At 32.0% G+C, this 60,084-nt stretch overlaps 1 pseudogene; it reads right to left on the bottom strand.

Moving 5' to 3' along the window:
* Positions 1-21,131: 21,131 nt before the first annotated feature.
* Positions 21,132-31,697, bottom strand: LOC111395075 (annotated as a pseudogene).
* Positions 31,698-60,084: the final 28,387 nt, after the last annotated feature.

The raw sequence follows: 60,084 nt of genomic DNA, 5'->3' as shown, positions 1-60,084 counted from the left end.
ACCAAAAGACATCCAACTCACTGCTAATGCATCTCAAACTCACTATGGCAAATCAACACCTTTCGGTGCCACGAAGATTACTCCAATCACCAAAGTTCCAAAAAATTCACAAAGAAAATAGCGAAGGTGGCACTCACAAAGAAAAAACCGAAAAAAGAGTCGGTTACTTCACAACACTCACAAAGGAGGCTCACAAAGAGGAAGAATATAACCTTAACATGGCTGCCTTACATAATCTTACAAACCACACAGGCTCACAAAGATAAAGGAGAAAAACGGCTGCCCAACTTTCTTCTCACTACCACACTCTCACACCACTCACAGAGCAAATTGAGTATGCCACAAAACTTAACCCACTATGCATGTAAACATATTACACAAAGTAATAAGTCACTCTAATTCATACAATTACACATATCAAACATATTGAAAGTGTAAAATCAACATCGCAACAGAATTAAGTGACCACATACATGCAGAAAGGATTACACACAGATACAATACAAGAACCTGGTTTATTCTCTCAATAAACCTCACTAGGATCACTGCTCGACCCTAAAGTCATATTCGCCTTGTCTCTATCCTCATCTTTCCTTTTATTATCATCCTAGGACAATCTTTTTTAATTATGTCCAAATTTCACCACAGTTAAAATATATGTTATTTTTTGCATTTACCTTAGACCCACATTTGCCAACAATGCCAAATAATAACCACAAGTAAAGTATGAACATAATTCACATAGAATAGTCTAGTAAACTTTCCTAAGGCCACATGCAATTCTAATAATGTAGAAAAAATTGACAGCAAATTCACAAAGAATTTAAGGCAAATAATTAACAAATAATTCCTAGGTCTAGCAACAGGCAATGGTTACCCCTTCATGGTAACCCCAAACCTAATGTCACCCCACATGATGACCTCTAATGCAAAAAATAAAATATTCTACACATTTATTTCAACTGCAATAATAAAAACAAAGAACACGATACCGAGCGGACCACGTCTGAAGGTTCGTAAATATCGAGAGACGCGAATTCATCATTTTAGGACTATCACTATTCGTCCTAAAGTCTCTGAAAATTGTAGTAACCCAAAAATCACGATCGAGTCCCGAACGCCCGAAGAACAACGCTGTCCAGATTCTACTGTGTACCCTGAAACAGAAAACTTCCAACACGAAAAATGTCAGAAATAATATGAGGAACAAACTGCCTGAAGAGACCGTCTCCAAATTTATCCTCACGCGCCCTCACGCGCGTCCTCTCTTCTTTGCGCGTGGGCCTCATGCGCCACCACACACGGCGCCTTAGTCCAACATGCGCCAGCCTGCAGGGTTCCCCTCCTCCTGCACGTCACGCCAGTGGTCTCCGTTTCCCCAAACTCCTTCTGGATTGATCAGAAAACGTGAAAAATGGAGACTGATTTAAACAGTTTTTGGACAGCTTCTTCGATCTGATTTCTGCTTATTTTCTGGACGATTTCTGGTAGATTTCACGAGCCAAAACCTTCATCTTGAAGCTCTAATACCAATTGTTACGGAAGCTCTTTCAAAAGGATCTTCAAACGGTGATTTTTCAGGCTCAGTCCAACGTACCTTTCTCTACCAACAACCAATCTAAACGACTCCAAACCACAATCAATTGATTTACCTTGGTTGCTATACAATCTTACCCACGTAGGACAAGAAGGGATGATGATTTATGGCCACAAAGGCTAGGAGAAGACACCACAAAGGTATACTATGAAAGAACTACCAATTGCACACGTTATACAAGGGTTTTGGACACTTCTGGACACCTTTTTTTCACACAAAAAGGGGGCAGCCGGGATTCACTAGTTTCTTCTCTCAAAATCATACAATCATCATATTAAAGAGGCTAGGGTTATATTCATATATATACTCTAGGGTTAGAGTTTAAGTTGGGCCATTAAAGGGGTAAACGGGCCAAGATTCAAGCCATCCATAAGGAATACAATTGGGTCGGGTGTAGCTCATGGACTTGGTTGTTGAACTTATTTCATTCATCGACCTATGCCTATGAAATAATATTAACCTACGTTAACATCATAGCTCGAGATTTATTGGATATCAAAAACCCAACAGTTAATACAGGTTTACGAATTTCACAATAGTCTTTCACTTGAAGAAAGAAGTTTTTAAAAGTCCAAGTTGAGTATTTTCTTAAGTGATAATTATGCTATAAGCCTTCTTTTCATTAAAAACTGAAAAATAACTATTTTAAAAAAAAAAATACCTACATTTAATTAAAATGTTTGGAAAATTACCCATTGTCAAACATTTAAATACTTCTTTTATAGTGTATAGATATTTAGCAAACCTAACTTTAGGTTTGTTTCAATTTTCATACGATTAAGAAAATATAATTATTATAGTCAAAAAAATAAAATTTTCTTGTACTTTTCCTAGTATACCCTTACATTAAATAATGATTTAAATAAGATTAGTTCATATTTGTTGATAACAATGCACATTAAATAGGGATATATTAGAAAAGGGAAAATTTCATATTTAAGAGATTAAGTATTATCCATTTCAAAACTAAGAAACAAGGTTTAAAACTTCAAAAATCAAATATTAATTAAATTTTATTTGTAAAATAATTAATTAAATATATTGATGTTACAATTCTATACAATTGGTAAAAAATTATCAACTTAATTGATTACAAATTATTTCATGGTCACAAATCAAAATTTTTATAAGTCATAACTTATTTAATAGTCACAAATTATCAAATTAATTAGTCACAAATTATTTTTCGATCACAACTTAATAAATTGCGAGTTACAATCACATTTTTAGGTCACAAATTGACAAATTTATTGGTCTCAATTAATCAAATAATTGGTCACAAACACCCCATACCATTTTCCACCCATAACCATTGCATCACCACCACGATCGTCACTGTCATCGCCACCGCCACACACCACAACAATTACAACGCTAATCACAACCATCTCACACCAAAACAATGCAAAAACCACAACAACCACCAACCACACCACAATCACACCGCACCACAAGCACAAAAAATCGCAAAACAACCACTACAACATCGTACCATCTGAATCGTCGTTATCTGAACCCATCGACATCTCTCAGATCATGTTTCTCTGAGATCTTAGATCGACGCTACTCTCCAATCAATGGGCGATGTATTGCGGTGGGCATGATAGCGGCACAATGGCATACGACAATGGTAAAGAGAGAATGGAGGGTGTACTGGTATAGAGAGCAAATATTAGTTATAGTCAACGCCACTCAGATCGTGCTGGTATACGATCTTAGATTGACAGGCTACGCAGTCCGATGAGCATTGTGGCTATTGCTGTAGCGGCTGTAGGCAGTGTGGCAATTTTTGTAAGGAGAGAATAAAGAGAGAGCAGAGAGAGAGAATGGATAGGAAATAATTAGATTTTGGGAGGGTAGATGATAGTGGGTTGGATATGTAAAATAATTTTATTTTTGTAATATTATTATTAATGTTTATAATAATATATTATCATTTGATATTTGTATATAAAAACTTTAAATTTGATTTTTGAAATTGAATCTTAAAAATTCTAATTGCGTGCAATTTTTATGAAATTAACTATACCATTAACAAGGACAGTGCCTATAATTTTGGGACATATGTAAAAGAAAAACAAGCTTATTTTTATGGAATGGATGGAGTAGTCACAAACATCCACATGCCGCTACTACTTTCAATATGTCCAACGTCTATTGTCGTTGACACTTTTGCCACCAATACATCACCTTCTTCAATTGCCAACATCGTGAGATCTAAATTTTGTTCCCCTTTGGATCCTGTGGAGTTTGTTTCTCAAGCCACACTTTCATAAGTGAAAATGTGATTTGTCCCACTTGTATTCCTCTGGATAATTGGCCCTTGGGCATTGGCTAATGGTGGTCACTCGAGTTGTGCTTTCTCTTGGCTATTGTGGACAGTTGATCTAATCCTAAGGCTGAGACTTAGTCTTCAATTATTAATGCCTTTGGAGACTTTTGAGGCATTGATCTTCAATCAGTCAGCCACTTTTGAAAAATAACCTCTTGGGTTTTCTCTCTCTTGTTCTATCGCCTCTGTTCTTCCTTTCTTCTTGGATTTGGAGATCCTTGGTGGTTTTGTAATAATCTTTGTAGTTATCTGATGATAGTATAACGTTTGTAAAGTGTTTTAGGCCTTGATTGTGGTTGGTAAACCTGTATTTTGTTCTCTGCAAGGTTCTGTCTAATATTGTGGGCTAGGGTTCGAGTTATTGAGAGATCCTTGTGGACCGATGACCATACAACGAGTCTGATTTGATTTTCTCAACTATTCGTACACTCTCTTGAAGGTTTCTTGCTAGTGACGGGCTTACCTCTGACCCCCAGATTAGGCCGTGTTTGGTTGAATTGAGTGAACAATTTGTGTATTTGATATCTGTTCTTACTTTGTTTTTACTATATTACGATTGCTTGTGGGGTTTAGGTCGAAGATCCTTACAAATCTGGTATCAAAGCCCAATTTTCGAGGCATCTGCGTGATATACCTTGCCTTGAGGATACTCTGTGAGTTAAAATTAAGAACTAAATGTTGGTCAGCTCATGACCAGTTCCAGTTTTGGCAGGGGATAGGGTGATCCTTGAAATTCTTTTTATTGCACTGTTGTCCACCAGTGCTATGGGTGAGATCTTATCTTAAAAGAACTTGTATAATTTGGTGCACAAAATTACATGTCTATTGTACTGTGGATTAATTACTGACATTGCATATTATGTATTGATAATTAATCTGACAATAGGAGCATGTTTATGTATTATACAAAGTTCTTTATATTTGTTGTGTAATTCTTTGAATTCCCAACACATTGACTGTTTGTGTATACTACTTCAGTTGTGCAAGTTAGGATAGTTGTTTTTCATTCAGTGATCTGCATTATTTTAAATTTGTTAGGAAGTTTCTTAGTATTTTGGTAATCAAAAATTGAGGTGTCTGTCATGGCTTCCAACAGTAACCACCCTTTTACAGAACCTATGATGGGTTCGAAGGTCGAATTATCACAATTTGATGGAAAGGGGGATTACTCTATCTGTAAGTAGAAAATGAGGGCCATATTGGTCCAACAAATGGTTGCTAAAGCCCTGGATGACCCTGATAAATTTTCTGACGAACTTAAAGCCAGATTTGATGAGATTCTTGAAATGAATAAAATAGCTTATAGCTCGATTATCCTACACTTATTTGATAAGATAGTAAGGCAAGTATGGACAGCCTTAGATAATTTTTTTGACCAAGACTTTATCAAATAAAATTTATCTCCTAGAAGAACTGTTCAGTTTTAAAATGGATGATCGGAAAGACCTTGAAACCAATTTGAGTAATTTTAGTATACTGGTGAAGAGTTTTGCTCTAATGATAAAGAGTTTGAAGATGAGGATCTTGCAGCGATTCTTTTAAACTCCTTACCTAATTTTTATAAGGATATCAGAAATGCTATAAAATACACTAGAGATGCTTTAACACAATCAATCATAACAAATGCCCTAAGATTTAGGGAATTGAAAATCAAGAAAGAATCTAAACTAAATTCAAGAGATGAGAGTTTATTTGTGAGAGGAAGAACAGAGAAGAGGGAAAATAATTCACAGAATAAAAGATTCAAGTCCAAATCAAAAACCAGATCTAAATCAAGAGACAAAAGCAATAAAAAATGCTATCACTGTGGAAAACTTGGACATTTCGAAAGAGATTGCTTTGAGTTAAAGAAAAAGCTAAAAGAATCCAGCAACATTGAGTTAAATAATGTTGTTGTGAGTTCTGAACTTGACACCCTTCTTGTAATAACTGTGACAAATGAAGAAATATACACTGACTGGATTTTAGACTCTGGATGTACTTTCACGTGTGTCAAGATAAATTTTGGTTTCATAACTTCAAGGAGATAGAACCTAGGAAAGTATATATGGGTGATAACAATTCATAAAATTTTCTTGGAATTGGTGACATTTCAGTCAAAATGTATGATGGAATTGTCAGGCAGATTGAAAATGTGAGATATATCCCAAATCTAAAAAGAAACCTCATTTCATTAGGAATTCTTGAAGATGAGGGACATACATTTAAATCTGAAAATAACACATTGAAAATCTTGAAAGGATCTCTTATAATCATGAAGGGGCCCAAAAGGAATGTGCTATACTACTTAATGGGAAAAACTGTTAATTCCCAGGACTCAAGATCTTTAACTATAAGTGAGTGCAAATATGAATTGTGGCATTGTAGAATGGGTCATATTGGAAATAAGGGCTAAAAGAATTTTAATGACCAGATTTTGTTTGGAAAAGATAAAGTAGAACCCTTTGATTTTTGTGAAACATGTGTGTTAGGGAAATCTCATAGAGTGAGTTTTGAGACTGGATCACACGACGAATAGACCATTAGACTATATCCATGCAGATTTATGAGGGCCAGAAAACCACCCAACCTTTGGTGGAAATAAATATTTTCTTTCCATAATTGATGATTATTCTAGAAAGGTCTGGACGTATCCTTTGAAATCCAAAATTGAAACTTTTCAAAAATTCAGATTGTGGTTAAAGATGGTGAAGAACCAATTGGACAAGAAATTAAAAACCTTAAGGATAGATAATGGGCTGAAATTTTGCAATGTTGAATTCGATACTTTTTGCAAGCAAAAGGGAATAATTAGACATAGAACTATTAAGAACACACCCCAACAAAATGGGGTTGTTGAGAGAATGAATAGAACTCTCATGAATAAGGTAAGATTTATATTGATCAGTTCTGGGCTTGCAAAAGGGTTTTGGGCAGAAGCTCTATGCACGGCTGAATAAAAAATAAAAATTGGGGCAAATAGTTTTGTTTGGTTTCAAATGGGTTTTAACTATCAAAATCTAAACCTAATAATTATTATGTGGCACCTCAATTTGAAGCTGAAATATTAACATCCACGTGGAACAAACCAACCGCTTGATGGGCTGCGAGAGAAACCATAAACATATATTTGTGCGACAACCATTACAATTAGTAAGTTGTGGATTATACGTAAAATGATCTTTGCATTTAAGGTCATTGAGTATCCACATTATTCACAAAATATTGTCAATATTTTCATGGCCTTCTTTAATGAACATAAACTCATAGTTTTCACTTTTGAAAATGCAAGTGCTAATAATAACGTCATAGAAATATTGATTAACATATTTCATCCTGATTTTGATGCCTAACTTTTCCATTTGTTCATTGTTTCTCATACTTTAAATTTAAAGGTACAAGATGATCTTAAGTATTTAATCCACAGTAAAAAATTTAGACATCTTTTAAAAATATCCCCGTTTTAAATTTTTGTGTTTATGTACCCCCCCCCCCCCCCCCAAAAAAAAACCATCACCAAAAAATAAAAATAAAAATAAAAATAAAAATAAAAATACCATGTTACTTTGGTTCACAAAATTTAACGTACTGTGTTACTTTTGTATTAAAATCAAAATTTCAAATCTACATTTTTTATTACATGTTACAAATCACATTTCACGCGAGTAATATGTATGTTACTGGGTTACTTTTATATATTACTCTATTAAATATTTTTTATATGAGAGTAAGATACGTTGCTTGTTTTACTCATGTTATTGCTAATCCAAACTCTTAACACAATCCCATCCAAAACAGTTTCCAACCATTACTGCAACCTTCCGCTACCGCCATCACATCCCATCTCCAATTATTAGGTTCGATTTCTCCGATCTCAACCAACACCATCCGAATCAAATCATTCGAACTTACTGTTGGAAAAACAATTAGTTGCAGCAACATTTAGAATAATAAAATGCAGAAATATAAAACTTATCGTCCGATCGAGCCTCGTGACAGCACGATGTCCTAAAGTGAAATTGCTCGTCGATAACTGTTGCGACATCCGTGGACAATTACTCCCAGGATACAACGATCGTAAACCACTTGTGCAGCAATCACGAATGATTTTCAGAACTCTCAAAGGTATTCCAGAATATATGTAAAAACCGAGAATAAAAATTCAGAGGATGAAAAATAAGATTTCTTTTCAAATGATTTTCTGATTTCTTTGATGTGTCTCTTTCCCAAATAAAGACATGAGTTTATATAGGCGAAATTGGAAGTAATCGTCTTCTCCATGACTAGAGAATAATTGCAGAATATTAATGGCTATGAGTAGTGGGTATTTTAATGACTGTGAGTAGTGAATTGTTACAAAAAATGGTCAGAAAATATTGGCTAATTTGACCCATTAAATAATTTCGAAAATAAATAAACTAATAATAAAAATTTTTATTTTAGTCAAGGAAGCCCACGAGCAATCAAGACTTTTTAATAATTGTGTGGGGAGTGATCCGAACCCCTAACGTCCCACACAAATATCACATTTCCCATCACTTGGGCACTTTATTTAATTTGATTATTTCTTTCGCGTTTTATACTTATACAATAAATATGTAACACTCACTTCAAATTAATTTCAAGTATGGCGTTAGCACAGGAAAAAGTTACAAGCAGAATTTGCAATTTTTGAAGTCTAACCCAGCCATTTAGGAAAAACAAAAATAAAATAAAATAAAATAAAAATAACGATTGAGATTGAAATTTAAAAACATATAGCATGAAATTCAAATTTGAATTATGGAACTGCAGCTTTGTGTTTCACGGAGCGAGAAAGCAGATATTGAGTCACTTTGGTTTGAGCAAAAGTATGCCACTATTTCATCCAAGTCCATTTAGTCAACACCTAGAACGTCCAGTCGATCCAAAATAGGAGAAAATGGTGCAGATCTGGTTGTAAACGTGGTGACAAGTGACGATCAACGATGTTAAATTTGCGGTGGGATGGTGGCGTATTTATTGGCCAACCCAGAACCGGATCTGTAAAACCCCACAAGCAATAGTGAAAAAAAAAAAAAAAAAAAAAGGAACGCCAAGAACAGAAATCAAACACACAGATTGTTCACTCAATTCAGCCAAACACAGCCTAATCTGGGGGGCTCCAAGGTAAGCCCGTCACTAGAAAGAGACCTTCAAGAGAGTGTACGAACAGTTGAGAAAACCAAATCAAACCAACTATATGGTCATCAATCCACAAGGATCTCTCAATAACTCGAATCTTAGCCCACAAGACTAGATAGAATCTTGCAGAGAACACAATACAAGTTTGCCAGCCATAATCAAGGTCTAAAAAACTGTACAAACGTTCTACCAGCATCAGATAACTACAAAGATTATTACAAAACTACCAAAGATCTCCAGATCTAAGAAGAAAGGAAGAACAGAGGCGATAGAGCAAGAGAGAGAAAACCCGAGAGACTATTCTTCAAAAGTGTTGGACTGATTGAAGACTCAATGCCTTAAAAGTCTCCAAAGGCATTAATAATGGAAGATTAAATCTCAGCTTTAGGATTAGATCAACGGTCCACAATAGCCAAGAGAAAGCACAACTCGAATGACCATTTATTAGCCAATGCCCAAGTGCCAACTGTCCATAGGAGTACAAGTGGGACAAATCACATTTTCACTTATGCAAGTGTAGTTTGAGAAACACAACTCCACAATTCTTCACCTTGGTTCTCAAACCGTGCACTTCCTCTCTTGTTGCTATAATGCTAGTGACGAAACCATACCCTACATCATCGCCCTACTACCTGCACAAAAATCAACCTGTATCAATATTAAGCAATGATAAACAAGATCTGAATTTATTAACAAGCAATATTTTAGTCTCCATATTAGTAGGGTTAAAGTCAGTATGAATTTTCTCAATAACTATTTCGCCAGATGAGAATTTTTCTCTTATGAAATGATACTTCACCTCAATGTGTTTTGACTTTCATGATAGACTGGATTTTTGCTTAAAAGTAGAGCACTTTGACTATCAGTTAATATTACGAGTAGAGTATTCAAAAAATTCAGTTCAGTCAAGATCCCTTTAAGCCATATGCATTTTTTTACACGTTCAGTAATTGCCACATATTCAACTTCAGTGCTGGACAAAGTTACAATTGATTGAAGTTGAAACTTCCAAGTAATATAGTTATCACAAAATGTAAAAAAGAAGGTAGTTGTTGACTTTCTTTGATATTTATCTCCAACAAAATCAAAATCCACATAACCTTTAAGAGTTAATGGTTTTGATCCCTTTTTGAACATCAATCCTTCATTTAGTATCCCAACTATGTATCTAAGTAGCCACTTTAACCCAACCCAATGCAGTTTCCCAAGGTTTGCCATAAACCTACTTAAAAAATTGATTGAATATGCAAGATCTGGCCATGTTGTAATCATGGAAAACATAACAGATCCAATAGCACTGGCATATGGAATATTTGTCATATCTTTAATCTCATATTCAATTTTAGGACACTGGGCAGATGAGAGATTCATATGAGCAACAAGGGGGACATTGACAGACTTAACTTCTTTCATGCCAAACTTCAAGGTAGGGTTCTTGTGATATAGTTAGCATATTTTCTTGCCTATTTCGATTTATCACCATCCCTAAAATTTTCTTGACATTTTTCAAGTCCTTCATGTCAAAACCTTAATAGATTTTTCAGCCTTATTATTTCAGCTTTACTAGGGCTGGCCAGAAACATATCGTCTACATAGAGTAGTAGATATGTTTCAATGCCAGTTTTAGATTATTATAGTATAAATAATGGTCATATTTACTCCCTCTAAAACCAAATTTCAAAACATATGTATCAAACCTTATATACCACTGTCTTGGACTTTATTTGAGTTCATACAAAGATTTTTGCAATTTACAAACAAAATCAGATTTCTCATTTTCTTCAAAACCTTGTGGTTGACACATGTAAATGTCCTTTTCCAATTTCCCATGTAAAAAGGCAATTTTCACGTATAATTGTTCAAGTTCCCAATCAAATCAAACAACTAGAGCCAAAATGAGTCTTATAGTTTTATATTTAATTATAGGTGAAAAAATTTCATTGTAATCAACTCCCTCCCTTTGAGTGAACCCTTTGGCTACAAGCCTTACCTTATACCTCAAATGATCAAATTCTGAAATCCCTTCTTTCAACTTAAAGATCTACTTACATTGAACCACTCTTTGATTCTTTAGCTTCTTTACAAATTTCCATGTTTTATTTTCAAGAAGGGATTTCATTTCCTTTTTCATTGCTTCTTTCCATTCTTTTAACTTAGAACTATTCATTGCTTCTTCATAACTTAGGGTTTCAGAATGTTCTAAGTTTTCACCAGATATGGGCAAATTCAGTTAGATTATTCATTTCATACCTAGGGTTAGGTTTAATCTGTCTCATTTTCCTATTTCTCACCAATTGATAATCTTGGGTACTAGCTTCATTTCCCGGGTTGCTAGATGCCACATTTTAGATTTTGTTTCAGCTTCAGTTTGGGGTGGATTAACTTCACCTTCATCAGTGTTTTCTACACTTTCACTAGCCTGTACAGGTTCTGGTTCAGTTATATCAGATTTGTTATTACTTAATCTTGCCAACTGCACCTCATTTTGGGAAGTACCCTTTTCAGCCATATCTAATTTATCCATTTTATTCTTCAAGCAAGGCATCTCAATCTCATTAAACACCACATTTCTGTTGTTAATGATCTTTATTCCCTTAATACCAAGTATCCATAACCTGTACCCGTTAACCCCTTCAGGGTATCCAAGCATAACACACTTGGTAGCCCTTGGGTCTAATTTCCCCTCAATCTGATGTACATATGCAGCATATCCAAAGACTCTTAAATATGATAGATTTGGTGGTTTTCTAGTCCATAGTCCCTGTGGAGTTTTAAACTCTACAGAACTACAAGGAGACCTATTTATAAGGTTTTAATTTAGAAATACTTATATGAAGATCCTAACTGGGGTTCCATCCTCTATAATCCATTAGAAATTTTGTAGAAAGTAGAAGACAAAAGGCTATAAAGGGTAGGAGACTGGATAGTAGAGAGAAGTTGAAACAATAATTGCAAACAAATGACAAAAGTAAGACCAATTGCAAATTTATAATACTATTGAGTGGTATACGAAATTTTGGAACAATGTCGAAAGGTATGAAGAAACTGTTTGAGAAATTGCAACATTTGTAGACCAAAAAAAAAATGCAAAAATGAGGCAGAAAATGCAAACCGATATAGATGGGACACGATTTAGTATGTAGCACACTGTAATCAATGCATGACCCCAAAACAATTTTGAAAGGTTTGCATGGTTTGTTATTAATCACACTATATCTAAAAGTTTACGATTTAGTATGTAGCACATTGTAATCAATGCATGACTCCAAAACAATTTTGTGAGGTTTGTATGGCTTGTTATTAATCGCACTATATTTAATAGTTTAGATTATTCCTTTCAGATACACCATTTATATTGCAGTGTATATGGAGTAGTTCAATGCAAGATAATCTCATTCCCTTTTAGATAATCTAAAATTTCATCTTTAAAATATCTCACCTCGATTGAATTTTAGTGTGAGGATGTATTTTATCTAATTATTTCTTTACTTCTAACTTGAATCCCTTAAACCTTTCAAGAGCTTCATGCTTGATTTCATCAAGTATACATAACCATTTCTGAAATAATTGCAAACAAATGTGAAGAAAGAAGAGAAACCTCATCTAGTATTAATTGATATGGGTCCCTATACATCACTATGTATTAGGCCAGCAATTATGTAGACATTTTCCTTTTCAAGTAAAAAAATATTTGATCATTTGCCTAACAAGCATGATTCGTACATGTCAAATGAATCAAAATCAATTGACCTCAAATATACATCTCTATGCAATTTTGAAATTGTATTTTCATTTATGTGACCAAGTCTACAATGTCATATATAGGTGTTATTCAGATTATCATTTTTATGTCTTTCAATTTCCATACTTATTATAAAATAAATAATATTTAGAATATAAATGTTACTTTGTAATTTACCATAACCATTAAGATCTTATCAAGATCAAAAGGAGCAACAATTGTCCTCAGTATTAGAGCAATTCATGTCCAAACATGAAATTCAAATAATATTCTTGGTAACGATGAGAACAAAATAATATTTCTCTAATTCTAATACTAAGCATAAAGAAAATGGCAAAAGTATGCTCATACATGCAATATAGTAACTTTTGCTAATCTTCAACATACAGGAAGTAAACATATGCCTAGTAATCTTTCTTCCGATGACCTTTCATTCTATAATGGTAATAAGTATAATTAGATTTGATATTGTCATTCTTTACTTTGACCATCTTAGCCATCTTGGATGCTTGCCTAAAGCATCCTTTAGACTTTCTCTTACAATTCTTAGAGGAATCAATGACTTGCCCAACTTTGATATTGGACTCAACTGTTTTAAGCATATTTAGCAACTCAATAAGTGTGTACTCAAGTTTATTCATATCAAAATTCATAATTAGTTATGAATAACTCGTTGGCGAATATGACAGAACTAAGTTAATACTTGGTTCATGGTTCACGATTGAACTTAATTGAGACAACTTCTCAATGTCAATCATATTTAATACATGAGTACTAACTGAAGATTCCTCTGTTATTTTGCACCGGTATAGTTATTTGGAAGTCTCGTATCCTTCCACACGCGTTTATTTATCATACAACTCTTTTAGATAAAAATCATGTGTTATCATCTATACCATCATGTTGCTTTTGTGACGCATGTGACATAATACAAGCATCACACATATTGCAGTACTATCGTCACCACTTTATTAATTATAGTAGCAACCTCTTCTTTAAACAAGTCGTTAGCAGGTGTCTATGGAAAGAGCTACTCAAGAACACAACCAATTTTGTTATGCTTGAGAACAATTCTTAGATTGCGGTGCCAGTCAAGCAAATTTAATTTGGTTGTTAGCATCTAGTATGCCACTTAAATACACATGGTTACTCATGATTCAATAAATATAAATGACGAAAAGTAAAAGAATAATACATTAAATGTATAAATTAATTTAACATGGCCTTTTATCAAACTAATTATGCTCTAAATGTTTAACTCAAATTTATGACCCTCTTGCATAGATTCATAAAATCTATACTTGACTTTCAGTGGCTTGGGATCCCATTTGTTATATTAAAATATTAAGTGTACTCAACAAATCTTAATAAAACATTTGGATAAATACTATTATCAATTGTATTTCCATACAACTTCTAGATCATTAAGCTGACAACTCTTTGTCTTCACATACCTTATATATTAGCTTAATATGCCTCTAAAATTATTTTTTTTGTTAAAAATTCATTTCCTGGAGTGTACTTAACAAGTTTTTTTTTTTAGTTAAGTCAAATCCATCATTAAAAAACATCTAATATTACAATGCCAAACATATCCCTAATAGACCAGTCTTGAATGTACTCAATAAGTTGAGATGATTTAGGACTCTTGTTTTTCACTATAATGATGGAAAGCGGATAATAATTTGACTTAATATTTAATGAGGGGTTTTGCATGCAAATGTCTCATCATAATACACACACACATACATCTAATATGCAAATAATGATCATGAACTTTTACTATCTAGTCTTCCTGAACCATAAAAAAAGACTAGTTGGTCGATTTTCCAAGGAGTATTGCATTGATTCATACAATGCTCCATCTCTATGGTCTCCTTCTCTTCTTGTTTCTTCAATTAGTCTAGTTGCAATCTATATCCATACTAGTTGGCACGCAGGCCTAAATAATTAGACTTACAGGCTCACAAAATCACAACGGACTCATAGGTCCAAAATAAATAAGAGCTCATAAGGCCATAAAACAACAAGAATAAAACTAATCATTCAACACAGTCACATGGTCGAGTCCATAATTATTCACTAATAAAACAAATATGGTATAAATGCTTTCCTATATAATATCTAATATTATAGGCAAACATGTTTTAAGTTTCTAGCAGTTAAGGTCGTCCAAACTAGTTTCGACAAATGGATCAGAACAATTAAATAATTAATCAATCAATTAATTTAATTAATATCAAATTTTAATCATATATACGAAATTAGAGTCTAACTCTAATTCCACTATTATAGGGCGAGACTATTTAATTAAAATCAAATTTTAATCAAATATCAAATTAGATTCAACTCTAATTTCAAAACTTAAGGCGGTTAAATTTAACCAAAATCAAATTTTAATTAAATAGAAAAATTAGAGTCCAACTATAATTCCAAGATTTAAGGCGACCTATTTAATAAAAATTAAATTTTAATTAAATACCAAATTAGAGTCCGAATCTAATTTCAAGGAAAAATTTAGGGCGAGACAACTTAATTAAAATGAAATTCTAATTAAATGTCAAATTAGAGTCCAACTCTAATTTCAAGATACTTAAGTGGGTTTTATTTAATTAAAATTAAATTTTAATTAAATATCTAATTAGAGTCCAACTCAATTCCAAGAATATATTAGGGTGAAAATTTTAATTAAAATCAAAATTTAATTATATACTAAATTAGAGCCTAATTAAATTGAATTAAGATTTTAATTTAGGATAAAGCTCATAAATGAAGTAAAATTCAATTTGGGAACAAAGTTTTATATTTAAGTTAAAATCCAATTTTAACGAAAATATAAAAGTCCTCAATTTTAAATAAAATTTTAATTTGAGTAAAAATTAACAATACAGGTTAAAACTTATTCAAAATCAAATTTAAAATCATTTTAATATTTAAATTCAAAACTCCTTTTTGAAAATTGCAAACTGGCCCATTTTAAAATTATTAATAGGGCCCTCAAAATTTCTAAAATTTTATAAAGGCCCCTTATTTAATAATTGCACATTGACACCAGAATCAAATATTGCAGAAGGCCCCTCGCAATTTCATAAATTGCACGTGAGGCCCTACTTCCAAATTGCTGACCAGATTAGCATACCCTAGAATTGAAAACCCTAATCCTTCTTCTTTTCTTGGTGGATTGCCGACGCTTCCTCTTTCAACCAACCTGGGCGTCGTAGACAGCAATGGTACTTGCACTAACGGCAATGTGCAGGTTTGTTGTTGCAACTCCGCGCCCTGAAGCAACAAGCAATCGGCACTGCTGTTGATGATAGTGGCAACGACCGTCATTGCTGCTGTAGTGCTCCGTGGTGTTAGCAAGCAATAGCTGCGCTGTGTCGCGCGCGTTCCCTTATCGTCTCGTCGGTGGCAACTTTTGTCGCTAGCCTCATCCAATTTTTTTACTTTTTTTTTATTTTTAAAATTTAATTGCTAAAAACAAGAAAAATATGAACAATCAACTTTTGACTACTCCAAGATGCAAAAAAGCTTCTAACAAATACAAAATAGGTTCTGATACCATTATTGGGAATTTACTTAATCATGCACTGTAGAATTTAAACAAAATTTCAATTCTCACCAAAGATTTGCTTTATATTTAGATAGAAACTGTGATAGAAATCATACCTTTATTGAATTCTGCAAAATTATTTGCTTTTCTTGAAATCCAACAATTACGATCTGCAATCCACAGCTGTCAAATTGTGCAGCTTTCAATGAAAATCTACACAGAGAACAAAATTAAGAGAATGAGGATTTTTAATTTTCTTGTGCTAGCAAAAATATTAAATTTTCTATCTACAGTCTTCAAACCATAACAAATTATTTATATAAGTTCAAACGGGATTGGCCTGTCTCTTAAATTTAACCCCGTTAAATATTTAATTAATCCAATTAATTAAATCGGGTCCATGAATTAATTAATCTCATTCTTGTCAATTAATTAATTGGTAAATCTCATTCTTCTAGTTATTCTTTTGTATGTAACCCATTTTGTTTCCAATTAATTTATTATCTGACACTTGTCAATTAATTAATTGATAAATCTTGTTCTTCTAGTTCTCCTTTTGTGTGTAATCTATTAGGTTTTCAATTACGATTCCTAACGATATGAATTATTATTTTGAATTAGTCAAAATACCCCTTTTTAATTTATCACAAATTCACATTCATCGTCCCTGATTAACATCGCGTCAGAAGAATATATGTGAAGGAAAAATGTCACGTGGTATGACAAAACCAAATTTATTCATTTACTGTGAATCTATTATCCATTCGTTAATGTGATTCGATCAATTACGAGATATGGATACGTGTCAATCTCAATTATCAATCATATTTTTCATTCCAATATTAAGTCAATATAAGTCGAAAACTCTTTTTCGACTTATTAGTACATCTTGGCCGAGGATTTTTTTATCAACTTAATTGAATGAAATTTAGATCATAATCTCTTACTATCGAAGAGTGACGAATCCTCTATTGATTATTCACAACCTTCATATGATTCTTGACATACTAGAACGATGACGTATTAGCGACTCTTGGTAGAGCAACATCCAACATCACCAAAGTATGACTGTCCTTATATAAGGTATTATGATGATCTCAAGTTAAATGATCAATTCCATTACCAAACATTAAAGATTAACCATTAACACTCAAATAGTTACTTATATGAAATCTCCTAGCGGGTCTNCACACGTGATGGTCTGTTCGTAATAACGATATCTATAACTCGTTATTACTTATGACCATGATTGATTTAAGATTCAATCATATATAATTTGTATGTCACAATCATACCTCTTTGTGAATAACAAATTATCAAGATTTGAATCTACGGACTCATTTATTTAATTTATTTTAATATTAATTAAAAATAGATCTACCATAAAATTGCATCAATTATATATTAAAAATGTTTATGTCCAAAGTTGTTTGGACCTAGAGTATAACACTTACATGAATGATATGTGACAGAACACCATGGAATCTCCATGCCACATTTATGGAAATTATGGGAGCAGTCGATGGAGGAATTTAAATGTTCATTCCATATTCTTTTAATTGACTTTTAGTCTTAGAATATGGATAGAAAATGGACTGTGTTTTGAATACAAATACCTACTTTTAGTCTTAGAATTCGATCAGAAAATGAAATGTGTTTTTAATATAAAAACAGCATCAATCTTACTTTTTTTAAAAATGGAAGTTTGTGTTGATGGTGATTTATTTCAGTTTATTCAAGTTAAAAAAACAAGTGCTGTTGTGACCATGTATAGGATATTGCATTTTAAATTCAATGGCTATACTTGCTTTCCAACTATCATAAAGACAAAACTAATGTCTCAAATTTCTGACCACACATTAATATCATTATTTAGAACATTTTACAAAACAAATTGAGAACTACTAAAGATTTAGCCTATCATGCTTAAATTACAAACATTCATAATAAATTGAGAATTTATAACCCAGAATATGTAATTGCAAGAAGAAATTTCAGGATCAAATTTTGTCTATTTCAATGTCTTCAATAGAGTGCTCAAGAAATCCCAGTTCTCTCTTGCTTGGAACAAAGCTCTTGATGGTTAAAATGTATAGAATGTATGTTTTTGTCTCCCTCAAAACTCTCTTCCCCTTTTGCTAGATGAATAATTGTCTTTGTAGCCTCTAGAATTAGGTGAAATTTGTGCTCTAATCCCATTCCATGTAGAACTTGATTTAAATTAAGAAATAAAATCTTTGCTACCTTGTAAAACCACGTGATTGAAATCAACACGATAGCAGGGTAACGTTGATTGTGATCGTATGATAATATTCTTGAACTTGGTAAAACTTCTGATCACATAGATAGAGCCTTGCAATTGCAAGGTGCATCCATTTCTCTTCCGATTCAGGTTAGTCACTAAGTTTTCCTATCGATTCAGCTCGAGTCACTTCCTATTTACATTGTTGGTCCTTCATCGAATATTTATACCTCAGTCCCAAATTTCCACAAATTGTTTCTTCTTAGTCCTTATCATTCAATTTCTGCCTCATTTCTTCATGTGCCATACAACATCTAGTTTCTCCTAAATAAATCAATATACAATAAAAACTAAGTATCAATTGAATAAAAGTCCTTGCATATGTCCATCTTTTGAGGTTGAGATCCATAAATACAAAATCATACTTAGAATAATGCAATTCACAGTCACTCACTACAACAGTCATCTTATGTAACATACACATGACAATGCATTAAATAATCACCAACTATGTATATAACACGTAGATTGACTGTCGTAGTAAGCGACCACGAATAACATTACTCACTTGCTTATGATTAAAGTAAATAATAAAAATCTCTAATGAAAATTGATTTCTCATTTTAAAAATGAATAAATAAAAAATAGATCTAAAATATTGGCTTAAAAAGAAACTACAAATCTTTAATGCCAACTTTATTATGATATTATTAGTTTGATTTTCTAAGTGTAGTTTAAATTTTAAGAGTATAAATGAGTAAAAATTATAGAAAATGCTACTAAATCAAGAAATATAAAATATTTAAAAATTATTTTCTTTCTTTATTATATTATTCTATAACATGTTTTTATTTTCATTTTTTAAATATTCGTCAATCATATTAGCCAAAACATATAATGTTTTTAGAAAGTAAATTGTATTTTAAAATCTTTTAAGATATTATCACAATTCATAATGATATTCTTTTAACTAAGGCTAATAATAGTATGTAAGGTATTTTAAGAAATTTAAAGAAATAATGGAAAAATAGTTTAATTGTATGTAATAAGAATTTCAAAATAGTACAATGCAAAGGGATTAAACAAAAAATATATTTTTGCTTTTTGTTGACAGGGAGAATATGTAATGAAAACCTTGTTGGAGGTTTTTCAAATTTTTTTAAAATGGAGAGGCTGTATTTGTAATAGTCACTATTTTCAAATTTCAAGGGATGTCTATAATTTTCTAATTTGTCATCTATTTTTAAATATTATTAATTTTAAGCTTTTAACTATTTTTGTTCTATAAAATACTAACCGCTTAGGACTGCTGCTGTAAATAAATTTGTGGTGCATCAAAATACAGTTTTTGTAGAAATTAATTAAATGCCTAAATATTGTATCTAGAGCAATGCATTATTTCCAGAGAAAGGGACTAATTAATTATATTATGGGGTCTAGAGTATATGCAATGAAATATTGTGAAACGGTTGAATGATATGTGACAGAACATCGTGTATTCTCATTTCCCATATATTTTTTGTGGAAAGCATGAAGGAATGTAAATATTCATTTACTTTTAGTCTTTGAATTTGGACAGAAAATGAACAGTGATTTCAATATAAAAACTAACAACAATCTTGCTGTTGTAACCATGTGCATGGTATTGCGTGTCAAATTCATTGTCTATACTTTCTCCAACTAATGTCTTAAATTTCAGACCACACATTTTTCCACTCCTACGCCATAACTAATTCTTCACTGTAGACATTGGATGTAGGGATGGCAGTGGGCCGAGTCGAGCCGGCTCGGTTGGTTAACCCACGAGCTTGGTTCGGGCTCGGCTCGTTGCTCGTGGGCGAGCTCGGCTCTGCCCATGAGCTCGTGTACTCACGAGCCACAGGCTTGTGGGTCGAGTCGAGCCCACGAGCGGCTCGCGAGCTCGTGAATTTATTTTTTATTATTTTTTTTTTTGCAAATTTTATTGATAAAATTTTATTTTTTTCCACTTTTTTAGACGAGCCGGCTTGTGGGCTCGGCCCATGAGCCGCTCGAGATCGACGAGCCGAGCGGCTCGGCTCGGCTCGTTGGACGCGACCCCCTGCTCAGCTCGAGCTCGGGCTCGGGCTCATCATTTGACGAGCCCGAGCAGCCCACGAGCCGAGCTTTGACGAGCCGAACCGGCTCTGCCCAATTGACATCCCTAATTGGATGAAACAAGAAGGTAGTGAGCGAGATATCCTTATCCATTCTGCTTTGTTAGTTCCACGGAAATGATCACAAAAATATTGGTAATGAAGCATTCAATAATGATGAAGACAATGATCCCATTAATGGTGGTAGTGAAGCAATCAATCACCAGAATTAAGCAAATCAATATTGCTAGAGTAATCTGCATCTAATCTATATAAATAGCAAACATTTTATAGATTTGATTCAGCATTTATAGCTCGTAGAATCATGGATTTTCATATAAGATTTGTCCTGTATTTTGTATGTAAGTAGTTGAATATCAATGAATCGCAACATAGCTTCCAGTTCTAATTATTCGTAAGAAAATTTCAACATTAGTATCATTATTTAGAACATTGAACAAAACAAATACAAAGTTTTTAACTACTCAAAGGGCTTTCCAGTAGATATAACGTTCGATTCCATACGAGGAAATTCAACGTTTGGATAACCTTAATTAAGACCTAATTGAGTCGTAGAATTTGAGAAGATAGCACTAAATATGGATGACAATAAGGTGATACACTAGAATGAAAGTCTGCACCACAACTATGTTCAGTTGGACATTGTTGCTGGTTGAATGAGTATCGACGTTATGAAATCTTTGAACTTTGTTTTAGAATTTGTGTATCCATCACTGTCTTTGTATAGAAGATTGATGACACGTGTAAGATGTACTACTTGTACAAGAACAGCCATTGGTACTGCATCTGAATTAAGGCATTCTTGGTTTATATCCTTCCACGCGTTCATGACTTGCATTTGAAATACAGCAAATGCATCTTCTTTTGAAGCCCCTTTCTCTTTTATGTAACATTCAACAGCCGTTATTTTTTGCTCAAACTGCATAAAAGTAACACAACCCAAAACTTGTAAATCTAATGCTAAGCAGGCTATTCATTTTTCTCATATGTTGACGGGCATAAGAAAAAAAAAACCCCATCTAATAAACTTGTGTAATTTAAAGAAAATCAATTTATAAGAATTCAAACTTCTTACCCCATGACTTACCATATCGTCCATTAGTCTCCAAATTATTGATGAAGCATGAACTGATAATGGTTCACTTGAAATCCAATCAAAGGCTTCCTTAGTTACCAGTTCTCCTATACCTACCAAAGCTGTTGTAGATAGCATCACGCGACCCCTAGATTCTAGTGCGACTCTCATATACTCTTCAAGTGTTGGAGTATATCTGTTGTAAGTCCATTTTGCCTCTTCGAAATATGCACGGACTAATTTTTTCATCTATAAATTGAAATTGTGATTAGATACTATTAATTGGATGTAATTGTCCTTAAATTCTAGCAACTTTATTAATATTGATTACCTCATCAATTGAGTAGAGAACACGATACGATTTTCCTATCTTTCCTAACTCTTTCTCAGCTTCAAGATAAACATCTAGAAGAGATTTGTAAAAGTATTTCATGTACGATGGTTACTGATCTACGGCACTAAAATCCCACCTGCTCACAAAAATATTCAATATCAAATCGGAATTTATTTGAATTATATATTTCACTATGAATAAATATGTTATTAGATATTAAGACACAAAGAATAACTCAAAACTCACATTTCAATTGCATCTGTGAAAAGTTTAAGTTAATCTAGGGTCCCATAAACATCATAGGTGTCATCAATAATAGAAGTCATGGCCATCACTTTGGTCAGAATTTTCCTTGCTAGAGAGTATTGGGGCTCATAGTAGACACATAATATCCAAAAGTAGCATTCCACCAGCCTATCTCTTGCAAAAGGCAATTTTTTTCCAAACTCTAAAGCCTTCCACCACCTGCAATTCACATCTGAAAGTAAATAAATTTTACTAATATACCGAGTGAAGCTTCACATAACAAACTAACCTTGTAATGTCACTGAACTCTTTCTGGTGGATCTTCTGCACTATGTTGAAGTCTAATTTTGCAAAATTCAGGAGCACGTCTTTCTTAATGGAGTTTTCAGTAGATAACTCTAGAAGGAGCTGCTCAAGGACATACCCAATTTTCTCATACTTGAGAATGATTCTCAAATTGCAGTGCCAATCAAAAAAATTTGGTATGGTCAGTTTGTTGGCATCTAGTATGCCTCTCAAATTCATATGATTACTCATGATTCGAAAACTGTTAATGACGAAAAATAAAGAATTAATATATATTGTAATGCATTGAACAAATTTAATATGGAATTTTATTAAACGTGCTCCCAATGTTTAAAATGAATTCATCATTTGATTCCCAGTAGGCTAGGATCCCATCTATTACGTCAAGATTTTAAGTGTACTCAACAAATCTTAATAAAACATTTGGATAGATACTATTATTAATTGTATTTCCATACAACTCCCCAATCATTAAACCGACAACTCCTTGTCTTCACACAACTAATATGTTAGTTTAACATGCCTCTAAAACGAGTGTACTCAAAAAAAGATAAATTTTAGTTAAGTCAATCATTCAGAAATATCAAATATTTCATAGTTTCAAACATATCCATAATAGATCAAACTTGAGTGTACTCAACAAGCTGAGATCGATTTAGGATTCTCGTTTTTTACTATAATGACGGAAGGCAAATAATACCAACTTAATATTTTAACGAGGGATTTAACATGCAGTGGTCTCATACATATAATCATGCATCAACTATGCAAATAAATATACAAATAATAGTATGGATGATTATGTACTTATTTTATCTAATTTTCCTGAGCCAAGAGGAAAACTAATTGGTCAATTCCTAGGAGGTATATCATCGAATTAATATCAATGCACCATCTACATGATTTTCTCATTTTCTTGCTCCTTCAATTAGTCTAGCTGCAACATGTATCCTATACTAGTTGGCATGCAGACCTAAATGAAATTGGACTCGCATGACCATAATAATAACAACAACAACGAACTTGCAAGTCCAAAAATAATATTGAGCTCGCAAGCCCCATAACAACAATAATATTAACGGACTCGCAAGTTCAAAACAATTAAGAGCTCGTAGACCCGTAAAACGACAAGAACTAAATCAATCATTTAACACATCCACATGGTCGAGTCCATAATCATCTATAAATAGACATTCATCACATAAATGTTTCCTATATAATATCTAATATTATATGCAATGTCTCAGGAATCTAGCAATTATAGTCGTCAAAACTCATTTAAATAAATGGATCGAAATAATTAAATAATTAATTAATCATATTAACTAATTAACTTAATTGGCGGGCCTATTTAATTAAAATCAAATTTTAATTAAATTTCGGATTAGAGTCCAACTCTAATTCCATGATCATAGGGGGAAGTTATTTAATTAAAATCAAATTTTAATTAAATTCTTGATTAGAGTCCAACTCTAATTCTATAAAAAATTAGGGTGTGATAATTTAATTAAAATCAAATTTTAAGTAATTATTAAGTTAGAGTCCTACTCTAATTTCAATATTTGTGTGGGGGAAGTAATATTAATTAAAATCAAATTTTAATTAACATAAGATTAGAGTCCAAATTCTAATTAAATTGAATTAATATTTTAATTTAGGACAAAACTCCTAAATAAAAAAAAATTCAATTTAGGGTTAAAATTAAATATTTAAGTTAAAATCTAATTTTAACAAAAATATAAAAGTTGTCAATTTTAAATAAATTATTAATTTTGGGCCCAAATACAAATATGTGTCAAACTCAATTAAAATTATAATTTAAAAACCCATTTAGAATTCAAATTTAAAACACATTTTAACAATTGCAATTTGACCCAAGTCAGAATTAAAAACAGGCCCCTCAACTATGCAATTTACGTGACAAGTCCTTTATTTAAAATTTGCAGGACAACTCCCCAAAACAATTTACATGTGGGGACCTGCAATTTCATAAATTGCATGAAAGGCCTCCCACTTCAACTCTCCCCAAACCCTAATTTTTTTTCTTTTATTCACTTCGGCGCTGCCTAGCAACCTAACAGCTGTCCTATCCAGCCTCCAATGGAATTCTACACAGAGAACATATTGTAGCCATCGAGGTTTTCTTCTCTTGTGCTAGCAAAGAATTATGAGAATCTCTACAAATTAAAAATCCTAGCCATGTATTTATATAAACCCAAACGGGCTTGACCTGACCCGATCCAATATTTAGTTAATTTATTTAATTAATTCTGGTCTATGAATTAATTAATTTAATTAATTCGGGCCTATAAATAACCAACCCAATTAATTAATTTATCTAATGATTGTTAAATTAATTAATTGACAAATTACAATATTCCAATTCCCTTTTTGTGTGTGATCCGTTAGGTTCCCGATCATGATGCCTAACGACGTGAAATATTATTTTGATCTAACCAAAATAGATAAATTAAAATACCCTTTTAATTTATCACTAGTTCACACTCGCCGTCTCAAATTGATATCTAGCAATGTGTTAGGATAATACATGTGACGGAAAATGTCACGTGGTATAACAATACCAAACTTGTTTGTTTATCGTGAAACTATAATCCCATCGTCAATATGATCCAATCAACTACGAGATATGGAAGTGTGTCGATTTCAATCATCGATCATATCTTTTATTCCACTACTAAGTCTATATAGGTCGAAAACTCTTTTTCAATTTTTGAGTATATATTGGCCAAGGATTTCGTTATCGACTTAATTGAATGAAATGCAGATCATAATATCTTACTATCTAAAAATGACAAATCATCTATTGGTCATTTATAACCTTCATATAATTCTTAACATACCCGAACTATGTCGTATTAGCGGCCCTTGGTAGAGAAACATCCAACACCGCGAGTATGACTGTTGTGATACAAGGCACTATGATGACCTCAAGTCAAAGGACCAATTTCACTATCGATCGTTAGAGATTACCACTGAAACTCAAATAGTTATCTATGTAGAATCTTTTAGCGGGTCTCCAATGTTTTGTTCTATAACAAAACATCCACGCGTTCATTTAAGTGTCTCCACATTTTAGATTGTGAGATCAGCTATTTACTTCACAAGTAAGAAATGTCACACGTGATGGTCTATATGTAAAAACAATATTCATATCTTGTTATTACTTATGGCCATGGATAATTAAAAATCCAATCATATGTAATTTACATTTAACAATCACAACTCTTTGTGATTAACAAATTACTTAAACTTGAATCTTTAGATTCTATTATTTAACATTATTCATCAGAATATTAATTTAAATAATAATAGATCTTGTCAAAAATTAATGCATTAAGCATATTAAAAGTGTTTACAACTTAAATCGATTGGATTTAGGGCATAACATTTACAAGAAGTATACGCAAGGAAATAATCTCTCCAAATGATAGGATGATACGTGACAGAGCGATGAGTATCCCTGAATGATCATATTTTTGGTGAAAAATGGGGCAGCAGATGCATGGATTTGGATGTCCATTTCTGTATTTCACTCTTGAAATTTGGACAGTAAATCGAAGAAATGCTTCTCACTTCAATGGTCTTGTTTGAATTTACAAGTTCCTTTGAAGGGTATTTGTAATACTAGGATATCAGGAGTACGTAGGCCAAGATAATTTAGACCACGTTTTCATTACTTTGAAATATTGAAAATTTATAAATCCATTTGTATAAAATGCCAAAGGAATGTTGAACTAATTTTATTTTTTTTTAACCGTTAATAAATGAAAAATACAACATAGAACTGCTAGAACCCTTCTAATTTACTCCTTCAGTGTCGGATTCCAGCCGCATCCCAGATACACCCATTTAACTTCTTCAAAATATACAGAAAGTAATTTCCAATTTTTTATTTTATTTTATTTATTTATTTTTTTCCCATTTGCATATAGTGAAAAATATTTTTGACAGCAAATATAACATGTTCATTGGGAATTGGATATATCAATTGTGAATGTATATATTTTAGTGCAATGTCAAAAAAATTTGAAAATCACTCACACTAAATTTTAGCATTTAGTCGGATTGGACCAATAGTTCCACTTGAAAAACATACACGGCTATACATCATTGTCTGTACGACAAAAAATTATTTGCTTGCTTAGGGTGTGATAATTTAATTAAAATCAAATTTTAAGTAATTATTAAGTTAGAGTCCTACTCTAATTTCAATATTTGTGTGGGGGAAGTAATATTAATTAAAATCAAATTTTAATTAACATAAGATTAGAGTCCAAATTCTAATTAAATTGAATTAATATTTTAATTTAGGACAAAACTCCTAAATAAAAAAAAATTCAATTTAGGGTTAAAATTAAATATTTAAGTTAAAATCTAATTTTAACAAAAATATAAAAGTTGTCAATTTTAAATAAATTATTAATTTTGGGCCCAAATACAAATATGTGTCAAACTCAATTAAAATTATAATTTAAAAACCCATTTAGAATTCAAATTTAAAACCCATTTTAACAATTGCAATTTGACCCAAGTCAGAATTAAAAACAGGCCCCTCAACTATGCAATTTACGTGACAAGTCCTTTATTTAAAATTTGCAGGACAACTCCCCAAAACAATTTACATGTGGGGACCTGCAATTTCATAAATTGCATGAAAGGCCTCCCACTTCAACTCTCCCCAAACCCTAATTTTTTTTCTTTTATTCACTTCGGCGCTGCCTAGCAACCTAACAGCTGTCCTATCCAGCCTCCAATGGAATTCTACACAGAGAACATATTGTAGTCATCGAGGTTTTCTTCTCTTGTGCTAGCAAAGAATTATGAGAATCTCTACAAATTAAAAATCCTAGCCATGTATTTATATAAACCCAAACGGGCTTGACCTGACCCGATCCAATATTTAGTTAATTTATTTAATTAATTCTGGTCTATGAATTAATTAATTTAATTAATTCGGGCCTATAAATAACCAACCCAATTAATTAATTTATCTAATGATTGTTAAATTAATTAATTGACAAATTACAATATTCCAATTCCCTTTTTGTGTGTGATCCGTTAGGTTCCCGATCATGATGCCTAACGACGTGAAATATTATTTTGATCTAACCAAAATAGATAAATTAAAATACCCTTTTAATTTATCACTAGTTCACACTCGCCGTCTCAAATTGATATCTAGCAATGTGTTAGGATAATACATGTGACGGAAAATGTCACGTGGTATAACAATACCAAACTTGTTTGTTTATCGTGAAACTATAATCCCATCGTCAATATGATCCAATCAACTACGAGATATGGAAGTGTGTCGATTTCAATCATCGATCATATCTTTTATTCCACTACTAAGTCTATATAGGTCGAAAACTCTTTTTCAATTTTTGAGTATATATTGGCCAAGGATTTCGTTATCGACTTAATTGAATGAAATGCAGATCATAATATCTTACTATCTAAAAATGACAAATCATCTATTGGTCATTTATAACCTTCATATAATTCTTAACATACCCGAACTATGTCGTATTAGCGGCCCTTGGTAGAGAAACATCCAACACCGCGAGTATGACTGTTGTGATACAAGGCACTATGATGACCTCAAGTCAAAGGACCAATTTCACTATCGATCGTTAGAGATTACCACTGAAACTCAAATAGTTATCTATGTAGAATCTTTTAGCGGGTCTCCAATGTTTTGTTCTATAACAAAACATCCACGCGTTCATTTAAGTGTCTCCACATTTTAGATTGTGAGATCAGCTATTTACTTCACAAGTAAGAAATGTCACACGTGATGGTCTATATGTAAAAACAATATTCATATCTTGTTATTACTTATGGCCATGGATAATTAAAAATCCAATCATATGTAATTTACATTTAACAATCACAACTCTTTGTGATTAACAAATTACTTAAACTTGAATCTTTAGATTCTATTATTTAACATTATTCATCAGAATATTAATTTAAATAATAATAGATCTTGTCAAAAATTAATGCATTAAGCATATTAAAAGTGTTTACAACTTAAATCGATTGGATTTAGGGCATAACATTTACAAGAAGTATACGCAAGGAAATAATCTCTCCAAATGATAGGATGATACGTGACAGAGCGATGAGTATCCCTGAATGATCATATTTTTGGTGAAAAATGGGGCAGCAGATGCATGGATTTGGATGTCCATTTCTGTATTTCACTCTTGAAATTTGGACAGTAAATCGAAGAAATGCTTCTCACTTCAATGGTCTTGTTTGAATTTACAAGTTCCTTTGAAGGGTATTTGTAATACTAGGATATCAGGAGTACGTAGGCCAAGATAATTTAGACCACGTTTTCATTACTTTGAAATATTGAAAATTTATAAATCCATTTGTATAAAATGCCAAAGGAATGTTGAACTAATTTTATTTTTTTTTAACCGTTAATAAATGAAAAATACAACATAGAACTGCTAGAACCCTTCTAATTTACTCCTTCAGTGTCGGATTCCAGCCGTATCCCAGATACACCCATTTAACTTCTTCAAAATATACAGAAAGTAATTTCCAATTTTTTATTTTATTTTATTTATTTATTTTTTTCCCATTTGCATATAGTGAAAAATATTTTTGACAGCAAATATAACATGTTCATTGGGAATTGGATATATCAATTGTGAATGTATATATTTTAGTGCAATGTCAAAAAAATTTGAAAATCACTCACACTAAATTTTAGCATTTAGTCGGATTGGACCAATAGTTCCACTTGAAAAACATACACGGCTATACATCATTGTCTGTACGACAAAAAATTATTTGCTTGCTATTTTCGAAAATGATGAAGATCAAATGTCTTATGATTTAAATATAAAAAGCAAATTTGCATGATGAAGCTTGCGATCGCATTCTAGCTGGATCCCACATCCAAATTATTCGGCTGCCAAGAATACAATTTCTAGAATTTGCATTTCGTACTTAAGCACACTTTTCTATTTAGTATCTGAATTTAACTCTTCCAGAATGAACAGTACGTAAGTCATTCTTATGAAAAAGTAAAGGGTTTAAATCATGAGGATGCCATAGAAATTTGTGAAGGGTAAGATGGACTCAAACTCTTCCAAAATGAACAGTACGTAAGTTAACAGCAAGGTATGAGTACAGGAACTGAGTCATTACAAAAAACAAAAAAAAATACAAAAAAAAAAACACGCATTTTAATGACCCAGGCTTCGTGTCCAAGTCGTTATATCATACATACTGATCAATTTGAAAAATTCTAAACTCATCTTACCCTTTAGAAATTCTATCGTGTACCATGATTCGAACCCTTAACATTTCAAATTAAGTAAGAGAGCGGATAATATGTATAATACAACGAATTGGGCACGAGGCCTAGATCGTTACATATGGGGTATTCATACCTATATTAGTTTTCTCTAATATCCCTTCTATCAGAAGGATTTATTGAGGGTGGGGCGGGGAATTACTCTTTCCCTTAGTAACATTTAAGTGTAATGACAGGTGGACATGAGTCTCTTATTGAAACTTGTGTAAGCTTTGCTTATTTTTAGTCTTGAAATTTGGGGATGAGGTATAATCAGTGTGTTTGAAGCACATTATTTTGAAAGAATATATTTTGAAATAGTAGATTAATGAAAAATGTGGTTAAAAAATGAGAAAAAATTTTGAATTTGCGTATAATATTATTTTATTGAATAATGTGTGGATGAAATAATGTTTAATTACTGTTTAAGAATATATTTTTTAAAAGAATGCGGCTCAAATAGGACCTCGATAACACTTCTAAAGTCTTGACATTATATTCGAGCCCCATTTTTAGTGTAGAATGTATTTTGAAATAGTAAATTGATGGAGAATGTGTGGTTAAATTGAAGGAAAAGTTTTTGGGTTGCGTGTAATATTATTTTATTGAAAAATGAGTGGTTGAAAAGAAAAGAGAAAATATATATTTCGAAAAAAATGGAGATCAAACAAGCTAAAATGTTGTTGAAAACTTAGCCCCCGTTTGGCGCATTCTTTCCAAGTTTTAATGGTTGAAATAATATTTTTTTTTTTAAATGTGTGGTTGAAAAATAATGAAATTTTTTTTATTTGCGTGTAAAATTATTTTATGGAAGATTGTGTGGTTAAAAATAAGAGAGAGAAAAAGAATGAGAATGAGAATGGTGGCCAATCGGAGGTTTAATTTAGTTAAATAAATGAGATTAATTTTGAATAACTTAAGCTTTTAAATATGATAGTTCAACATAATATCAAAGGTTGCTGAGTTCAATTGTTGTCGTTACCCATTTATTTTATTGCTGAATCAAAGTACTATTAATGCCTAGACAGTATTTCTAGGCCTCCACATAGATCCAATGGGAATTTCGATTCTTTGACCGTGTCTTCTCATAAATAAACAAGTCAAGTACAAGAGGGGTTGGAGGCGTGTTTGCCTTACCTCCGGAACAATACAACGAGAAAAGAAAAGAAGGTTTTGAAAGTGCTAAACATATTAATGCTACTTCAACTACATTTTTATTTAAAGACACAACAAACTTTGTACTAATTCGAGAAAAATTTAAGTAGAAATATATAGTTATACTAGCGATATCAATACAAAAAAAATGAACTACACAAAAGAATACATGGTTTTATTTTGTAACTGCATTTGAGAAAAGTAAAAATTCATTGAGGATACCATAAATATCATAGCGAAGTCAGTGATAATTTGGTTTATAGTTAGGGAAATTAATCATAGTGCTTATTTGGTCTAACATTTCCTGCAACAACTTATTTACCTCTTCTCGTAGTCTTTTTCTTGTTCTTTATGAAAAAATATTTCCTGCACATGTGTTTTAAAGCTTAAAACATTTTAATATGCACGACAAAAATTATATTTTAGTGCAATGTGCATATTTTTTTCTTCAGTATCCCACAGGTAAGTTGAAGCATTTAGGTAGATGGACCACCGGTACCATTGTGCGACACAAACACCGCAAAATGAAAAAGCTCAATTGTGTGCACGTTTTTAATTTGAAGACTAAGATATGTAGGCCTAGAAAGTCTTGACCACACATCAGTTATCTGCTTTTTGCTAGGTAAAAACAATAATTGATAATTATAAATTTTAATTCTATATCACCGAGGGAAATAAAATTTTAGAATGAAAATAGACACACAAAAACACGTAAAATTTATAGAGGCTTGTCTCAATGTGAGACTACATCCTCTTCTACCGATGATTCAATTTAATGAAAAGAAATGTATAAGAGAAAAATCACATACCCTATTTTCTCTAATATATTTCTTTTGATGATGATTACAAAACTCCAATGATGGTTCCCCATTTATAAATACAATTAGAATAAAATCTAAATTACAAGTGTAAATTTCTAAACCATCCATAATAAAACGTTGGTCATTTTCTGCTACAACTTATTTAACTCTTCTCGTAGTCTTTTTCTTGTTCTTTATGAGAAAATATTTCTTGCCCAAGCATATTAAAGCGCTTAAAACATTTTAATGTGCAGGACACAATTTATACCTTAGTGCAATGTGCATATTTTTTTCTTCAATATCCCACAAAGTAAATTGAAGCATTTAGGTACGTAGCTGAACCACCAGTACCATTGTGCAACACAAACACTGCAAAATGAAATTTTATTTGCTTCCCATTATCCAAAAAGACAAAGCTCAATTGTGTGCACGTTTTTAATTTGAAGACTAAGCTATGTAGGCCTAGAAATCTTGACCCAAAAAAAAAAAAAAAAAAAGAGTAAGTCTTGACCACACATCAGTTATCTGATTTTCTCTAGCTAAAAACAACTGATAAAAAGTTGCTATAATAGATAATTATAAATTTTAATTCTATATCATCGAGAGAAATAAAATTGTAGAAAGAAAATGGAAACATAAGAACACAAAAAATTTATAGAGGCTCGCGTCAATCTGAGATTACATCCTCTTCTGCCAATAATTTACTTTAATGAAAAGTAGTGTGCAAGAGAAAGATCGCATACCCTATTTTTCTCCAATATCTTTCTGTTAATGATATTTACAAAACTATAATGATGGTTCCTATTTATATATAAAACTAGAATAAAATCGAAATTACCAGTATAAATTGCTAAACCATCCTGAACGAAATTTTGGTCCAGAGTGTCTACTCAGACATGATGCATGCTAACACAATTTCTAGATAGGACTAATTCTATGGAGCAAATGAAGTCGGCAGGTGGGTAGTTCGAATTATTGGGAAAGTGTGAAGAAAATCCCATATATCAATGAAGTATGAGATAGTATATGGGCATATAACATGAGATGCACTACACGTACAGGAAATTGCAACAGATTCCAACAGGGGACCTGTACCTGCAGTTTTTTTTTTTTTTTTTTTTTTTTTTTCTTTTTCATATAACATTTAGGGATTGAGCTTCAATTCCTTGTACAGATTATTCTTATTGAAATGACAACTGCAATAAACTAGGTTTGACTCAACAAACACCTAGACAGGTGATTAGGTATAATATGCGGAATTAAAAATTAACCAATAATAACTTACGACAAGTTACAATTATTAGTCCTAGATGAATTAATATCAATTTAAACCCTAGCAATCAATCAAGCATAAATATCAAAGCTGTAAATTAAAGAACGCAAACAATGATTTACGAAGGAAAAATTTTGAAGAATTCTTCAAGAGAAATAATTTAATTGAAAATTTGAACTTACAATACTGTTTCAAACACAACTAAACCTTAGTACACTTTGACCCCAATATGTAATTACCAAAGAACTCCTCGATTGTGTTCTCCAGCACTAGCTTTAGAACCTCTGAAATTCTTTTCTTCAAGTGTATCACTAAGAACGAACTCGTTCTTCACAAACCATAACCCCAGTCACTTCTCTAGATCTATAAAACTCTAAAAGATATTTGTTAGAGGTTTATTGGTCTTTTTGATCTTTTGGTGTTTCGTTGGTTTGATCTTTTGGTCAATGCAAGAGAAATATAGAATCAATGTTTGATTTACAACGGGATGTTCTCTTTAATGAATAATGGCTCAACACTCTTTTGGGACGAAATTTGACTCGGTATATATAGTATTAGATAGTTATAAGGGTAAAAATCGCGAACTAGGTTTTGCCCGAATGACACAACCCTCTTGATCACCCTTGGACGTCAAGCAAGAGGTCAACTCCGGCTAAAACTACTTGAGCAGCTCACTTGGCAATTTCGAGCATTTTTTGCCATGACTTAGTCTTATTGAGTTGATTTTGATCCTTTTCAAAGATACTCCTAACACTTGACTATTTAACCCTAAATACAACTCGATAAAATGACATTTTGGACACAAATTTTTGCTAACACACTGTAGACCTAAAAAACTCTCCCGTTGACTTTCCGTGACAAATTCGTTTATGTCATAATTAAATAATGAACACAACCTAATGCATATCAACTCAATTACTCGAAAGTAGAATTGCGTCTCAATTGTTTTGTCATGCATGTATCATGAAATAAATCAACTCAAACAATACCAAGTACAAAAGTACATGAAAATTGATAAAATTTTACATGCAACAATCAAGATAGAATCTATCAAAATATTATATCAATAAACTGAAAAATATATTGAGCTAGCAAAATCAAAATATGATATCAACATTATACAAATACGAAATATAATATCAATAGACTACTGTTAGGACCAATATTGTAATTGACAATTCTGTGAACAAATGGGACTAAATTGATCACTTGTAAAAGTCAATGACTTAGTTTCAATTTTTAATAGATGAGGTAAATTAGTGTTCGAGTCATTGAAGGAGTCCAAGATGTCCAAGAATATCACATATGACCATCGGAATGCAATTAAAAATCTAAAGGATATCAAAGAGACGTACAAGTTATGTTCCAAATTCTCAGTTGTTACTTGCAATACATTTTTAACAAAGAAAACATTAGAATTTGGACAAAGTTCTAAATAATTGTATCCCTTTAAGTTATCTTTCCAACGCAAGTTGAATCACCTCAATCAGACATCGGAGGGATAAAGTTATGGTGAAAATATTGATGACTGTTTAGCTGTCGTTTGATTCTCATTGGCTTTTCGCTCGAACGAAAAAATAGAATGGCTCTCGATCAATGCTCTCTATATCTTTGCTCCAACGACATTCTTATGTGGCAAAACCCTTAGTTCGAGTTTTTAAGTGTTTTACTCAGCACATACCACCAAAACATCTTCAAATATAAATACCTAAGCCCTAGCACAAATTTTGAGTGGTTGTTCATTGTGTCTCTCTTAGTAAACATATTCATATCATCTTTTTGAAGATCCAAGAGCATGTCCAAGCATTGATTCATTTTATTTATTCTTGAGATCCAACAACCACATATTGGGGAAAACATCAAAGGTCCGATAATCCAAGACACCCGTCTTTCTTAATCTTTTGAGGAAGGAACTCTCTCATTGGGGGATTGAGAGAGGTGGATTGAAGCGCAACTACAAGCACAATAATAGGCAGTTCTTGGTGGTCCATTTTGGAGAGACATTCAGTACAGACTAAGAGACTGTAGGAGACAGCAGATTAGGCTTCAGGAGGTAGACTTGGAGGTTTAACAGGAGGCTAGAAGAATCTACGACAGTAGGAGGTTGCAGGAGGTAGGTCAGAAGTTCTAGTGCTAGATGTGTCTATGGAAGTAGATCATAAGGCTGCGGCAGCGGTAGAGAGGCACATTCAATTCTTGTTTGTCTATTAGTTTTCACTTCTTCTCTTCAGTGCGGGGTAGAGCAGTTTGGTAGCTAGCAAGGCTTATAACCTTGAGGTCATGGGTTCAAATCTAAATGCTGTTAATGAAAACAGTAATTCATTACTCTTGACAATAGGTCCTGGATACTTTTTGGTTCATCATGCTATTGCTCTGGGTTTACATACAACTACATTGATCTTAACGGGTCCAAGGATAGGCTTGTTATTGTATTATCTGAATTGTCTATAGTGAAGGTAACTAGTTTGGTCCTAGAGTTTTACCCACATTGGGATTTCTTCATCATCATATCTTGTGTTATTTATTACTTTCTACAATATTATAATTGCAGCACTTAAACTTTAGATTAAATTGAATTGTATGTTTAACCATCTAGAAATTAATTAAAGCGACGTGTTGCTTTGGTTAGTATAATTTCGCACGTAAGGTCGAAATAAATTGGTAATCTAGAATGTAAACTCCATAAATCTAAAAGTTGAAGTGGTATTAGAACGTTTCAGATTTCTTTGAAGTGGTATCAGAGCCTGAGTTTGTGTCCTGACCTTACATAGTCTAGATGAGTACTTCGTTGAGTGTGCCACCCCATTTTGACGGGAATAATTATGCTTATTGAAAAGTGAGAATGAGAACATTTTTGAAATCTGTGGATGAGCGGATTTGGTTGAGTGTTTGTGAATGGTTGGTTTATCTCTAAGTACATAGTAGATGGTGTTGTCACTTTCACCCCCATAGAGAATTGGTCTAAGGTTGAATTGGATAGATGCAATTAGAATAGTAAAGCCTTGCATGCCTTTTTTATGACTATTTCCCCCAAAGAATTTAGGAAAGTGTGTGAGATTGCTAAAGAAGTATAGGATATTTTAGAAACCACATAATTTTATTGTAATTCCCAACCAATGGTGATGACTGACTACTAGTATTAACCAATAAAAAAATGTAATTCATCAATCATATTTTTAAAGGATAACATTATTAATGAAAGTGAATATTGTTATTGAGATCTCGAATCTCAAGCAAAACACCAATTTGGAGCTCAATCATTTTATTTAAGCAACATCCTGATTTATTTTCTTTTCTTTGTATTTTCTTACCTTTTTTTTTTTTTTTTTTTTTTTTTTTTTTTTTTTTTTTTTTTTTTTTTTTTTTTTGGAGTGAAATGAAGATGTTATACTATAGAGTAATGCAATTCATATGCATTGGTGTTAAGCACCAGTTTATATAACAATTACATGGTATTAAATAATAGGTTCTATTAATTGCAAAGCCACATAACTCATTTAAATAAACATAAAAATTACGGTCACCTAGACTAATGTTAGATAATATTGTTTTATTCCATAATATGGTGTTTGCCAAAATGGATGGCTATGCTACGGGTACTTAAATTGGACCTATGCACAAGTTGGTCTGTCTATTATAGCGGTCTGTGTGACTGTGTCAGGTCAGTTTTTTTTTAGCCATAAAGTTCAATCTAGTTGACTCGATTTAGCTACAACCTTGAGCTGGACTTTCATATATTTAACATCCCTACCGTAATAATCCCTCCAGTAAAAGGATTGTGTAAATAATATCACTTTAATAGAAAAATGAATGAATTTGTATACCAAATTTAGACTTGTTTGATCCACACACTCTATAATTCGTTTTTTTAAACTTATTTTCAATAACATATTTTACGGGATCAATAAATTTTACTAACTTTTATTAAAAATCTATTTATTTTTTAGCTAAATCCAACATGGGCTTGATGTCAGGACGCAAATGCCGAGAAAGCTTAAATAGGGATTTTAAGCAGTACATTTTACAAAGTTTGGGGGCTCAATCTGTAATTGCCACTCTTCAGTTCCCCAAAAAACTGGATCTTTCCCACCGGCGATCCATGGGACCTCCACTGTTTAGAAATAGGAATTGCACGTAATAAAATTAAGATTTGGTGGAGCATTAACTTCGATTATATGATAATGACAAACAAAACTTTTGTTGAAAATCCAAGCCACCTATCTATAATAACACCAGATTACCAATTCCACAATTGATTTTCGAGAAAAGAAACACGCACAATTGATTTCTTTCTGCTTTTCTTTCTCCTCTCTCCTCTTTTCTTTTCACTGTTTTCTACCCTCTATATCAGTTCCTCAGCTTTCTGTGTGTATACATAAAATGGAGGAAATGAGTTATACAAATGACAATTGTAGTCCAGTAATACCAACATTTAAAATTAAGTCCTCCAACTTTCATATACTATAACATTAAATCATTAACTTACAAAAATAGGAAAATAAATCCCCAATTATAAATTTTATCCATCTTAAACCCTCGAAATATTTTTCATTATAAAATATGCCTCAATAAAATAATTTATTCAATTTTAGTTCCATTTGACTTTGACTTTGACTTTGACTTTGACAAGTTGAATCTTTGCCTTTGAACAAAAGCTTGACTTTTGACTAGTATAAAATGGGCCATCACACGATCACTTCCTATTTGGGTGTTCTTAATCATCATCAATCATTAGAATTTCCAAACGATAAGTAGGTGATGTAATGACGCTTATTCTGATGGGTTAAATTTCCTAGAAGCACCAATAAGTAGAGGCCTATAAGTTAATGTAACGTCATCTTCGAAGTGATCTCAAAAATTGTTGCTAACTGTTTCTGCATTCAAATATCATTTCACCATATGAGATTGCTTTCATCCTGGTACGGCTAATTTCTTATAATATCATCTTGGGTTTTGAACTCATGCACTCGCTTAAAAGACGGACAAATATAAGGATTAGGTACATGGCTATGAAGCTAGACATGAGTATAGTGTGTGATAGAGTCACGTGGGATTTCATCATATATGTGATGGAAGAACTCGGGTTATCGAGTCGATGGAAACAACTGATTTTAAAATGCTTAACCACATTAAGGTTCTCTTTCTTATTAATGGTGACCACCATGGACAATCGGTTCCATTGAGAGGACTTGGACAACGGTGTCCATTGTCCCCATATCTAGAATTATGCTATTTTGCCAGAGGAATTTAACAAATTAGTTGACAGATGAAGTTGTAGCAAAAAAATGATTGGATGGCAATGTTGACTATTTCTAAAACAATCAAATGATGTAACGCCATGAGCATTTTGTTATCCAAGGTGTTAAAATCCTCTAGCAAGATTGCTATATCTATTATCTTTGTGCACAAAGTGGTTCTTGAGACTTCTTCAAAGAGCTGAAAGATAAGGGTTCAGTTGTTCTCGGAATGGACCATTAGTTAATCACCTGTTTCTCGTTGATGATAGAACTTTGTTATATGTACACTATGGTGTACACTTTAGTTTACACTTTATCATATAGCATTATTATATTGAACAGTATAAATTTCAAATAATTTTTCCATTCAATTGACATTTGACGACAATGTAAGTGTCAACCAACGTGTCAAAAATCAGTAGACAAATAACAAAGTTCCTGATGATAACCTAGTGTTTTGACACATACAAGTCATCGTGGGGACAGAGAGTTAATATCACGAAATGAGCCATGACTTTCAGCCCTAACACAGCATAGTTATCCAGCAGTCGGTAAAGTATAATGAGTTAGAACAAGTTCAATTGCAGGGCAATTACCTGGGGCTACCATCGGTAACTGGGCGCGCAAAAAAAGTGTTTATGATGGAGTTGGGGAAAGAGTTTAGAAGAAACTGTAGTTTTTGAGGCATAAGTTTTCTCCATTTAAGGAAAAGATATTCTTATAAAGGCTGTAGCACAGTCGATCTCAATTTATACTATGACCATTTTTCAGTTGTCAATTTGTTCAATGACTTGAGAAGATCAGATGCAACTTTCTGGTCGGGAACAAAAGAGGGTAATGAGAGGAATCCATTTCAAGGACTTGATGCTCTTCAATGTCGAACAAAGCTGGCGCATTATAATAAACCTGGACACCTCATCGACTTGAATTCAACGTGACAATTATTTTCTCCACTGTCATATTGTTTATCCGTGTTTAGCTGTCATTGGGTTCCTGACACACCCTTTACCAATTGATACGGAGCTCATTCTTATCGTACTATGTGTTAGAGATACCAATAGAATAATGCTAAGTGTACATTGTTTAGTTGACATCATTCTTTACATTTCATTGGTTTTCAAAAAGTTGTGGACGAGAATTTTTTATTTTTTATTTTTTTGAAACTGACTAATTGTGTGTTGCCAAATGGCACAACGTCAAAAATGAAGTAAAAAATAATGTATGCGTAGCATGATTGTATACAAATATGGTATTTGACAAAAAGGTAATTACACAATTAAATTAGGAAATTGGCTCGTAGTGTCACTAAAAGATAGGAAATTCCCAGGCATGCTCAAACCCATTAGTAGGATGGTGAAGTTTGTTATGGTGTGCAAATATGCCGAGTAAATCAAATTCTTCATCTGAAGATAGTTGGAGATATGTAAAAATGGGAGTGGAGGGTACTACGCTCCTTAATCAAGTGTGAAAGGATTGTCGAGGTTTGGAAAATGAAATTGTTAGCCAAATCGACAACAGTCTAGTGTAGTGTTTTCAAAGCTTGTGATGGAACATTGTGGTATTGTTGGTACAGAAAAATTAAATTTTTTTTAATGGAGTCCAACATAAGAGTGAGACTGCTAGAATTCTTAAAGGGACGACTGGTTTTCTTGCTTACTGATAATTGATAACCGCGGTACTGACCCGCAACCTCAGGTAGATGTTTCAATGCGTAGGTGGCTACCACCACTGAAAAATAAGCTTAAATTAAAGGGTGACGTTGCCACAAGGATCTAGGGTCAGTTTATATGGCGTGAATGATCATTTGAAGGAACTATAAAGAGGTGATTCAAATGCTGCAATGTCAAAATCATTCTGGGTAATATGTCTCCATTTTTTGAGGATTATATTGCCATTTTAGAGGGTCTCAAATTTGCTGGAGTTCACAATCTAATAATTGTTGGGTTTATGTGCCAAATTAGGAAAAAGAAAATTGTTTCCTTATTTTCGCGTGATTTTATTGGAAATATATTATTTCCTTATTTCACATTATTTTCATTTTTATGGTATGGTATATACCTATAAATAGTGACTTCTTCTTTCAATTTAGTTAAAGCCAAAATTACTATGATGTAATTTTTCTCTCCATGTCGTCGTTATAATAAAACATCATTTTCTCTACTTAACTCTCTTTGATTATTATTATTATTATTATTATTATTATTATTATTATTATTATCATTATTATTATTATTATTATTATTATTATTAATCTTGTTTCATCTTTGTGATCTTGTTACATATTTCATGCACCGTCAGTAATCCCAATCCTTGTGTCGTCTTTGGGATTAATAAGTGGTATCAGAGTTAGGCTGTATGTTCTTTGTGATTTGGTTGGGATTTTTAGAGAGGGCTACATTGAAATATGATATATCGCTATCGGATAGCAATACAAGATTTTTTCTGTAGCAAGTAAAGATGAAGGCTATTTTGGCGCAGTTTAATTTGGACGATGCATTGCTGGGTTTTGAGAAGATGCTAACTAATTGGACAATAGAGGAGATACAACGGAGGGCAAAATGCTTTATCGTAGATTCATCTTCATTTATCAAATAATATTCTATAGGACATCTTAAAGGAGAAAACAACGGCTGCTTTGTGGCTGAAACTGGAGCAATTATGCATGACTAAAAGTCTCACTAGCAAACTGGCTCTAAAGCAAAAGCTATATTCCCATTGCATGGCGGAAGGAGGGCCACTAGAAGACCACATTGTTGTGGTCAAGAAAATAGTTGCAGATTTAGAGACATTGGAGGTTAAGTAAAATGAGGAGGACCTAACTTTGATCTTGTTGTGTTTGCTGCCACGCTTCTTATTCGCCATTTCGGGACACCATCCTATACAGCCGTGATACTTTGACCATTGAGGATGTCTACGATGTTGGAGCTACTTCGGGGGATGAGGAAGCTCTAGTATTTTATGGTGATCGACGGAAGGGTAAATCGAGGACAAAATTCAGCAATTTGTACTACTTCTACTGTAGGAGGAAAGGACACGTTAAGAAAGATTGTAATAGGTTGCAAGCAAAAGGTAATTTAGCTGCAAATCACAGGGGAAATCACGCAATTCGGACGAGACTAATGTTACTGAGGATTTTTTAGATGGCGGTGCTGTGATGTTGACCGTGGTATCTGATTGTGGAGTCTAAACCTGATGAGGAGTGGATTCTTGATTCGGCATGTTCGTATCATATGTATTCCAATCGAAATTTCTTTAAGACATATAGAGCTATCAAGCAAGGTGGAGTTTTGATGGGAAATAACCAGTCTTGCCCTGTTGTTGGAATAGGTCGAGTTAGATTAAGTTTCCAGGATGGGACGGTCTGAATAATTGATCAAGTTCGACATTTTTCAGACTTGAAAAGGAAACTCATCTCGCTAAGTAGCCTAGGGTATAATTTTTCTGGCCAAGGTAGAGTCTTGAAACTCCGAAGGGGTGTCCGGGTTGTATTGGAGGGATGGAAGAAGTCACAATTGTACATCTAGTAGAGAAGCACGTAACTAGTTAAGAGACATTTGGAAAAGTTCAATACCGTTGTGGATGTTCAATTTAGTACAGTACCTCTTGTGACGGGCTTTGGGTCGGCTCAGAACATTGCTTAGGGGAGCATTGGTGATTCCACTTTGCCACCAATTTTAACAGATATACTGTATTCAGTTGCTAGGGTTGGATTCATGGAGAGTAGATACAATGGTGTTAGTGATGTCTATAACGCTTTCAGAATCGTTGAAGGTGACAGTTCTACTAAAAGTCCTTGTGATCAGGCATTTGGTGTGATTTCTGCTACCGGTGTGTGCTTCAACCCTGTTTGCTCAATAGTAATTCCTTTGTGGAATTTTGGGAACTCGGAAGTTGGGTTTCAGTATCGCTTGTGGATGTTGGGCAGAGGAAGATTTTTTATTTATTTGTTTATTTATTATTATTTTTTTTGCGTGTGTGTGTGTGATGGGGAGTTTTGGTTATTGTGTTAAGTTTGGCTATTTCAATGCAGACAGACTTATTTCTCAGGTAGGGGAATTTTTTTAACTTCTTTCGTTGCATCGGAATTTACATCAATGTGGAGATTGTTGGGTTTATGATTCAAATTAGGAAAAAGAAAATTGTTTTATTATTTTCTCGTGGAAAAATATTGTTTCTTTATTTTCACATGATTTTATTGGAAATATATTATTCCATTATTTCACATTATTTTTATCTTTATGGTATGGTTTATACCTATAAATGGCCCTTCTTTTAGTTTAATTAAAGCTTAAATTATTGTGTTGTAATTTTCTCTCCATGTCGTCATTTTAATAAAATATCGTTTCCTGTGCTTGACTCTCTTTGATTACCTTACTTTAAATCTTGTTTCAAATTTGTGATCTTGTTACATATTTCATACGTCATTAATCTCAATCATTGCGTTGCCTTTGGGATCAATAATAATCTCTTTTATGAAGTCAGTAGAGGCCGTGCATAACTTATCTTTATACGCTCAAGAAGAGCCAGTTCTTTTGCGAATATCTAGAATGATAGGCTCCTTAATGACCTCCGATGATCAATTCAAAGGGAAGCTAATGTGGATTCTCATTCCGAATTTCAGTGTAACGTGTGGCTTGATAGCTCCCTAACGAGCATTGTAAATATCCTTTGAGTTGATACGGATGAAAAATATATTACTGTCGTTTACTCAATGTTTATAGTTGCATATGATCTTTTATTTTTATTTTTCCATAATTTGGTTACATTAGTAGCGGTTCAAAATAGTATTACATTGCAACATATAATTAATAAAATAAGAATATGCAATAATTAATATAACATTATGTACAAGGCCTCTCTCTCTCTCAAAAGTAATAGTCTTTCAAAGTCTAACGAAGCTTATAGAAGCCCTTGAAAGAAAAATTTGAGAAGTGAATGAAAGATTCTCATGAAATTTACACAAATTTGTAAAAGTCAATACACATTTACGAATTTCGCACTAGTCTGTCACTTGTAATAAAAAAATTTTAAAAGTCTAGATTGAATGTTTTCTTAAGTGATAATTATGCTATAAGCCTTATTTTCTTTTAAAAACTGGAAAATAGCCCATTTAAAAAAAATCACCTACATTTAATTAAATTTTTTGGAGAATTACCCATTGTCAAACATTTAAATACTTCTTTTATAGTGTACAAATATTTAGCAAACCCTAAGTCTAATATTAATTACTCAATCCATCCAATAAAGTTTGGTTTGTTTCCATTTTCACATGATTAAGAAAATATAATTAATATAGTTGAAAATATAATTTTTTTAATATATCCGTACATTAAATAATGATTTAAATAGGAGTAGCTCATATTTATGGGTAACATGCACATTAAATCGGGATACGTTAGAAAAGGAAAAATTTTATATTTCAAAATTCAGAAATAAGGTTTAAAATTTCAAAAATAAGATTTTAATTAAATTTCATTTATAAAATAATTAACTATAAACATATTTTATTAGTTAAATATATTAAGGTCACAATTTTATACAATTTGGTCAAAATTATTGAATCACTTGATCACAAATTATTTCACGGTCACAAATCAAAAGTTTTATAGGTCATATTTTATTTAACGGTCACAAATTATCAAATCAATTAGTTACAAGTTATTTCTTGGTCACTGATTAAAAAATTGTGAGTCACAATCAAACAAATAATCACCACTATGTCCGTCCTTGCAATCACCACACCACGGCAACCACAACACTAACCACAACCATCACACACACAACAATGCAAAAACCACACCACCACAAAGCACAATCATGACTACCACCACCACCAACGTCAACTAACCAACCAACCACACCGCAACCACAAATCACACAATCAACTACACCACACCGTACCGCAACCACAACAACCTCAAAACCACCACCACAGCACCACACCATTAGAACCCATCGATGTCTCTCAGATCGTGTTGCTCAAAGATCTCAGACCAACGTCACTCCCAGATTGATGAGCAACGTATAGCGCTGGGCATGGTGGCGACACAGCGGCATCGCGATGTGGGAGATGAAAAGAAAATGGAGGAGGCACTGGTACAGAGAGCGAAAAAATAGATTCACTTGTTGGCTCTCAGATCGTGCTGCTATGAGATCTCAGATCGACGGATGATGCATTCCCATGGGTGTGGTGGTAGTGACAGTGATGGTGGGCAATGGGGCAATTTTAGGAGGGGGAGGGTAGAGAGAGATGTGAGAAGAAGAGAAAATGGATGGTTCACCAGAGAAAGAAAGAATAGATTGGGAAATAATTAGGATTTGGGATGGTAGATGATAGTGGAGCGGATATGTAAAATAATTTAATTTTTGTAATATTATTATTAATATTTATAATATTATATTATCATCTGATTTTTGTATATAAAAATTTCAAAATTGATTTTTTAAGTTGAATCTTAAAAATTATGGTTGGGTGTAATTTTTATGAAATTAACTATACCACCAAGGAAAGTGCCTAAAATTTGGGACATACATAAAAGAAAAGTAAGCTCATCTTTATGGAATGGAAGAAGTAGTCACCAAACATAATCCTCCAGACATCAACCTGCCACCACTACTTTCACCACCTCCAACGCCTATCGCCGCTGACACTTCTCCCACCAATTCATCACCTTCTTCAACCACCAACATCGTGAGATCTACACTTTGTTCCCCTTTCGATCCAGTTTTTGTTGGCCAATAAATACGGCACCATCCCACCCCAAATTTAACAACACTGATCGTCACTTGTCACCACGTTTACTACCAGATCTGCACTATTTTCTCCTATTTTGGATCCACTGGACGTTCTAGGTGCTGATTAAATGGACTTGGAAGAAATAGTGGCAGACTTTTTGTCCAAACCAAAGTGACTCAATATCTGCTTTCTCGTTCCATGAAAGCTGCAGTTCCATAATTCAATTTTGAAGTTCATGCTATATGTTTTCAAATTTAAATCTCAATCATTACTATTATATTTTTATTTTTTTGGTTTTCCTTCAATGGCTGGGTTAGACTTCAAAAATTGCATAATCTGCTTGTAACTTTTTCCTGTGCTAATCCATACTTGAAATTAATTTGAAGTGAGTTCGAATGATTTGATTCGGATGGTGTTGGTTGAGATCAGAGAAATCCGACCTAATAATTTGCAATGGGATGTGATGGTGGTGGTGGAAGATTGCAGTAATGGTTGGAAACTGTTTTAGATGGGATGGTGTTAGAGTCTGGATTAGCAGTAACATGAGTAATACAAGTAACACATATCTTACTCTTATATAAAAAATAAGTATTAGAGTAATATATAAAAGTAAACATGGTAACACGCATATAACTCATGTGAAATGTGATTTTTAACATGTAATAAAAAATGTAGATTTGAAATTTTGATTTTAATACAAAAGTAACAAAAATATGTTAAATTCTGTGAACTGAAGTAACATGGTATTGTTTTGAGAAAAAAAAATAGTTACACATACACAAAGATTTAAAATGGGGTTATTTTTCAATTTTTTTTTCTAAAAGATGTCTAAACTTTTTGCCGTAGATTAAATACATAAGGTCATCTTGTACATTTAAATTAAAAATATGAGAAACACTGAACAAATGGAAAAGTTGGGCATCAAAATGAGGATGAAGTAGGTTAATCAATAAATCTTTAACATTATTATTATCATTTGCATTTTCAAAAGTGAAACTATGACTTTATGTTCACAAAATAATAATAATAATAATAATAATAATAATCTCTAAAGATGGCAATGAAAATGTTGATAATATTTTGTGAATAACGTGGATACCCAATGACCTTAAATGTAAAGATCATTTTATGTATAATCCACAACTTACTAATTATAATATATTTATGGTTTCTACTTCAGGTGAATAGAAATCGCAACCCATCAAACTGTTGGTTTGTTCCATAAGTATCCGTTTATATTTCGGCTTCAAATTGAGGTGCCGCATAGAAATTATTAGGTTTAGATTTTCATAGTTAAAAACCGTTTGAAACCAAACAAAACTATTTGCCTCAATTTTTTTTTCTCTTTTTCTGAAATACTTATTTGGACATCCTAACTGGGGTTCAGTCCACTATAATCCATTCGAAATTTCGTCGAAAATAGAAGGAAAAAGCAATAAATGGTTGGTAACTGGTGAGTAGTGAGAAGTTGAAGCAATAATTGCAAAAAAAAATGACAACAGTAAGAATAATTGCAAATTTATAATACTATTGAGTGATATACGAAATTATGGAACAGTGTAGAAAGATGGGAAGAAACTGTTTGAGAAATTGCAACATTTTTAGACGGAAAAAAAATGCGAAAATGAGTCAGCACTTGCACGGGAAGTTCTCGACTTTGCTTACCCTAAGACTTGCCTCAGAGTTGAGCCAAGGCATTTATAGGCATGAGCCAAACAAACAATTCGATGACAGCTTGCGCCTATTGACATTCCGAACTAAGAGCTAGGTCGCAACGTTAATGAAAAGTTGAGAAGTTATTTGCTCAAATTTGAGACCAACTTGCAGGTGGAAGAGTAAATTAAGTACCAAATCCATACTATTGGTACTTAATTATATATATATTATTTTGAAAACAAGGAGAATATTTTTTTTAGAGGAGTATGTTTTTATTTTCCTAGTAATTCACTCTCTCTTTATCTCTTTCATCTACCAACCAATAAAAAATGGAAAAATATAATATTTTCTAGGTTGAAAATAAAATCAATCAAATACATTTAACCAACAATTTTCATGTAAATACTTTCTAGTCAATTCAATTGTTTAGAACTTATTTTCTTTCCATGTAAATCTATGCTCGCAATCAAACACACCCTTAGTATTCGAAAAGGTGGAAGAAGCCTGTGGGGTCTAGTTGAGCCTAGTTGTAAAACCAATAATAATAATAATAATAATAATAATAATAATAATAATAATAATAATAATAATAATAATAATAATAAATAGATTAATAAATAAGAAGAAAAATTATAGACTTGAATTTCTTGTTCTATATGCTATATTTTTATTAGTTTGAAAAGTTGGGGGACTAAATTGATGTATAAATTAATTCAAATTTTGGATCAAATATTTAGATATTGATAAAGCGATGAAAAATAAATCAATATGGGGCTCATTGGATAGTTCGTATTTAATTATGTATGGTACGTTCGATAAAAGTTAATTCCAATAAGAGAAGCTAAAGTAATTGAAGTTTAAAGAAGTTGTTATTACTTGTTTTTGATAAATAAAAATTGGGTTTGAAATGGGTAGGACCCATGTGTAGAATTAGATACAAATGAGATTTATTTTTTTATTTATTATTATTTTTTTGAATGGGATAATGATGAAATATTAACCCCGTTTGGTCTCCATTAAATTTCATTACATTACATTCCATTTTTTCTCCCTTATTTTTCAACCATACAATCTTCAATAAAATAATATTACACGTAAATCGAAATCTTTTCTCTCTTTTTCAACCATTTATTTTTCAAAAAAATACTATTCCACCCATTTTCATTTCCAGAAAATGGAGGCTAAACGGGGGCATTATCTTGATAGTGACCTCTGCATTGTGGCACACGGCTCTATGTAATTCTATTTTACCAAAAAATTCAATTGTTTTTTTTAACTTAAAGACTATTCATTTATATCTTTATTCTATAGTAGAATATTCATACGCACACGACTGCAGTGGTAGGCAAAAAAATGAATATTGGAAACCTGCTTTCTCCTTTCAAAATTTGATTGATCAAGCAAGATAGGATAATGAGGAGCCATTGATTTTTATCCCTTTTAAATTGTTTTTTGCATGTTGTTAAATTATTATGTTTATGAAAGTTAAAGATATGATATAATATGATATGTATGATATGGCCATGCGGCTCCAAAGATCTGATATGTATTGAGCTCTTACTAGTTTCTAAAGATATGAAGACGGTATGATATTTTTTATGCATGTTTTAAATATTTTTATTTGGGATTGCACCACCATTTTCGTGTCCTATTGAGTATTTTCACATACCATTTTTCCCTACTCCTCACATGTTAGAACGGATAGTTTGTTGACGAGCGATGATGTGCACTTGAGGTGCCAGAATTAATGGGATTCAATAAAATAATCCGATGTAAAGAGACAATTTTAATTTCTGCATTATCTTAGTTATTTCATAATGATTTAGTTATATATTTAAGATATGTTGTGAAAAGAGAAGAAAAGTGAAGAGAACAGAGAGAAGTCAATAAGCTTGTGTGTTTTTTATTAAAAATCAAAGCCCTGTATTTATAAAACATAATTAGAGATACAAAAATAATTATTTCTAGGGCTGCAGGGGTGTAACTGTCATTTGCCTCTAAACCCTAATAAATTTTCCTTTTAAAATAATTTCCCTTAAATGACACATTACAAAATTCTGCTTCGTTAAAACCTTATTTGATAAAAATTCAATGGAAAAAAATCAAATGAAGGTAAACGAGTACAATTATTTTGGAGTACTAAAAATAAATGTTGCATCATTAAAACCTTGTTAAGAAAACCCAGTGGGATAAAATCTAAGCAAAGGAAAAAGAGTACAGCTACTCCCCCTGATGTTGATCACTGAAGATCTTTGAGTCAACGCATTCCAATCTCTTGAACTAATTTCTTAAATGTAGATGTTAGCAGTGCTTTTGTGAATAAATCGACCACATTGTCACTTGAGTGGATTCGTTGGATATCGATGTCGCCATTTTTTTGAAGATCATGTGTATGAAAGAATTTTGGAGAAAATATGATTCTTCGCGTCATCTTTGATATAACCTTCTCTGAGTTGTGCAATACATGCTCCATTGTCTTCTTACAAAATTGTTGAACTATCTTTTATTGAAGTTAACCTACATGATGTTTGGATATGATGGGTCATGTTTCTCAACCATACACATTCTCAGCCTTCTTCATGAATTGCAATAATTTTGGAATGACTTCAGGATGTAGCTGTCAAGGATTATTTCATAGATTTTCATGATATAGTCGTTCCTCCACGTGTAAACACATAACCTGTTTGTGATTTAGCTTTATGTAGGTAAGATAGATAACCTGCATCTGCATATTCCACTAAAGTAGACCTTAACTTTTGAGAATAAAATAATCCAAAATAAATAGTACCCTTTAGGTAACGAAAAATATGTCTAGCACCATTCCAATATCGTTAAATTGGTGTAAAGCTATATCTTGCAAGGAGATTTACAGAAAAAGCTATGTTGGATCGAGTGCAATTCACAAGATATGTTAATACTCCAATTGCACTAAAATATGATATTTCAGGACCAAAAACATTTTCTCCATCTTCAAGTGGACGAAATGGATCATTTTTCACATCAAGTGATCAAACAATCATAAGTGATGCCAATGGATGTGCATTATTCATACAAAAAATTTTTAAAACTTTTTCTTTATACGTAGATTGAAGAACAAGTAATCTATCTGCGAAATGTTCAATTTTCAATTCGAGACAAAATTTGGTTTTTCCCAAATCGTTAATCTCAAATTCATTCTTCAAATAATCAGCAATTTTGTTGAGCTCTTCAGGAGTTCTAATTAAATTTAAATCATCAATATAAATTGCCACTATTGCAAATCCAATATTTGTTTTCTTTATGAAAACACATGGATAGACATCATCATTATTATAACCCTCCTTCAACAAATATTCGCTAAGGAAATTATACCACATGCGTCCGAATTGTTTTAATCCATATAATGATTTTTCGCAATTTAATTGAGAACATAGTTCTCGGGCATATATTGTTTGTTCCTGGTACTTTAAGTCCTTCAAGGACATTCATATATATGTCACTATCAAGTGAACCATACAAATATACAGTTACTATATCCATAATGCGCATATCAAGATTTTGTGACATAGTCAAACTAATTAAAAATCTAAAAGTGATTGTGTCCATTACGGGAGAATATATTTCCTCATAATCAATTCCTAGCCTTTGTGAGAAATCTTGAACTACTAGTCGAGCTTTGTACTTTGTAATTTCATTATTTTCATTTCCCTTTCAATTAAAAACCCATTTGTATCCAATAAGGATTACATTTTTAGGTGTTTGAACAATTGGTCCAAACACTTTTTATTTCTCCAAAGAATTTAATTCTGCCTGCATGGCTTTTTTCCATTTTTGCCAATCATTTCTATTTTGACAGTCTTTAAACAACTGTGGTTCATGATCTTCATTTTGCATAATATCAAGAGCCACATTAAATGCAAAAATATTGTTTGTAACAACAGTATTTCATTCCCATAATTTACAAGATAACATATAATTTATTGAAATATCATTATTTTCGAACAGTTGTGGTTCTTTAGGAACCATATCTTCAATATTTGATTGATCAATTATTTCTGATGTGACTTCTTCCAAATTTTTTGGTTGGTTGTTCACTTGTACTTTTCTTTTTCAAGGTACAGAGTCTTTTGAACCAACTGGTCGACCATGCTCTTCGCTTATTTGAGATTCATTTGCCACAATAAATTGTCATTCAGGAACATCAATTTTTGCTGAAATATTTTTCTGCTGGTATCTATAACTTTGACACTTTTTCTTGTGTCAACAAATATATCAGGTAATTGATTTACAATTCTTTGCAAATGAATAATTTTTTCAACCTCTTGCTCACAATGATTGTTGCGAGGATCAAAGTGAGATATATTTGTTTCAATCTAATAAATTTTACCTTGTTTTTCAGGATATAATTTTTTTCCTCCCAAAGTTGGGAAAGTCATTTAATCAAAATGACAATTTAGAAAACGTACAGTAAATAAGTCACTCGTTAAAGGCTCAAGATACCTAATAATTGATGATGAATGAAAACCCACATAAATCCCAAGTCTTAGTTGAGGACCCATTTTAGTGCGTTGTGGGGTTGAAATAGGGACTTGGATAGCACAACCAAAGACTTGTAGATAAGAAATATCAGGTTCATAACCAAATGCCAGTTGCAAAAATGAATATTCATAATAGGCAATTGGTCTAAGATGAACCAATGATGCAGCATGTAATATGGCATGACCCCAAATAGAAGTTGGGAGTTTTGTTTTCATAAGTAATGGTCCATCAATGACATTTGATAAATGACCCCATCAAACTATTTTGTGTATGGACATGTGCAACTGAATGTTCAATTACAATCCTGATTGACATACAATAATCATCGAATACTTGTGATCTAAATTCATCAACATTATCAAGATGAATAGTTTTAATTGAATAATCCAAAAATGGTTCTCGTGATTTTATAATTTGAGCAAGTAGTCTAGCAAATGCTACATTCCTGGTGGAAAGTAGGCAAATATGTGACAATCTAGTAGAAGAATCAATTAATACTATAAAATAACAAAATCATCCACATGGTGGGTGTATTGGTCCACATATATCTCCATGAATTCTTTCCAAGAAAGTTGAAGATTCAATATTGACCTTTATAGTTGAAGGTCTAATGACTAATTTGTCTTACGAATAATCTACACATGGATAATCATTAGGAAAAAGAATCTTCTGGTTCTTTAAAGAATGTCCATGTGAATTATTTATTATTCGTCTCATCATTATAGCTCCTGAATGTCCAAGTCAATCATGCCATAGTATAAAACTTTTTAGGTCAACGAACTTCTGATTCATGATAATATTTGATTCAACCATTTTTATAAATGTATAATACATGCCAGATGTGAGTGCATAAATTATTTCTTTTATCTGCTTCTGATCAGATACAAAAGAAGTTATGCAAAGATATTCAGTATTATTTTCTTACATCGTCTCAATATGGTATCCGTTGCAGCAGATATCTTTAAAACTAATTAAATTTCTTCTGGATTTACTAGAATAAAGTGTATCGTCAATAAATAATTTTCTATTATTTGGTAAAATAATACAAGCTCTTTTAAAGCCCTAAACGATATTCGATGCGCCTGATATTGTATTTACATTATTTTCTTTTAATGTTAAGTCCAAGAAATATTTTTTATCTTGAAGAGTAGCATGTGTAATTGCACTATCAATCAAGTAGGTTTCTTGACAATCCATCATGAATATATCAATATAACAAAATAGACACATTTAAAAAAAACTTGAATTTAAATTCAAAATGATAACATAATGAATACTGTAAAATTAACGATGCATAATAAAGTTCAAAAGTTTTGCGAAAAGTAAAAACATATTTCAAAGTAAATTTCTAAAATAAAGGGAAATACTAGAAATATATATAAAAAAAGAAAAAAAAAACTATTCTATATCTTCCATCACACAATCCCTAATCAAATGGTAAATATTTTCATTTGGATCAGCAAAGAAATCAAAGACATCCAAATGAGTCATATCAATTGGACCATCATAATCAACAAAATTTGTCTTCACTTTTCTCTTTCTCTTGATTGATTTTTGATCGGGATCCACAAGGTGTTTTGCTGTATGACAGGTACGTGTCCAATGCACTTTCATTCCACATCTAAAGCAACTTTCTTCATAGCTTTTTTAATGTACTACTTTTGTCTGCTTTGTGCCTTTAGAAATTGTTGCATTGTTGTTGAAAACTTTGTTGATTATTTCGTCCATTGTTTATTCTGCGTGCACGTCCAAAACCGTATTCAAGTCCACGTTCTTGTTTTGATATTGTATTTGCTTCAGGTAATATAGTGCCATTTGCTTTAGGCAATTGTTCGACGTAATCCATGATTTTTTATCAGCAGTTCATTATTCTATTCAGCAACAAGTAGGCAAGATATAAGTTTTGAGTTCTTTTTAAAACCACGCTCACGATATTGCTGCTGCAAGAGCCATTCGATGCATGAAAGGTGGAAAAAGTTTTCTCCAACATATCTTTATTAGTGATTTTTTCTCCACACAATATCAATTTTGAACATATTCTGAACAATTCACAATTGTACTCAATAACAGTTTTGAAATCTTGCAAACAAAGGTGCATCCACTCATAGCGGGCTTTGAGGAGGACTATAGTCCTTTGATGATCAAATCTCTCAAGTAAATTTTTTCCGAAAAACCTGTGGATCTTTCTCAGTGAGATATTTAATTTCAGTCCATCATGAAGATGATAGCGAAGGAATATAGTGCTTTTGTACGATCCTGCGGGATTCTTTGTTTTCTTCTTTTATTGTCTCCCTCAAATTTTTTGAGACAAGATGAATATCATCGTCAAGTATCCATGATAGATAGTTTTTGCCAGAGATGCAAGTGCAATAAACTCTAGTTTTGTGGTATTTGCCATTTGATTAACTACACAGTAAAGTAAAAAGAGAATACAATTAGTTTCGAAGAATATTATTAGACATCACATAATAGTTAATCATGAAATAAGTTGCATGTTTTCCCTTAGCGATAAACATTAATTTAAAATAATATGTTCTTCAAAACATGTGCTACTTCAGAAACACGTATTTTACTGTCACCTTTTCAAGAGCAATATTTTAGTATTCTTCTGGAATATTGAAAAATATAATTTATGCTCTTCAGGAGCAAGTAATATTCTCTAAGAATACTAATTATAATATTGTGCTACTTCAAAAGCATCAACAAACTATATATAATAGATAGATTTTCAATTAATATGCTTCTGGAATATTAATTATAATGTTGTGTTACTTTAGGAGCAACAACATGATAAATTGTTAAGTTAAAGTTTATATAAGAACATCCAATATATTTAATTACCATATAGATATGATATGAATTTACATGCAAGCATTAATCACAAAAAATGTATAAGTAAAGAAAAAAAATCTTTCAAGCATGCACGTGAAAATAATATTTAATTACCATGTAAACATGAATTTCTTTTTTAAAGTACAGAAACCAGTTCACATATTATGACGTGAATTCTAAAAAACCTATTATGAAGTGTCTGAAGCAATAGCTAATTTTCATAAATTAATTAACGTGCAAAAGTCAATTAAAGTAAATAGAAGTTTGGCACAAAGGTTACCTTGGGAACACGTGTACATAACTAAAAAAATTGAATTATTGGATTTAATTAATAGCAACTACTAATTACCGAAGAATTTCCTTTTAGGCGCAATAACAGATTTAATTAGTAGCAACAATATGCAGAATCAAATTTGCGTGAATCATTGAATTTGAAAGAATCAAGAAGCTAGGTACTGGCGGCGGGTGCAATACCATAACTAGGATATTTAACTGTGTATATGTAAAAGAAATTTTACATGTAATCAAATTAGTTTTGATACACGCAATAGATGATTATGCTTTTAAAAGAAATACTATCTTCACTAGACCTTGAAAAAATTAAGCTTTTATGCTGATAACACGTTGTGAAAAGAGAAGAAAAGTGAAGAGAACAGAGAGAAGTCAATAGACTTGTATGTATTTTATTAAGAACTAAAGCCCTGTATTTATAGGGCAGTATCAGGTATACAACAGTAATTATTTCAAGGACTACGGGGGTGTAATTGTCATTTATCTCTAAACTCTAATAAACTTTTCTTTTACAACAAATATGATTTATTGGGTTATAATTTTCAATCTATGTCAAGCTATATTAGTGAAATTAACATTTTATTATTTATCTAATAAATGTGATATGCATGGTTTTTAGCATTTGTTTGGAATATATTTTATTAGGGTATGAGTTTCTTCTATTGATTAATTTGTGCTAGTTAGTTTCATGTGCTTGGGTCGTTACACTAGTGAAGAAGGCGCGACTCATTCAAGCCTAGGCATGCACATTATATATATATATATATATAAAATAAAAAGAAATATTATAAATAATCTTAGAAAAATTAAAATCACGTTAAAAACAAGAAATTTTTTTTTTAATATATTGGATTCATAAGGCTTGAGGGTTGACATTGATGCCATGCACGCCTTGCGTCGAGAACCTCATTGGTAACAATTTCGATAATTTTTTATTTTTATTTACTAAATTTTGAAGAAAAGCAAATGAATATTTTCATAAATCAAATCACCGTGAACCGTGTATGAAGGATGAAATGGAATACAAAAGAGAATAGTCATAAAGGCTCACGAACCGCATATTCCCAATTCTATATATATATATATATATATATATATATATATAACTGTACATGCCTAAAAATACTTGAATATTTAAATAAATCAAATATTTATATTTTAAACAAATATTTGGCACGATTCAAAAGGTAAAGTAGCAAATTCTAGTTGTTTTCGATAATCATATTATGGACATAAAGGACTCATGAAAAATTTATCTTGTATAAAAGTAAACTACTGAATTGTAATATTGCTTTTCAAATTAAATCATATTACCATAATAATATTAGACTTGTTCAATAACTCATAATTAATCATGTATATTAAATTCAAGAAAAAATTATTTTGGATAAGATCGAACTTTGATAGAATCAACCAAATAAATTATTGTTAAATAAATTTTTAATCAATCCATCTTTTTAATCAAGCCAATTGTTGCGTAGGTTGTATAGTTGGCCCTAACTCCAGGTGAATTGGCCGGAATTTCTCTCCAAAATTTGCCAATCGCACAAACCAAAACTATTGACAGCTTCCTTTTTGACGATTCCTAACCCAAGCCAACATATTGGTAGATTCCCCTCATCATGATGAATCAAACCATGATCCCCAAACACCTATTCAACCACCCAATCAACATCTGAAGCCAAACATTTTGAACGCAATCATCACCCAGGTTTTAGGCGAAATTTTGGTGAGTGGTGAACATCATGATCACGGACCACCATATTCAGCAATCTCTCATCATGGTGAAGCTATTACAACTCTGGGTCTTCAACAATTTTGTACAAATCACGCAATTGATTTAATTTGGGACAGTTTGAAGCATACGAGTTTAGATCCCATTTTAATTGAGTAGTATTTGTATCCAATTTTTATCATAAGTGTTTGGGGTTGATGTCAACAGTTTATGGTGTGAGTTTCGGTGGTTTAGGAGATGGCAATGGTGGTGGTGGTGGTGGTGGAGGAGGCGTAAGCAAGGGGAGGTGAAGAGAATTGAGAAAGATTTTTTTTTTTTATTTTAATAATTTATTTGGACTAATTTGCACTTTTCAAAAAGTTTGGGCTTATAGTTGCAATTTATTCTTTCTTTTTGTTGTTTTATTTAAATAGGATGGTATATTAGTCATTTTACGATAGAAATTGATGAAAAGGACATCCAGCGCAAAAAAATGTGAAAAGTATGGGCAAAAATGCCAAAAAATGAAAAATAGGGACGTTTTTCACAATAAACTTAAAAGGTATGGACTTTTTTGACAATTACCCTTTGTTTAATAAAATACTGTTTGCTAGAAAACCATATGTTGAAAATAAATTTGTTGTGCATCAAAGTAAAGTGTTTGTGATAATTAAATGCCTAAGTATTAGATCTAGAGCAATGCCTTATTTCAAGATAGGGGAACTAATTAATTTTACTGTGAGGTCAGAATTATATGCAGGGAAATACACTTAAAGGGTTGAATGATATGTGACAGAACACCAATGTCACATTTGTGGTAATTATGTTAGAAGTCGATGGAGGAATTTAAATATTCATTCCATATTCTTTTAATTTACTTTTAGTCTCAGAATTTGGATAGAAAATGAACTGTGTTTTGAATATAAATACCTAATTTTAGTCTTAGAATTTGATCAGAAAATGAACTGTGTTTTTAATAGAGAAACAGTATCAATCTTCAATTTTTTAAAAATGGCAGTTTGTGTTGATGGTGATTTATTTCAGTTTATTCAAGTTTTTAAAAATAAATAAATAAGAAAAATCCAACTTTCAAGTGCTGTTGTGACCATGTGGAGGATATTGCATTTTCAGACCAACTATCATAAAGACAAAATTAATGTCTCAAATTTCGGACCACACATTAATATCAGTATCCAGAACATTGGACAAAACAATTTGAGAATTACTAAAGATTTAGCCTATCACATTTAAATTACAAAAAATACATAATAAATTGAGAATTCAAACCCAGAATATGTAATTGCAAGAAGAAATTTGAGTATTAATTTTAGTCTATTTGAATGTCTTCAATAGAGTGCTCAAGAAATCCCATTTCTCTCTTGCTTGAAACAAAGCTCTTGATGGTTAGTGTACAGAATTATGTTTATGTCACCCCAAAAACTATCTTCCCCTTTTGCTAGATGAATAATCCTCTTAGTAGCCTCTAGAATTAGGTGAAATTTGTACTCCAAAATCCCATTCAATGTAGATCGATCTTGATTAAAATAAAGGAATAAAATTTCTTCTACCTTGTAAAGCCATATGATCGTGACCAACACGATTGCAGGGTAATCTTTGTTGCGATCGTATGATAATATTCTTGAACTTGTTGGTGAAACTAGTGATCGCGTAGGTAGAGTCTTGCGATTGCAAGTTTCATCTTTTTTGCTTCCGATTCAAGTTAGTCACTAAATTTTTGTATTAATTCAGCTCAAGTCCCTTCCTATTTACATTGTTGGTCCTTCATCGTTTAAATATTTAAACCTTAGTCCCCATTTTCCATAATTTGTTCATTCTTAGTCCTTATCATTCAATTTCTGCCCCTATTTCTTCATATGCAATACAATATCTAGTTTCTCATAAATCAATCTATATACAATAAAAATTAAGTATCAATTCAATTAAAGTCATTGCATATGTCCCTTTTCTTATGGCCGTGATCAATGAGTACAAAGTTATACTTATCGTTAAAGTAAGTAATAAAAACCACTAATTAAAATTAATTTCTCATTTTAAAAATGAATAAATTAAAAATAGAACTAAAATACTGGCTTAAAAAAAATAAACTACTAAATCTTTGATGCCAACTTTATTACGATATTCACTATTAAAAAAATGGCTTCCGGCACGAATATATCCATTGCTATTACTCTTTACCAACAAAATATTTGCAACCTCAAATCCGTTGCTAATTTGAGGGTCGCTGATAGTTAGCAACGGATTCTGCCGTAAGTAAAGAATAAACATTTTATCAATGAATTTTTCGTTGGTAAAGTGTGAATCTTTTACCAATGAAATTTCCGTTGGTAAAAATCTTAACCAATACCAACTGACTTTCCGTTAGTAAATGTCTACAATTACAATTGGAAAAAAATCAATTTTGTAAATAGCCGCATAGATGTGAGGCATGGTAATTTTTTTTTATTGTCATTATTATTTATTTAATAATTTTAATTTTTTTAACTTTTAGCCAACCGAATTGAAAGGCCAAAAGATTGTTTAACCAAAAACTGGATCACAAATTAATTTATAGAGGGCAATTCCAAAGACTTTGTTGTGAACTTTCAATGTAGGATAAGTGAATTCCTTTTACCAACAAATAATCTGTATCTAATTACCAACAAAATATCCGTGGGTGAAAGATTCAAATGTTAAACGATTATATGAGGCATGAAATATTTGCTGGTAAAGAGATATCGTCGTTACCAATGAAAAATTCATTGCTGATTATCGTAGTTGAAAGTAAATTATTTTTACCAACGGTTAATCAATTTCTAATTACTAACGGATTGCATCCATTGGTAATATTCAGTACGTTATCAACAGATATTCCATAGGTGAAAGATCCAAATGTTAAATGATTATATGAGGCACAAAATATCCGTTGGTAAAAAGATATCATTGTTACCAACGGAAAATTCGTTACTGATTATCGTAGCGAAAGTAATAACTTTTACTAACGGATAATCCATTTCTAATTACCAACGGATGTAGGTGAAAATCTGATTTTTAGTACTGAATTTTAGTTTAATACTCTAAATGTACTTTAAATGTTAAGAGAATAAATGAGTAAAAATTATAGAAAATGCTACTAAATGAAGAAATATAAAATATTTAAAAATTATTATTTTTTCTTTATTAAATTATACTATAACACGTGTTTATTTTCATTTTTTAAAAATAGCTGTCGGTCATATTTGCAAGACATATAATATTCTTAGAAAATAAATTATATTTTAAAATCTTTTAAGATATTATTACAATTTATAATGATATTCTTTTAACTAAGACTAATAAAAAATATGAAAAGAATTTTTAAGAAATAAAGGAAAAATTGTGTAATTGTATTTAATAAGTATTTCAAAATAGCACAAAGCAAAGGGTGTATCTGTAATTGTCACTATTCAAGGTCTGTCTATAATTTTCTAATTTGTAATCTTTTTTCAAATATATTAATTTTAAGCTTTTGAATATTTTTGTTCTATAAAATACTAATTGCTTAGGACGGCGACTTTAAATAAATTTGTTGTGCATTAAATTACAAATTTCGTAGTAATTAAATGCCTAAATATTGGATCTAAGGAAATTAAGCAATCAATCACCAGAATTAAGCAAATCAATATTACTCATATTGCTGGAGAAATCTCCATCAAATCTGCATAGAGAGCATACAATTTACAGATTTGATTTAGCCTTTTACAGCTCCCAGAATCATGTATTTTCATATATAATGTGTCCTATATTTTGTACATAAGTAGTTCCAGGGATGGATTTGGAGGGGGGGGGGGGGGGG

The sequence above is a fragment of the Olea europaea genome, chromosome 6, assembly GCF_002742605.1.
Source record: "Olea europaea var. sylvestris chromosome 6, O_europaea_v1, whole genome shotgun sequence".
NCBI lineage: Eukaryota > Viridiplantae > Streptophyta > Magnoliopsida > Lamiales > Oleaceae > Olea > Olea europaea.
The sequence above is the reverse complement of the archived record's forward strand: the minus strand, read 5'-3'. Positions and strand labels throughout refer to the sequence as shown.